This window comes from Hyperolius riggenbachi, chromosome 4 (genome assembly GCF_040937935.1).
Source record: "Hyperolius riggenbachi isolate aHypRig1 chromosome 4, aHypRig1.pri, whole genome shotgun sequence".
In the NCBI taxonomy this organism is placed as follows: Eukaryota; Metazoa; Chordata; class Amphibia; order Anura; family Hyperoliidae; genus Hyperolius; species Hyperolius riggenbachi.
In genome coordinates, this window is record NC_090649.1 from 15981390 (window position 1) to 16053478 (window position 72089).

The window sequence follows — 72089 nt, forward strand, 5'->3', positions numbered from 1 at the left end:
GAATGGCCTCAGCTCAGAGATGCGCTGAGCCCCCCCAGAAACTGCAAACGCACCTTGAACCCAAACAGAGGCTCTGCATATACACCAAAGGAAAACTATTAAGTGGGAGCAGCTGACCAGAAATAAATCAATCAAACATAGCAAAGAAATGAACAGCGCTACTTAAAAACAGATGAATGCTTACCTGCAAAAAAGTGCAAACCCCACTCATGGGATAAAATACACAATGAGCATACACATGACCTGTCTACCACTTGGAGGATGTTAGTTTCCACTAACAGCTTGCATGCAATTTGTTAGGTACTCGTCCCTCCCACTGTCGAAGAAGTCTTTCCTCCATGGGAGGGGACCTAACACTAACTAAAATCTACCTCTATCTACCTCCCATGGAGGAAAGACTTCTTTGACAGTGGGAGGGACGAGTACCTAACAAATTGCATTGCAAGCTGTTAGTGGAAACTAACATCCTCCAAGTGGTAGACATGTTGTATGTGTGCTCATTGTGTATTTGTATCCCATGAGTGGGGTGTGCACTTTTTTGCAGGTAAGCATTCATCTGTTTTTAAGTAGCGCTGTTCATTTCTTTGCTATGTTTGATTTAATTCTGGTCAGCTGCTCCCACTTGTTAGTTTTTCTTTGGTGTATATGCAGAGCCTCTGTTTGGGTTCAAGGTGCGTTTGTAGTTTCTGGGGGGGCTCAGCGCATCTCTGAGCTGAGGCCATTCAGAGGCGGCCTGGTGATGCGCTGATCCCACTTTTTCTGCGAAAATAAACTAATGAAATAAACAATTGTATCTATCTTCCTTCTCCTAAAAATTACTTTTTAAGATATTCCACATTTTTTTTGTTTAAATCTACCTTTTAAGTTGTAACTGTTTTATTATTTTTGCTCAACACACATTCTTTGAAGTATGGCAGAGCTGAAATCTGTGAACTATTGACCCTTTTTATCTCTTTCTTGCTCTCAGAAGCCATTTTTTGTTAGGAAAGTGTTTTATAGTTGTAATTTCTTATCAGTGGGGGTCACACTGTAGTCACTTCCTGCCTGAGTCAGGACTGAGTCAGCCACTTACATACTGTACCTGATATTTAACTCTTTCAGGCAGAGAGATAAAAAAAGAAACACAACATAGTTATTTGTGTGCTTGGCACTGTACATACCCTTATCTATCTCATCATGTCACATGTCACCTCGGGTATCCTTTAATAAGTGTCCCAGAGTTAGAAAAAGGTCAATAGTTCATGTATTTTATCTCCCCCTGCTCTCAGAAGTTATATTCTGCCAGGAAAATTTTTATGGCTGTAATTTGCTTATCAGTGATGTTCACTATTTGAGATGGCTCGAACCTCCAATTTTCAGTTCGCAAACATCGAACGCAAACTTCCGCAAACCTCGCGAACCACAATAGACTTCAATGGTGATGCAAACTTTGAAAACTAGAAACATTTATGCTTGCCACAAAAGTGATGGAAAAGCTGTTTCAAGGGGTCTAACACCTGGAGGGGGGCATGGATGAGTGGGATAGACGCCAAAAAAATCTAGATTTGACGCAAAGCAGCGTTTTAAGGGCAGAAATCACATTGCCTGCTAAATTGGAGACCTAAAGTGCTTTAAAACATCTTGCATGTGTATACATCTATAAGGGAGTGTAATTAGAGTACTGCTTCACACTGACACACCAAACTTACTATGTAACGCACTGAAAACAGCTGTTTGTGTAGTGACGGCCGTGCTGGACTGGTGCGCACCATGGTGAGAGTGCAGGCCGTGGCGGTTTTCAAGCCCATATGGTCGCCGGGCTGAGGTAGCTCAATGATAGAATAACAGTGACTGTCCAGCTGATCGAGTTTGGTATGTCCATAATGAAGCAATGACTTTTAGCCGTGCTTGGCAGACCAGGCATCTGTGGTCAGATGGACCCTTGACTCAACTCTGTGTGCCAGAGATGACACCACTTGCCTCTCAACTTCACGGTACAGTTTGGGTATCACCTGGCATCTTCCACTGCGATGTCCCAATGGCCACAAATTTACGGAAGGCCTCAGAGTTCACCAGCTGGTATGGTAATAGCTGGCAAGCTAACAGTTCCACCAAGCCAGCTGTCAGACGCCGGGCAAGAAAGTGAGTGGCAGAAATTGGCTTCTTCTGCTCAAAGATTTCCCTCACGGAAACCTGGCTGCTGCTGTGGGCAGAGGAGCAGGAAGCGCTCAAGGTGAGAGGCGGAGTGGAGGAGGGCGACTGTTATTGTGAAGGTGCAAGGGAGAAAGCGGCTGAAGATGCTGCACCTGAAGGAGGAAGAGGAGAAGGAGGGTGGCTTTTCTTTTGCGTGCTGCTTTTACTCTGGTGCTCTTCCCATTGCTGTTTGTGCCTTTTCTCCATGTGCCTTCGTAAGGCACTTGTCCCTACGTGAGTGTTGGCCTTTCCACGGCTCAATTTTTGGAGGCAGAGAGAACAGTAGGGATGGCCGCTGGATTCCGCGGAAATGAGATTTCCGCGATTCCGGTTGGAAATTGGTGATTCATTTCCGTCGCATCGGAACGGAATTGTTCCGCGGAATTCCGCGGTATGCAAATACCAATCACAAGGAAGACCATAGACAGAAGCTAACAACAGGATTTCTGCATGAAAATAGGAATTTCTGCACCAATTAGAGTCTTAAGAATTACCAACCAATCCTACGTTAGCAACCAGCTCCCTAGCTACCTATCAGCACCTATCCCACCCATTTTGTATATAAGAGAGGTGTGCAGTCATGAAGCTTGTGGGTTTCAGTCTGGTGTTGGAGAGAGGAGAGACAGACCCATACTAGTTTTTTTTTAAATAAAACAAAAGTCATTTTCAAGACTGTATATAAACCAAAATTTTTTTTAAAGACTCTGTGAGAGAGAGTTAGAGTGTGAGCTATATTAGTAGTAGTAAGCTAGGTGTATTTGTGAGAGAGTGACAGTAGATTGTAGTTTGAGTGATAGATTGTAATGTAGTGTGCTAGTAGTAGTTGCTGCAGAGCCAGCCAGGACACAGGCTTAGTGTCTGACAGATTGAGAGTGAGTTGATTGATTGATTGATTGATTAGTGATTGATTAGTTGAGTGAGTGTAGTGCAAGGTTTTTTTGTTTTTGTTTTCAATTTTTCTTTATGTTTTCTTTATTAGTTTTTTTTTTATTTATTTTCTTTATTTCACCCCCTTATTTTGTGATCTGCTCTGTCACTCATACCCCTTCCCCAATAAACTTTGTGACCCCAAAACAATGGAGCGAGAACAGCAGCAATTTACTGCCACTCCTACAAGGAAATGGAGTGATGGTGGTGTTGGTGGATCATGTCAAGTACGTTATCAGGTTGAAGGTAGCAGCAGCAGCAGGAAGCGTTCCCCCCTGGTCAGAGATGTCTTCCCTGTGTTCGCAGGTGCAGCACGCAGGAAAATTTTGACAGAGCAGGAGTTGAAGAGAGTTGTGCATTATTTAGACCAGGAACCCTCTACCCAGTCTGAGGAACTTCAAGCTAGTGGCAGCAGCACCAGTAGTGGCCGCCAGGTTCCTCCTGACCAGAACCCGACCACAGCTGCTTCTCTTGACGAGGTTGTTTCCTCCCAATACTCCGCTCCAGAAGTAAAGCACACCTACATCGCTGAGAGAGATGTGGAAAAGGTTTGGGGGAGGCATTGGAGGAGACCATGGGACCAAGCTCCCAAGAAGTGGTGGGTTCTGTGGTGACAGAAAGCTCTGCTGTGTTTGCTTCATCCAGTGTCACCAGTCAAAATCACCACCAGTCAACTACAGAGGTGTTTGGTGGCCAGGTGGAGGGTCCAGAAGAAGAGTCACTTATTCAACTGGATGATATTTTGGATGATGAGGCGACTGATCCAACGTGGTCGCCATCTGGGTTGGGCACTAGCAGGCATGAGTAGCTTGTAGAAACAGAGCAGACGGTTGGCCACCAGCCAAGTGCTTTCTCCTCTGTCAGTACGTGCCACCAGTCCAATGCTGAGCATCGAGGTGCTAGAACAGTTCGCACCACTGCTGGATGTGCACGCACGTCCCCTGCATGGAATTATTTTACTGTTCTGAAAGAGGATGAATCCAGGGCAGTCTGTTCTGTGTGCCGTAAATCGGTGAGCAGAGGCAAATCGGGCACCGGGTTTGGCACTTCTGGGCTGACAAGCCATCTGCGCATCCACCACCGATGGGAGTTTGAATATGTACAAAATTCCAATAAGATGGATGGAGGAAAAGCAGCAGCAACAGGCCCTTCCTCTTTTTTTTCTACTCGTCCTGTCCCTATCCAACCTGCTCAGTCCCATTCCAGTTCAAATCCCTCTGTAAGCCAGACTGGTAGAGGACTCCAGACCTCAGCAAGCACCTCATGATCACCCTTGTTGGTTTCCTCTGAAACACCAGTGTTCCAGCGTCAGGCCTCTGTGCCAGAAATGTTGCAGAGGAAGCGGATGTTCCCTGCAAGTGATCCGTTCATTGTGAAAAATAACGCTCTCCTGGCAAGGCTGTTAGGCCAACAGCTGCTGCCCTACCAGTTTGTGGACTGTGCCCCCTTCCGCAGACTGATGAACAGTGTTGCTCCACAATGGCGGATCCGCAGCCGCCATTATTTTGCCAGGAATGCTATCCCTGCCCTGCACCAGCATATTGTGGAGTGTGTCGGCTGGTCAATGGATCACGCTGTCGGTGGAAAGGTGCACTTCACCATGGATGGCTGGAGCAGCAGGCATGGGCATGGAAAGTATCTGACTTTTACCGCCCACAGTGATGGGTATTACAAATGTGCACCTTTCACACACACGTACCGTGAACAGGTACAGTGACTGGTGGTATTAAATATCACACTGTGTGCACTCACGTGGGTTGGTGGGTGCACTGAACAACACGTAGGTATATGCAGTGATGGGTATTACAAATGTGTACCTGTCACACACAAGTACTGTGAACAGGTACAGTGACTGGTGGTATTAAATAGCACACTGCGTGCGCTCACGTAGGTAGGTGGGTGCACTGAACAACAGGTAGGTATATGCAGTGGTGGGTATTACAAATGTGCACCTGTCTCACACACACAGGTACCAAACAGGCACAGTGACACTGCGTGCGCTCACGTAGGTAGGTGGGTGCACTGAACAACAGGTAGATATATGCGGTGATGGGTATTACAAATGTGCACCTGTCACACACACACAGGTACCGAACAGGCACAGTGATACTGCATGCGCTTACGTAGGTAGGTGGGTGGGTGCACTGAACAACAGGTAGGTATATGCAGTGATGGGTATTACAAATCTGCACCTGTCACACACACAGGTAGTCACTGAATGTGCTGGGCCTGGCAGTGGCACAGTAGGAATTACCCCGAAGGCCAGCTGCGACTGACTGACAGGGGTGTATATAATGCAAGTGGGCCACACACAAAAAAAAAAAATATAGATCACAAGAACAAGATTAGCTCTCAAAAGAGCTGTTGTGGGTGCTATTTTAGCAATAAGAAATCAGCCAGGAACAAGCTAACAAGCTAACTAAGCTTTCCCTATGAGAGTCTGCAGCAGCTCTCCCTTCTCCAATTACTGCAGGCACACGAGTGAGTCAAATGCCTGACGCTGTCTGCCTTTTATGATGGGGGGGGGAGGGGGACTCCAGGAGGGAGTGTAGCCTGATTGGCGACAATGTGCCTGCTGACTGTGATATAGCGCCATAAAGTTTGCGTTCGATTGCAAACGCGAACCACCGAAGTTCGCGCAAATAAGTTTGCATGCGAACCGTTCGGGCCATCTCTATTCACTATATTCCTGGCAAGGTACCAAGACAGAAGCTGTGACTTCTATGCCTAAAAATAAGCACATTCAGGCTTTAAAATAACACAAGTAAAGCAGCCTGGTTATTAATATATCTTGTACTGTACATACACATGTTTATCTCATCATGTCACATGTTGCCTCGGGTACACTTTAAAACCTTTTAAACACAAACAAAGTGCTAAAAATAAGCTGAGACAAGTAAAACTCACTGAAATAGTAATCCTATAACTGCACCTGGCATGAACCTTAACCTTTTGGGGACCGCGTGCATTAGATTCTACGCCGCACTTGTAGCTGTTCTAGCCTGATGCGGCGTAGAATCTACGCCGGCCCGCGGTTGATGATCGGCGCGCCCCTCTGCTCTAGCCGGCATCTCTGCTCCTTCTGACGTCAGCGCCGGGTCCCAGCTTGATGACGTCATCAAGCCGCGACCCGGATCTGATCGGTATTAGGAGCAGAGATGGCAGCCGGAGAAGAGGGGGCTACTGTGGCTTATCGCTGGAGCCTGGAAGGTGAGTGATGGCTGCTGGCAAAAGGGGGGACACCTGCCACCATGGGGGGACACTGCCCAGCCAGCCACAGAGGGGATCCAGCCGCCTGACCCTCCAAAACGCGCGCACCCCCCCCCCCCACACACGCAAAATGCCTGGTCCTTAAGGGGGGTTAGGCGGCCGGTCCTGAAATGGTTAAAGGTAGGGATGGTCGCTGGGTTCCGCAGAATGAAGAATTCCGCGATTCCGGCTGGAATTTGGTGATTCCATTCTGTTGTGACTGAATGGAATTGCTATAGCTCTATGGCGGAGTTTCCACGGAAAAATTTGAAGTTCCGCTGAATTTTTACGAAATGCAAATTTTTTTTTTCCCACCGAACTGATTTCTGCCTAATAAGAAGAATTTCTGCTTGACAAACCTCCTTTTTTTCTGCCTCCGGAGGAGGGTCTTGTCGGGTTTCAAAAGCCAGCTTACATACATTGGCCAGGAATCGAACCCAGGTGTAGTGCTTGGTAGGCTGCTATCCTAACCATTATACCACCAACACAACACACTACAATGCTACATGCTGAAGCCAGCCTAGCATGTACCATTGTGATATATCCAAGAGAAAAATGAGCTTGCTTAGGAATTTGTAGGATGTCAAAAGCCAACTAACATACATTGGCCGGGAATCAAACCCAGACCTACAGTTTGGTGGGCTGCTATCCTAACCATTATACCACCAACACAACACAACACACTACAATGCTACATGCTAAAGCCAGCCTAGCATGTACCATTGTGATACATGCAAGAGAAAATTGAGCTTGCTTAGGGATTCGTAGGATGTCAAAAGCCAACTCACATACATTGGCCAGGAATCGAACCCAGGCCTACCACTTGGTAGGCTGCTATCCTTCTGGTGGATCAGACCCTACTCCAAAAATAAACTATTGCTTAGCTGAGCTACAGGCATGGTTGAATGATAACTGGTTGAAACTGAATGCTGACAAAACTGAGGTCCTTTTTGTCCAAAGCCAGTGTTCGCCATCAAAACAGCTCTTTACTAAAGCAACACCGATCAGGATTGGGCATTCAGACATAAACAGCTCCAACCTTGTGCGCAGCCTTGGCGTACTAATCGATGGGGAATTGAGTTTCAGAAACCAAATTTCATCTGTAGTTAAATCTTCCTACTTTCATCTGAAGAACATTGCAAAGATTAAACATCTGATTCCCCCAGAGAATCTTCCAACCCTAATTCACGCCTTCATCACATCACGGCTGGACTACTGCAATGCCCTTTATGCTGGCCTCCCCAAAAAGGACCTGCATCACCTGCAATTGGTGCAGAATGCTGCTGCCAGATTGCTAACAAACCAGCCTCGCCACTGTCACATTACACCGATCCTTCGCTCACTGCACTGGCTACCAGTAGAATGGAGAATACTCTTCAAGATTGGACTGCTGACATTCAAATCCTGCACAATCTGGGCCCTGGATAAATGAAGGACTTGCTGAAGCTGCACCACACTTCTCACAACCTCAGATCAGCACGTTCTATAAACTTGGTCACTCCCAGAGTGAACCTCAAAAAATCTGGAGATAGAGCCTTCTGTCATGCTGCCCCTACTCTTTGGAACTCCCTGCCACACCCAGTAAAAACATCCCTGGAGCTATTCAAATCCAGACTGAAAAGCCACCTGTTTAGCCTGGCATTTCCGGACTTAAAAAATTCTTCCTCTGTACCACGATGGTCTGAGCCATGCTTATGCGCTTTGAGTCCTATGGGAGAAAAGCGCTTTACAAATGTTATTTGTTGTTTTTGTTGTTGCTATACTAACCATTATACCACCAGCCAGCCTAGCCTAGCATGTACCATTGTGATATATCCAAGAGAAAAATGAGCTTGCTTAGGGATTTGTAGGATGTCGAAAGCCAACTCACATACATTGGCCAGGTATCAAACCCAGGCCTACTGCTTGGTGGGCTGCTATCCTAACCATTATACCACCAACACAACACACTACAATGCTAAATGCTAAAGCCAGCCTAGCATGTACCATTGTGATACATCCAAAAGAAAAATTTACTAGTGCCGCTACACTAAGCTTCGCTGCTTGAGCAGTGTAGCTTAGTGAATCAACCCCTAACTGTGAGCCAGATGTATCCATCACAAGAGCCACATTTGGCTCCCGAGCCATAGGTTCCCAACCCTGAGTCAGAGGGGGCTGCAGTATTATAGATCTCCATGGTGAGAATCTGCCTATGTGGCACCAATGGATCCATCGAAGGGGGCTGCAGTAATATGGACCTCATGGTCAGAACCTGCCTATGTGGCACCACTGGATCCATCAGAGGGGGCTGCAGTATTATGGATCTCCATGGTCAGAACCTGCCTATGTGGCACCACTGGATCCATCAGAGGGGGCTGCAGTATTGTGGATCTCCATGGTCAGAACCTGCCTATGTGGCACCACTGGATCCATCAGAGGTGGCTGCAGTATTATGGACCTCCATGAACAGAACCTGCCTATGTGGCACCACTGGATCCATCAGAGGTGGCTGCAGTATTATAGACCTCCATGGACAGAACCTGCCTATGTGGCACCACTAGATCCATCAGAGGGAGCTGCAGTATTATAGACCTCCATGGACAGAACCTGCCTATGTGGCACCACTAGATCCATCAGGGGTGGCTGCAGTATTATAGATCTCCATGGACAGAAGCTGCCTATGTAGCACCACTGGATCCATCAGAGGTGGCTGCAGTATTATGGACCTCCATGGACAGAACCTGCCTCTGTGGCACCACTGGATCCATCAGAGGTGGCTGCAGTATTATGGTCCTCCATGGTCAGAATCTGCCTATGTGGCACCACTGGATCCCTCAGAGGTGGCTGCAGTATTATGGACCTCCATGGTCAGAACCTGTCTGTGTGGTGCCACTGGATCCATCAGAGGTGGCTGCAGTATTGTGGATCACCATGGTCAGAACCTGCCTATGTGGCGCTACTAGATCCATCAGAGGTGGCTGCAGTATTGTGAATCTCCATGGACAGAACCTGCCTATGTGGCACCACTGGATCCATCAGAGGCGGCTGCAGTATTATGGACCTCCATGGTCAGAACCTGCCTATGTGGCACCACTGGATCCATCAGAGGTGGCTGCAGTATTATGGACCTCCATGGTCAGAACCTGCCTATGTGGCACCACTGCACCCATCAGAGTAGGCTGCAGTATTATGGACCTCCATGGACAGAACCTGACTATGTGGCACCACTGGATCCCTCAGAGGAAGCTGCAGTATTATGGACCTCCATGGTCAGAACCTGCCTATGTGGCACCACTGGATCCATCAGAGGTGGCTGCAGTATTATGGACCTCCATTGACAGAACCTGTCTGTGTGGTGCCACTGGATCCATCAGAGGTGGCTGCAGTATTGTGGATCTCCATGGTCAGAACCTGCCTATGTGGCACCACTAGATCCATCAGAGGTGGCTGCAGTATTATAGACCTCCATGGACAGAACCTGCCTATGTGGCACCACTAGATCCATCAGGGGTGGCTGCAGTATTATAGATCTCCATGGACAGAAGCTGCCTATGTAGCACCACTGGATCCATCAGAGGTGGCTGCAGTATTATGGACCTCCATGGACAGAACCTGCCTCTGTGGCACCACTGGATCCATCAGAGGTGGCTGCAGTATTATGGTCCTCCATGGTCATAACCTGCCTATGTGGCACCACTGGATCCATCAGAGGTGGCTGCAGTATTATGGACCTCCATTGACAGAACCTGTCTGTGTGGTTCCACTGGATCCATCAAAGGTGGCTGCAGTATTGTGGATCACCATGGTCAGAACCTGCCTATGTGGCGCTACTAGATCCATCAGAGGTGGCTGCAGTATTGTGGATCTCCATGGACAGAACCTGCCTATGTGGCACCACTGGATCCATCAGAGGCGGCTGCAGTATTATGGACCTCCATGGTCAGAACCTGCCTATGTGGCACCACTGGATCCATCAGAGGCGGCTGCAGTATTACATAGTTACATAGTTATTTTGGTTGAAAAAAGACATACGTCCATCGAGTTCAACCAGTATAAAGTACAACACCAGCCTGCTCCCTCACATATCCCTGTTGATCCAGAGGATGGCGAAAAAACCCCCACAAGGCATGGTCCAATTAGCCCCTAAAGGGAAAAATTCCTTCCCGACTCCAGATGGCAATCAGATAAAATCCCTGGATCAACATCATTAGGCATTACCTAGTAATTGTAGCCATGGATGTCTTTCAACGCAAGGAAAGCATCTAAGCCCCCTTTAAATGCAGGTATAGAGTTTGCCATAACGACTTCCTGTGGCAATGCATTCCACATCTTAATCACTCTTACTGTAAAGAACCCTTTCCTAAATAAATGGTTAAAACGTTTTTCCTCCATGCGCAGATCATGTCCTCTAGTCCTTTGAGAAGGCCTAGGGACAAAAAGCTCATCCACCAAGGTATTATATTGCCCTCTGATGTATTTATACATGTTAATTAGATCCCCTCTAAGGCGTCTTTTCTCTAGACTAAATAAACCCAGTTTATCTAACCTTTCTCGATAAGTGAGACCTTCCATCCCACGCATCAATTTTGTTGCTCGTCTCTGCACCTGCTCTAAAACTGCAATATCTTTTTTGTAATGTGGTGCCCAGAACTGAATTCCATATTCCAGATGTGGCCTTACTAGAGAGTTAAACAGGGGCAATATTATGCTAGCATCATTATGGACCTCCATGGTCAGAACCTGCCTATGTGGCACCACTGGATCCATCAGAGGTAGCTGCAGTATTATGGACCTCCATGGTCAGAACCTGCCTATGTGGCACCACTAGATCCATCAGAGTAGGCTGCAGTATTATGGACCTCCATGGACAGAACCTGACTATGTGGCACCACTAGATCCATCAGAGGGAGCTGCAGTATTATAGATCTCCATGGACAGAAGCTGCCTATGTAGCACCACTGGATCCCTCAGAGGAAGCTGCAGTATTATGGACCTCCATGGTCAGAACCTGCCTATGTGGCACCACTGGATCCATCAGAGGTGGCTGCAGTATTATGGACCTCCATTGACAGAACCTGTCTGTGTGGTGCCACTGGATCCATCAGAGGTGGCTGCAGTATTGTGGATCTCCATGGTCAGAACCTGCCTATGTGGCACCACTAAATCCATCAGAGGTGGCTGCAGTATTATAGACCTCCATGGACAGAACCTGCCTATGTGGCACCACTAGATCCATCAGGGGTGGCTGCAGTATTATAGATCTCCATGGACAGAAGCTGCCTATGTAGCACCACTGGATCCATCAGAGGTGGCTGCAGTATTATGGACCTCCATGGACAGAACCTGCCTATGTGGCACCACTGGATCCATCAGAGGTGGCTGCAGTATTATGGTCCTCCATGGTCATAACCTGCCTATGTGGCACCACTGGATCCATCAGAGGTGGCTGCAGTATTATGGACCTCCATTGACAGAACCTGTCTGTGTGGTTCCACTGGATCCATCAGAGGTGGCTGCAGTATTGTGGATCACCATGGTCAGAACCTGCCTATGTGGCGCTACTAGATCCATCAGAGGTGGCTGCAGTATTGTGGATCTCCATGGACAGAACCTGCCTATGTGGCACCACTGGATCCATCAGAGGCGGCTGCAGTATTATGGACCTCCATGGTCAGAACCTGCCTATGTGGCACCACTGGATCCATCAGAGGTGGCTGCAGTATTATGGACCTCCATGGTCAGAACCTGCCTATGTAGCACCACTAGATCCATCAGAGTAGGCTGCAGTATTATGGACCTCCACGGACAGAACCTGACTATGTGGCACCACTGGATCCCTCAGAGGGAGCTGCAGTATTATGGACCTCCATGGTCAGAACCTGCCTATGTGGCACCACTGGATCTGTCAGAGGGGGCTGCAGTATTATGGATCTCCATGGTCAGAACCTGCCTATGTGGCACCACTGGATCTGTCAGAGGGGGCTGCAGTATTATGGACCTCCATGGTCAGAACCTGCCTATGTGGCACCACTGGATCCATCAGAGGGGGCTGCAGTATTAACCTCCTTAGCGGTAACCCCATGTGTGACACGGGGTAAGCCGCCGGAGGGTGCCGCTCAGGCCCTGCTGGGCCGATTTTCATAATTTTTTTTTGCTGGACGCAGCTAGCACTTTGCTAGCTGCGCCAGCACCCCGATCGCCGCCGCCGCGCGCCCCGATCGCCGCTATCCGGTGCGGCGCGCGGCCCCCCCCCCAGACCCCTGCGCTGCCTGGCCAATCAGTGCCAGGCAGCGACAAGGGGTGGATCGGGTCTCCCAATGACGTCCCGACGTCGGTGACGTCGGTGACGTCATCCCGCCCCGTCGCCATGGCGACGGGGGAAGCCCTCCAGGAAATCCCGTTCTTTGAACGGGATTTCCTGATCGCCTATCGCCGGAGGCGATCGGCGGGGCTGGGGGGATGCCGCTGAGCAGCGGCTATCATGTAGCGAGCCCTGGGCTCGCTACATGATTTAAAAAAAAAAATCAAAAAAAAAACTGCTGCGCTGCCCCCTGGCGGTATTTTTCATACCGCCAAGGGGGTTAAGGACCTCCATGGGCAGAACCTGCCTATGTGGCACCACTGGATCTGTCAGAGGTGGCTGCAGTATTATGGACCTCCATTGACAGAACCTGTCTGTGTGGTGCCACTGGATCCATCAGAGGTGGCTGCAGTATTGTGGATCTCCATGGTCAGAACCTGCCTATGTGGCGTTACTAGATCCATCAGAGGTGGCTGCAGTATTGTGGATCTCCATGGACAGAACCTGCCTATGCGGCACCACTGGATCCATCAGAGGGGGCTGCAGTATTATGGACCTCCATGGTCAGAACCTGCCTATGTGGCACCACTGGATCCATCAGAGGGGGCTGCAGTATTATAGACCTCCATGGACAGAACCTGCCTATGTGGCACCACTGGATCCATCAGAGGGAGCTGCAGTATTATGGACCTCCATGGTCAGAACCTGCCTATGTGGCACCACTGGATCCATCAGAGGTGGCTGCAGTATTATAGACCTCCATGGTCAGAACCTGCCTATGTGGCACCACTGCATCCATCAGAGGCGGCTGCAGTATTATGGACCTCCATGGTCAGAACCTGCCTATGTGGCACCTCTGGATCCATCAGAGGTGGCTGTAGTATTATAGACCTCCATGGTCAGAACCTGCCTATGTGGCACCACTGGATCTGTCAGAGGCGGCTGCAGTATTATGGACCTCCATGATCAGAACCTGCCGAAGTGGCACCACTGGATCTGTCAGAGATGGCTGCAGTATTATGGATCTCCATGGTCAGAACCTGCCTATGTGCACCACTGGATCCATCAGAGGTGGCTGCAGTATTATGGATCTCCATGGTCAGAACCTGCCTATGTGGCACCACTGGATCCATCAGAGGAAGCTGCAGTATTATGGATCTCCATGGTCAGAACCTGCCTATGTGGCACCACTGGATCCATCAGAGGGAGCTGCAGTATTATGGACCTCCATGGACAGAACCTGCCTATGTGGAACCACTGGATCCTGCAGAGGTGGCTGCAGTATTATGGACCTCCATGGTCAGAACCTGCCTATGTGGCACCACTGCACCCATCAGAGGTGGCTGCAGTATAATGGACCTCTATGGTCAGAACCTGCCTATGTGGCACCACTGGATCCCTCAGAGGTGGCTGCAGTATTATGGTCTCCATGGTCATAACCTGCCTATGTGGCACCACTGGATCCATCAGATGGGGCTGCAGTATAATGGACCTCTATGGTCAGAACCTGCCTATGTGGCACCACTGCACCCATCAGAGGTGGCTGCAGTATTATGGAATATTTGTAATGACTGCTTCTAGAATATCTGTGTTTTATTTTCCTTCCTTCGAGGGAAAACTGTGACCGGCAAACGGGGGTTTTTGTTTCAGCCAAGGAGGCTTTGCTGCAAATGTATGTACAGCTTCTAATTAAAGAATTGTGAATGCCTTCATGATGTTGCGATACATTAAACAAAACTATTTAAAGTGTACTTTTTTTGTAGAGAAAGGATATTAATAGAACTGGGAAAAACCTAAGTAGGTGACTTTCAGACTTCTACCTCCAGGGCTGCCTCTCAGCTCTGGCTCTGCTGATCATCCCTCGTCATAGTTATTCACAACAGCATATTTGTTGTTGTTTCACTTTGATAAGATGAAACAACAACAGAGTGCCATAGTATATTTACCTCTCCAGCAATCTGTGGCTGTGTCCACCACACCGGCTGCATTTGGTAGTAACTGCGTGCCTGTAAGGACCCTTACTGAGGTGGCACTATAGAAGAAATTTAAACATACCTTGGGCTTCCTCCAGCCCCCTTCAGCCTGATTGCTCCCCCACCACCATCCTCTGCCTTCTGGATTCTCCGTAAGGGCTCCCGTGAATCTGGCCAGTCGGGGCTTACTGTGACTGACCCCAACTAGCCAAACTGATGGGAGCCCTTATGGAGGATCCAGAAGGCGGAGGACGGTGGTGAGGGAGTGATCAGGAAGAAGGGGCTGTAGGAAGCCCCAGGTATGTATCATTTTTTCTATCCCCCATTTCTGGTGCACTTTAAGTTTATACCTAAATGGGAGAATGATTTTGATATGTTTCCAGGTTATTCTCACGTTAATGAAGGAAATGCATGGAGAGGGAATCAAGAGCAGCGATCTTTTGATTAAAACATTCCAAACCCAATTAGATCCCTTTAAATAATCTGCTTTATACAAAACATGGTTAGATAATCTTCAATCTCGTATTACTAAACAGAACCAGGATTTGGTTCTTATTAGGGATGGCCTTGCCCACTGGAGAACTCAAGAGAACCACATGATCAGCTAATAGATTTGTAAGCTTCTGATTTGCTGTGATGACTTCCTGGTTAAACAGATGATCATTATGACCAGCAAATCAGAGTCTTACAAATGTATCAGCTGATCAAACTGGTCACATGCTTCTCCATGAATTCTCCTAGGCAAGGCCATTCCTAGTCCTAACTAGGGAGGGATAGTAAATATACTAAACATATTTTAGCATATAAGACTGGTGTGGCATACCGCCGGGGCTACCATTAATTATTGTGGCCCTAGCTAGTGATGAGTGAAAATGCCAATATTATTTTCGCATTAAATGCCATTGAAAATAATTTTTGTTATTTTTTTTGCGTTTTTCGCACTTTTTTGCAAATTGTTGTAGTAAAAACATTGAATTTTTGCAGTAATTATTTTCACAGTAAAAATTTCTTCCTCTTCATATTTGCGCTTTCCACAAATTATTGTGGTAGAAGATTGGTTTATCACGTAAAATTTTCTTAAAACAGAAAATAGCATTTTTTGATGCGAAAATAACCTTGGTGAAAATTTGCTGGCAACACCGTCCGTAACCCCCCTAAGACTTCAGCTTCCACATGTGAGGAAACGCGGAAAAGCGGCCGCAAGGGCTCAGAGTGAGGCGGCTGTTTCCGCGTCTAACATGGCGGCACAGCGCGAAGAAACCGCCGCATGCCGCATGGGCAGAGCGGTGGAGTCCGCGTTGGAGGCGGCGGATTGCACGCATGGCAGGGCAGCTGACATTGCGGCTGGACGCGGGGAAACCGCCGCTCACTTAGAGAGCGGGGCGGTGGTTCCCGCGCCTGAATCAGTGGTCACATTGCAAGACATGTCTGGTGTGGCTGGGACTGCTAGTCCACACAGTTGCAGAAGGACGCGCGCGCGCTGAGAGGCAGAGCTTATATGACAGCCAGAAAAGGGTCAGCTGACCAGGCAGATCAGCTGACATTTTCACCACCTGCCATTGGTCCAGCACTTAGGGGAGGCGCCAGAGAGCGCTTTGCTATATATACTGGGTGCTGGTCATTCTCTGGTTGTCTGCCGTTGCGATCACTACGTGGTAGCACTCAGACCTTGTCTGTATCTGTGTTCTAGCATAGTTTCCAAAGGTGTTGACAATCAAGGAACTCACACCTTAGCATTAGGAATATTGAACTGTATTATTTGTTATGACCTTCTGCCTGTCTGACCATTCCTCTGAACTCTGATTCTGTACCTCATTATTTCTGATACCCTGTTGCCAATCTCTGCTCGTTCCTGGACTCTGTATTGGCCTCCTGATTCTGTACTGTGCTATTCTGATACTCCGTTGCCAAACCCTGTCTGTTTATTGGATTCCGTATCTGCCTCCTGAATCTGTACCTTTTCTGTCTGTGTGTTAACGACCTGGCTTGCCGACCCCGAGAACTGGCCTTACTGTTAGAGGCAGTTCCCAGACCTGTTAGTGACATCCTCTCCCTCGGGTGTCACTCTCGCTCTGTCCTTCCTCCCCTCAGCCTAGCTCCTCCCCCCTGGAGAGTCTAGGCCAGAGGAAGGAACATACTTCTGGAGAAATGCTCAAAGTATACTGTTGCATCTAAACACTCACTTGTTCTATCAGGTGTCCAGAGGTTAGTAGATATATCTGATTATCTGTGATACTGCAGATCACCAATAATCGGGTATATTCTGTATTGTCGGTGATACTGCAGTTCACCGGTAATCAGACTCTCTCTGTGTTACACTGATCGTTACACCACACCAGCAAAATCTTCAGCATCTGACTCTGACATGCCGGCCGGGGCTGGGACTTCTGCGGGCTCCTCTATCACTTCTGTTAGTAGCACAACACTGTCAGCAGAGTGAGCGGTCAAGAGGTCAACCAAACCACTGAAAAATCAACTCAAGCCTAAAAATTCTCACACTACTGCTAAATATACTGCAATCAGGGATACTTACTTTAAGAAATGGTTGGAACTATTCCCAGACTTTCTCACACTAGAAGATGAGAGAAAAACATATATCCTACTAGGAGAAGAGGAATCCACAGTGACAATCGCTGCACACTATGTCACAGCATGCCACAGACTGAGAGGAGCATAACGGAACTGTAAACCTAAAAAATGTCCACAGACTGCTTAGCCATTGTCCCCCTACCCCACCCCCTCCCATGCCCCCTATTTCCCCTTGCTTTGGCAATACCTGTAATGAATCTCGGTCATGCCAATAAAGCTATCTTTGATTTGATTTGACTTTGATTTGCTACGTCTGTTGATACCACTATTGGGGATGTGTCCCCCCCCCCCCTCCTCTCCATATCAGTTTCAAAAAAAATGAAAGCATCTGCATCTATACCATGCACAGGTGGCACGGGAGTCCTTCCTCTTAAATGACAGGTTGGGTCTGGGTTTTTGTTGTCAAGTCCTCAGTAGAGAACCAAGTTTTAGATACACACAAAAAATTGCAATTTGAAAAATCACATAAAACATCCACAAAAAAATGAAATTACAGGGGAAAAAATCTGATAATTGTCAAAATGCAAAATTGGACTTGCGGAAAAACTGAAATGCGTTTTGAAAGATGGTTCAATGTCAGGTTGTGATAATTATGAGCTTATTAGATTTCCCATGTATATATATATATAAAAATATATATACTTTTTATTTTAACAGTTAAAAAACAAAATGGACTTTATTGGGTTCTTCTGCCTCCCAAACTCTGTTAACCCCTATGCCTCCCATGAAGGCTGCTATACCCTAGACAGTTCGGACCTCTTCAGAGAGGGGCTCCCGGCTGAGTGATGCTGAGTGGCCGTCTGCAACCCAAATAGGGAGATCCAACTCCCTTCCTATGTTTTCTAGATGTGAAGTAAATCTCATTGGGGGGCACAGATCACAATAAATACCCCACAATTGCTATAACACTTCCCCCCATTCTGATATAAGGAATGCATTTAGGCTGTAATCCTGACAGCAATAATAGACATGGAAAAAAGTGGCCTTTTTTAAAAAAATCTCTTTAGTGTTTTTATTGCTCTCTGTGTCACTGTTGGGCTAATACTCTCTCTGGTACCTACGGAGGTTATGGGAATTTTCCCAACATGGATAAACATCGAGATGCAAGATTGAGAACTAAAGAGAGCGAGTCTCCAGGAAAATAAATATCTGACGTCGTAGTGAAAGCTATTTCCCTCGGGTGTTTGTATTGAGCTGTTGTCACTTATGTGTGTGAGTGTCACACTTGTCACGCACCTAGAAATCACCTATATGTGACATCACACACTTCCTCCTCCTATAATATCTCAGTGTGGTTATAAAGCTCAGCAGTCAGCTGTCACTGCTCCAGTCTCCACAGCACACAGAAGACGGTGGTGGGAGGAGCTCTGTCCTCAGTGTAGCTATAAAGCCCAGCAGTCAGCTATCACTGCTCCAGTCTCAACAGCACACAGAAGAAGGTGGTGGGAGGAGCACTGTCCTCAGTGTGCCTATAAAGCCCAGCAGTCAGCTGTCACTGCTCCAGTCTCCACAGCACACAGAAGGTGGTGGTGGGAGGAGCACTGTCCTCAGTGTGCCTATAAAGCCCAGCAGTCAGCTGTCACTGCTCCAGTCTCCACAGCACACAGAAGACGGTGGTGGTAGGAGCTCTGTCCTCAGTGTGCCTATAAAGCCCAGCAGTCAGCTGTCACTGCTCCAGTCTCCACAGCACACAGAAGACGGTGGTGGGAGGAGCTCTGTCCTCAGTGTGGCTATAAAGCCCAGCAGTCAGCTGTCACTGCTCCAGTCTCCGCAGCACACAGAAGAAGGTGGTGGGAGGAGCTCTGTCCTCAGTGTGGCTATAAAGCCCAGCAGTCAGCAGTCACTGCTCCAGTCTCTGCAGCACACAAGAGATGGTGGTGGGAGGAGCTCTGTCCACATTTCCTGCCATGTTCCTGCTTGTGCTCCTCCTCCTCAGCACTGCTCCTCTCTCTGGATTGGTGGATTCCTGCTACTCACGGGAACATGCCGTGGCTCACAGACCAGGTGACATCATGCTGGGGGGAATATTCCCCATTCACGATGGGGTTTCCAATTTACTGCAGCGCCCCCATGTGGACGGATTCACTTGTACAGGGTAAGCACTAAAGAATCTACTTTTTTTTTTTCATTTCTTTTTTTTTTTTAATTGATGTAATTATTATTGTTTAGTAGAGGTGGGATGACACATTTGTCTAATCCACAAACCCTTTGAATCTTGTGAAAAATTTAAGATTTGTGGGTTCAAATCCCGACGTCAATTCCGCAATTTGAATCCGCCAAAACTCGATGATGCATCCCCGTACCTCTCCTCCCCCCCTCCCCCCCCCCTGCTGCAATTATCAAAGACCTCTCTTCTTCTTCACTGTTCCACTAGTGCCCAGCTTCTGCTGATCGCATCATTAGCAGTAACCCAGCACTAGGGGAACAATGATAAAGAAGAAAGGTCTCTAATTGTGGCAGGCTCGATGGATTAGGTGAGCCTCTACTTGAATCTATGCAAGGGAAGAAGGAGGGGGAGCAGAGCAGGATGGGGGGGGGGGGCAGAAGAGGACATGGGGGACACTTATATCAGAGGTTACCAATATGGGACATTTACCTAGCTACCTATACAGGAGGCACCTATGCCTAGCTACATATACTGAGGGCACCTATGCTTGACTACTTATACTTGGGGAAACTATACCTGGCTGCCAATGTCTGGCTACATTGGGGGAACCTATGCCTGGCTAGCTATACTGGGGAAAGTATACCTGGATACCTATGTCTTGCTACCTATACTGGGGGCACCTAAGCCTGGCTACTTATGCTTGGCTACCTATTCTGGGGGCACCATTGCCTGGCTACCTATGATGGGGGCACCTATGCCTGGCTACATATACTGGGGCAACTATACCTGGCTACATATACTGGGGCACCTATGCCTGGCTACCTATAGTGGGGGCTACCTATGCCTGGCTACCTATACTAGGGGCACCTATGCCTGGCTACCAATTCTGGGGGCACCTATGCCTGGCTAACACAAGATTCAGCACGTGGGCCAAGCAGGGGATGTGCTGGAGGTTTCCCTGCTGCACTGCGGCCACCAGGATGAGTAGCTGACGCCAAAAAGACCCACAAAGTGTATATATATATATATATATTTTTTTTTTTTTTTTTTTTTTTTTTTTTTTTTTGCAGCGATTGCAATGACCCGGGCAGTGGGATCGCAGACTTTAGTACCTAAACACAAGATACAACATGTTTTCCGGGGTCTGAGGCACATACAGATGGTCCCGATCATCATCATCATAGAACTCTTTTCCTGACCCCCCCACCACCTCTGCCACCCCAACATTCCCAGACACAGACCCCTCATCGTCCTCAACATAAACTTGGGATGCTGGCCTGAGCCTAACCTCCTCCTCCACATCAGGCCCCATCATCTCCTCAACGGCAGCCCTCAATTGCCCAGACGCCAGACTGAGGGACACAACGCTCTCGTCCGAGGAGGGCTGCTGACCACTGGCTGCTGGGGTGGATGTCATAACTTGCGTGGGGCGTTGGCTGTTGCTGCTGTTGGGAGTGCTGCTCACAGCGGAGGTCTCGGAGAAACTCATGATGAGCTCACAAAACGTGATGAACAAACTGCAGTGGCAGTCTGACTGTCTGTAAATAGTAACTGAAGCGCATCACTGGCTAATGAGCTGAATAATACCAGTGAGCAGTGAGCGAAGTACCACCTAAGTTAAGGGTATCACTGGGTAGTGAAATGATTAATACCAGTGAGCACAGTACAACCTAAGTGAAGGGTATCACTGGGTAATGAGATGATTAATACCAATGAGCAGTGAGCACAGTACAACGTAAGTGAAGGGTATCACTGGGTAATGAGATGATTAATACCAGTGAGCAGTGAGCACAGTACAACATAAGTGAAGGGTATCACTGGGTAATGAGATGATTAATACCAGTGAGCAGTGAGCACTGAGCACAGTACAACCTTAGTGAATGCTGGGTTTTGACACAGAAAACGCACTTGCTGAAAGAACAATGGCCTGGAGATGATCTTCTCAGTACCAGAGTCTAGCAAGGACGGAGCTTTTCCATCATGGCCGCCGCTTTATATGCAGGACGGGAAGCCATAGCCTCCCCTCCTATGATTGGTTGCTAGGGCCTGGCTGGGGGCCTCTGATTGGCCCAGGGAAGTCACTTCCGCTATTCACGCCCTAACCACGAGTTCTGCGCCGTTTTCACGGGCGTGAATGAGTTTGGATGTCTGCCGAAACGGCTTTTAGTGAAAGGAAATTGGTCCACGGCGACGAATATCCGTGGCAGATAACTAAAAAATGGTCGTAGAATCACGGCAAGTTGTGATCCCGACCTCCATCCGAGCATCACTGCGGGCCATCTCTAGTTACCGTCCATCTTCCGCTTGATGTCTTTTCAGAAGTTTTCAATATGGTTCACAAGACTGGGCTGAGGACAGACTCTTGATTTGATGATCCTCCATCCATACCATGTTTCCTCTGGCTGTGAGGCAGGGAACATTGTCCTGCTGGAAATAACAGTCCTCTGAGTTGTGGACAGGGCCGGTTTAAGCAACCATGGGGCCCCAGGGAAAAATTAACCTTGGGGGCCCCCCAACAGATACCCTGGAACAAAAATTGGCATTAAAGGGAACCAGAGATGAACGATTCACACAAAATAAACATATCAGTCGATGGCTTGTAAAGAATAAATGCTCTACCTGATATTTTCGCCACTCTGGTGTGCCTTTTTGAGTGTTTTTTATCCATTATTGCTCCAGGAAAAATCCAATATGGTCGCCGGCTCATATGCCTTCTGCTTCCAGGTTATAAGCTGTTCTGGATGTGCTGTCTAGCCTCTATGAGACTATAGACAAGCAGGGCTGCAGCAGGCTTTCATCTGTCTGCTTTCAACTTTATTATTCTGGTATGCTGTGTGGCTGCCTGTAGGAAGTGTCTCTCATAGAAATGAAACTGCATACAGTAGATAATGACTGGCTGCACACTGTACACAGATACACTGTTTCAGAGCTTCTTTCTCGGCAGCAGCAGCCCCTCCCATATCAACAGCTCTGAGTAGGAAATCAGAGCCAGGAGGGGGCAGGCTTGGGCTTGAAAATACTCCACAGAAGAGTGACTCAGCTCTAATGATTCCAGGTCAAACCTAGACTGAATCAGTCGGTGGATTCTTATCACAGCTGATAACAGATAGATTAGACTGAGAAGAATGAAACTAAAAGCATGATAGGTGTTTACTGTCATCTTCCCACTGATAAATGTAATAAAATACATGAGGGAGCTTCGTCTCTGGTTCTCTTTAAGGGACCTTTTTTGCAGATGGTATAGTCAGGGTGTGAAGACCCAATCAGTCGGAGCTCCACATTTTGAGTATCCCAGCCTGCACGGGGGACAAGGGGTTAAAAAGTTTCAGGAGGGGGGACCCCAAATAATTTTTTTTTTTAAATTCCCACACTCTAAAAAAAAATTTGGGAAAATAGAAAAAAAAAATGCCAGGGATCTTCATACAGCCATATTGCGGCTGTACAGCGATCCCTGGCCAAAGCGCTGCGGCTGCGTATGGACCCCTGGAAACTCCATCAGGAAATGTATTGCTCTTTCTTTTGATACATGTAAAATTACACTACCGATAGGTTTGCTACTAAAAGTGGCATTTGCCGCATTTAAAAGTATACTTTTTTCTTCGAAACTTTAAAAACGCTTTTCTAAAAAACCATAAGGTCTTTTTGAAAAATTGTTTTTTTCCTGTTGTAGCCACTGGGGGCCCCTACAGGCTCTGGGGCCCTGGGGCAATTGCCTCCTTTTTCCTCTTATTCCCAATGATCTCCTTAACATATCCTGCAAATTTAGGCTTTCTAGCATTTAAGGTGGATTTGCTATTAACCATTACAGTCGGCTGGTTTTTAAATGTATATTTTTTTTCCTTTGAAACTTTAACATCGATTTTCTCAAAAACTATAAGGTCTTTTTGAAAAAAATGTTTCCCTCTTGTAGCCACTGGGGGCCCCTACAGGCTCTGGGGCCCTGGGGCAATTGCCTCCTTTGCCTCTATGGTAGCGCCGGCCCTGGTTGTAGAACATAGTTTAGCAGAAGGAAGCAAATGTTTTTCTAGAATAACCTTGCATGCTTGTTTGCTTGTTTCATGTGTCCTTCACAAAGCTACATCTGCCTGATTCCTGCCTTACTGAAGCATCCCAGATCATCCCGGATCATCCTCCATATTGTACAGTTGGTGTGAGACACTGTAGATTGTAGGCTTCTCCAGGTCTCTGTCTAAACATAAGATGACCAGGTGTTGGGCAAAGCTGAGAAGATGAACTTACTCTGATACTTTGTACTTTTCCTCTCTAAAATTAGACTTCATTCACCTGATCAGTGACCACCTAATCATAAAACAGAATGAGGTCGGTGTGCCTCATTGGAAGACCATTTGAGAACTCAGATACTGAGTTCATATTTTCCATAAATATTAAGGACATTGGGTATCATTGTCTAGTAATATTATATCCTCAATTGTTGATTTTGAGTAGATATACCCAATTATAAGGTCTGTCAATCTTGTCTTTTGGCTTAGGTTACAGTTTCGAACCATAGCGGACGTCTTGTCCATGATTTACACCATTGAGAAAATTAACAACTCCACCCTCCTGCAGGGAATCCAGCTTGGCTATGAGATTCATGATTCCTGCTCTTATGCCCTCAAAGCAGTTCAGGGAGTAACAAGGCTCTTCCCTGAGATATCATCCATCAACTCATCCCAGTGCAACGGCTCTGAATTTACGACAACAGTTAAGGCTGTTATTGGAGAAGTCTTCTCTGAAAACTCCATCACGATAGGCAGGATTCTAAGCAGTTACTTCATTCCACAGGTAATGTTTTGTTTCTACATTTAGCAACCCCAACACAACAGATGAAAGGATAAGCATAATGGATGATGATGTGAACTTGGTGGTGGTGGTGGTGATAATGGCGGAGGCAGAGGTGATGGTGGTGAAGGCAATGATGATGATGATGGAGGCGGTGGTGGTGATAATGGCAGAGGTGATGATGATGGTGGATGTGGTGATGATGATGGTGGTGGCGGTGTTGATGATGGTGGTGGTGAAAATGGTGGAGCCAGTGAGCATAATAATGGCAGTGGTGGTGATGTTGATGGTGGAGGTGGTGGTGGTGATGATGATGGTGGTGGTGAAAATGGTGGAGTCAGTGATGATGATGGTGGAGGTAGCGGGGATGATGATGGTGGTGATGATGATGGTGGTGATGATGATGATGGTCATGATGATGATAGTGGAAGCTGTGGTGATGATGGTGGAGGCAGTGGTGATGGTGGGGGGAGGAAGCGGGGATGATGATGATGATGGTGGAGATGGTGGTGTTGATGATGGTGGTGGTGATGATGATGATGGTGGAAGCAGGGGTGATGGTGGTGAAGGCAGTGGTGATGATGATGATGGAGGTGGTGGTGGTAATAATGATGATGGAGGTGGTGGTGATGAGGATGGTGGAGTCAGTGGGGATGAGAATGGTGGGGATGGTGGTGATGATGGTGTTGACTGTAAACATAAAATAAGCATAATGGATGATGGTGGTGGTGATGACGATTATGATGATGGCAGCAGTGGTGATGATGATGATGATGGCAGCAGTGGTGATGATGATTGTGGAGGCAGAGGTGATGATGATTATGATGATAATGGAGGTGGTGGTGGTGGTAATCATGATGGTGGTGGTGGTGGTGGTGGTAATGATGATGGTGGAGGTGGTGGTGATGAGAATGGTGGGGATGGTGGTGATGGTGGTGTTGAACATAAAATAAGCATAATGGATGGTGATGGTAGAGGTGGTGGTAATAATGATGGTTTAGGTGATGATGGAGGAGGTGGTGATGATGATGTTGGAAGCAGTGATGATGGTGGTGGAGGCAGTAGGGATCATGTTGATTGTGGAGGTGGAAGTGGTAATAATGATGGTGGAGGTGGTGATGATGATGATGATGATGATGATGATGGAGTCAGTGGTGATGGTGGTGGAGGCAGTGAGGATGATGATGATGATGGAGGTGGTGATGGTGGTGATGGTGGAGGTGATGGTGATGATGATGGAAGAAGGGCTGGTGGTGGTGGTGATGGTGATGATGGCGGAGGTGATGGTGATGATGATGATGGTGGAAGCAGGGGTGATAGTGGTGGTGGTGGTGATGATGGAGGTGGTGATGGTGATAATGATGGTGGATGTGGTGGTAATGATGATGGGGAGGTGGTGTTGATGATGATGTTGGAAGCAGTGGTGACGGTGGTGGAGGCAGTGAGGATGATGATGATGGAGTCAGTGGTGATGGTTGTGGAGGCAGTGAGGATGATGATGATGATGGAAGAAGGGCTGGTGGTGGTGGTGATGGTGATGATGGTGGAGGTGATGGTGATGATGATGATGGTGGAAGCAGAGGTGATAGTGGTGGTGGTGGGGATGATGGAGGTGGTGATGGTGATAATGATGGTGGACGTGGTGGTGATGATGATGGGGGAGGTGGTGTTGATGATGATGTTGGAAGCAGTGGTGACGGTGGTGGAGGCAGTGAGGATGATGATGATGATGGAGGTGGTGATGGTGATGATGATGGAGGTGGTGATGGTGATGATGATGGAGGTGATAGTGGTGATGATGGTGGTGGAGGCGGTGGTAACGATGGTGGAGATGGTGGTGATCGTGATGTTGGAAGCAGTGGTGATGGTGGTGGAGGCAGTGGGGATAATGAAGATGGAGGTGGTAGTGGTGATGATGATAGTAGAGGCGGTGGTAATTATGGTGGAGATGGTGGTGAAGATGATGTTGGAAACAGTGGTGGTGGTGGTGGAGGCAGTGGGGATGATGATGGTGGAGGTGGTAGTGGTGATGATGATGGTGGAGGTATTGGTGGTGGTGATTATCATGATGGTGATGGCGGTGGTGGTGGTGATGATGAAGTTGGAAGCAGTGATGATGGTGGTGGAGGCAGTAGGGATCATATTGATGGTGGAGGTGGTAATGGTGATGGAGATGGTGATGATGATGATGGTGGAGTCAGTGGTGATGGGGATTATGGAGGTGGTGGTGATGAGGGTGTTGACAATAAACATAAAATAAAACTGTTGATTTTGTTATTCATAATGATAAACGAGGAGGCCATGTCAAAGCTCTTGATAATAAAGATGATAATGATGATAATATCAGTGTTAGTTCTAAAAGAGAGCCCAAAGGTGGGCTCAAAAAAAGAAAAAAAAGGGGCCCACTCCACCTCCCTCCCAACTTGCAGCGTCAGCAAATAGAGCACCTGCTCCAGTGCTGTATTGCATCTCCTCTTCTTCCCAACACCCACAAGCTCTATGCTTGCGTACCACAGCTCCTGATGTACAGTGCTGCCCATAATTATTCATACCCCTGGCAAATTTTGACTTAAAGGACACCCGAAGGGAAAATAAACTAATGAAATAAATGATTGTATCTATCTTCCTTCTCCTAAAAATGACTTTTTAAGATATTCCACAGTTTTATTTTATATTTAAATTTACTTTTTAAGTTTGAACTGTTTTATTGTTTTTTGCTCAATGACACATTCATTGAAGTATGCCAGAGCTAAAATCTGTGAACTATTGACCCTTTTTATCTCTTCCCTGTTCTCAGAAGCCATTTTCTGCTAGGAAAGTGTTTTATAGTTGGAACTTCTTATCAGTGAGGGTCACTGTAGTCACTTCCTGTCTGAGTCAGGACTGAGTCAGCCATTTACATACCTGATATTTAACTCTTTCAGGCAGAAAAAAAAGGAACATGGCACAGTTATTTATGTGCTTGGCACTGTACATACCCATGTCTATCTCATCATGTCACATGTCACTTCGGGTATCCTTTAAATGTACTTTTATTCAACCAGCAAGTCATTTTTTGACAGGAAATGACATAGGTGTCTTCTAAAAGATAAGATGATGTGTACGAGGCATTATTGTGGAAGAAAACAAAAACATTTCTCAGCTTTTATTTACATTCGAGCAAAGAGTGTCCCGTCCAGAATTATTCGTACCCTTCACAAACTGTCACAGTCTGTGGGAAAATCCAAAGTTCTATACCATTCCAAATAGTCCAAGCCTCCAAGGTGTTCTAAAGCATCCTAATTACCCTGATGAATTGGGAACAGCTGTTTTAATCGACTGAACAGGTGAAAAACAGCATCTCTCTGCAGTTTTTCATTTACCAATCAAAAAATTACTTGCTGGTTGAATAAAAGTAACTTTAAAGAGAATCTGTACTCTAAAATTCTTACAGTAAAAAGCATACCATTTTATTCATTATATTCTCCTGAGACCCTCTGTGCTGTTTCTGCCACTCCCTGCTGCAATCCTGGCTTGTAATTGCCAGTTTTAGGCAGTGTTTACAAACAAAAGACATGGCTGCTAACCAGCTTGTGATAGTCTCAGAGAAGCTCAGTCTGTGGCTCATACAGAGCCTGCAGGGGACGTGGAGAGGGTGTGTATAGTTTCTATCCTATCACAAGCAGAGCTGTACATTCCCGCCTGAGTGCCTGAGCCCGACACAGACGACAGAGGAGAGAAGATTAGATTATATAACAGAGATAATACAGCCTCTGTGCAACTAGGGAAGGCTGCAGTAATCCAGACCACATTAGAACAGGTATAGGAACTTTTAGGATAGAAGAAATAAGGCTGAAAATTTTGTTACAGAGTCTCTTTAAGTCAAAACTTGTCAGATGTATGAATAATTATGGACAGTATATCATGTGATCGGGAGCTCAGCCTGCAGCACTGAGGATGAGAGAAATAAATGATGAGTAAGGTGAGATAATTTTAATTTAATTTTACCACTGGATAGTGAATAATCCTCTTCTGTTTTATCTCATGATTTCTCTTTCCTTATCTGTTTGTCTCAGCATTTTTTTGAAATGATAATTCCATCTCCATCAGGAAATCAGTAACACCAGTGGAATCCCATCATGCTTTATATCATTTCATTATTATTATTATTATTATTTATTGCATTTATAAAGCGCCAACATATTACGCAGCGCTGAACATTAATTTAGGTTACAGACAATATTTAGGGGTGACATACAGCAATATGACAATACAGGAATACAAGAAAACCAGATCACAAACACCATAGTATGAGTACAAGGTAATGCTTAGTCAGTCACTGGATGGAGCATGGAGATTAGGCAAGTTAGGTTCACTCAGATGTATAGCATGGGTGCACAGTAATGGAGGTGCAAGATCAGGTAGGACACAAAAGGAGGAGGACCCTGCCCAAAGGCTTACAATCTAGAGGGAGAGGTAAGGACACGAATGGTAGGGGACCAGAGTTCAGCTGTAGGTTTAGAGCACTTGTGAGGGGTGGTAGGCCAGAGTGAAAAGGTGAGTTTTGAGGGCTTTCTTGAAGATGTTGAAGGAGGGGGCTGCCCTAATGGATGGAGGTAGGGAGTTCCATAGTGTTGGAGCAGCTCTTGAGAAGTCCTGGAGGCGTGCATGGGACTGGGTGATTCGGGGGGCGGTTAGGCGAAGTTCATTGGAAGAGCGGAGTGAGCGGCTAGGTGTGTACCTCTGAGTAAGATCGGAAATGTAGGTTGGACAGGTTTTGTGGACAGATTTGTAGGTCAGACACAGTATCTTGAATCTGATTCTGGACTGGATAGGAACCAGTGGAGGGATTCTAGGAGGGGATCCGCCGTGGTGGAGCGATGGGAGCAGTGGATAATTCTGGCTGCCGCATTCATGATGGACTGCAGTGGGGCTGTTCGGGTCATAGGGAGACCAGACAGCAGGGCATTGCAGTAGTCAAGGCGGGAAATTATGAGGGCATGGATGAGGAGTTTGGTGGTGGCAGAGGTCAGGAAAGGGCGAATCTTACAGATGTTACGAAGGTGGAAGTTGCAGGACTTAGTGAGGTTTTGGATGTGAGAAGTGAAGGAGAGTGCGGAGTCCAGGGTGACACCCAGACAGCGGGCTTGAGAGGTAGGGCGAATGGTAGTGTGGTTAACAGTGACATGCACATCTGGGAGGTTCGTGGATGGCCGGGGTGGGAAGATCATAAATTCCGTTTTGTCTAGATTTAGTTTCAGGAACCTAGCGGACATCCAGGAGGAGATGGCTGATAGGCAGGAGGAGACCTTGTCCATGGTAGTGGTGGATATGTCAGGGGTGTGGAGGTAGATCTGGGTGTCATCTGCATACAGATGATAGTTAAAACCCATGGAGGAGATAACCTTGCCAATGGAGGATGTGTATAGGGTGAACAGTAGGGGGCCAAGGACCGAACCTTGGGGGACTCCCACCGAGAGGTGGTTGGGGGTGGAAGAGGACTCATTGAAGGCGGTCGTGAAGGAGCGGTTGGAGAGGTAGGATGAAAGCCAGGACAGGGCGAGATCGTGAATGCCCAAGGACTGGAGGGACTGGAGGAGTAGGGGATGATCTACTGTGTCAAAAGCTGCTGACAGGTCAAGGAGGAGGAGAATGGAGTTAACTGTGTTATCTCCACTTTGTTTTTACAGTTAAGTGGAGCTTCTTCTACTGATATACTGAGCGATGAGATAAGGTTTCCTTCCTTTCTGCGCACCATTCCCAGGGATTACTACCAGACGAAAGCCATTGTGGAGCTGATAAGAACATTTGGCTGGAACTGGGTTGGAATCATTGCCAGTGATGATGACTACGGACGTTCAGCCCTTGATTCTCTCAGCAACCTTTTTAAAACAAATGGCATATGTATGGCTTTCTCAAGAGTTGTCCCTTCTTACGTTGACCATCCATCTCTGCAGGAAAGCTTGAACGATGCAATTAATGATCTGAAAACCAGCACTGCAGAAGTTGTGATCGCATTTGCAAAAAGTTTTGTTGTAGCCAAACTTTTTGAAACGGCCATCCAGCAAAATGGATCCAGAACTTGGATAGCCAGTGATGACTGGATTGTCTCCAACCTACTTGCGAGGACACAAGGTATTGAGAAGGTTGGAACAGTATTTGGATTTGTATTTGAAAGTGGATATGTTCCTGGATTTCAGGACTATCTAAAAAACCTTTATCCAGCAAGCAATGGATCAACTAATGAGTTTCTTGATGAGTATAAAGCATGGAGATTTGGATGCTCAGAAGAATACCTAGAATACCTAAACTGCTTGAATTCCTCCTCTGATAACTGCTCAGTCCCTGACTCGGTGGTTTATAAGTCTCCGCTGGCCTGCAAGGTGAAAGACGCAGCTTATGAAAATGATGATTTTTTGGTGCAGTACATTGAAAATGGGACAGTATACTCCACATCCCTGGCTGTTACAGCTGTAGCTCAAGCCCTGAAAAATATACTATGCCAAAATGGAACTTGTGACAAGGCTCTTCAGGTCTCACCTCGAGAGGTAAGTGAATAAAAAGCATCTCTGCTTGATGTTTTTAATCTAAACTCAAACTCCACCAGAATCCTAGTAATAAGTAACAATAAATATATATAATTATGTAGTAATAGACTTACTGGAATCTCTGAAGAAATTCAAACCTTTCTTTGCTGCTCACTGGACCATTGGCTAAATTCTGAGAATTTCTTTCTAATGCTGGGAATAGGAGTTTTTCCGGCAGATGAGTTTTCCCGGCAGATAGATGGCTTGATATATAATTTCTGACAGGTTTGATCTGATTTTCAACACTTTTTGTGATAGATTTGGATATAAATGATCAGAAAATTGTCCAAAAAAATGATTAAAATCAGATTGGATCTGTCAAATTTTATCATAGTTACATAGTTTTTGGGTTGAAAAAAAGACATACGTTCATCAAGTTCAACCAGAGAACAAAATACAACACCAGCCTGCTCCCTCACATATCCCTGTTGATCCAGAGGAAGGCAAAAAAAAAAAACTTACAAGGAATGGTCCAATTAGCCCCAAAAGGGAAAAAAATCCTTCCCGACTCCAGATGGCAATCAGATAAAATTCCTGGATCAACACCACTGGGCATTACCTAGTAATTGTAGCCATGGATGTCTTTCAACGCAAGGAAAGCATTGAAAGACATCCACCATCCGAGCCATCTATCTGCCCAAAAAAAAAAAAAAAACTAATTGTCTACTCCCAGCATTAGTTCCAGTGTTTTTGTAAGCTCTGTTGAAGGCGCTGATAGGTCCCCATCAGGAGCTTGCTACATCTGGTACCAGAACAGAGGTGGGCAGATAAATACCAACTCCTCATGACAAAAGGTGACCTAGTTACTCTCTGCCATTTATTACAGATATATGTCAGGCAATGCTCTGTGATTCAAATGACGGGGTTAGGATAATGAGGTTAGTGGAAACCAGAATAAAGTGTTTCATCTTTTCATTCAAGACTGGAGTTTTGTAAGTTTTGGTTCCTCTTATAGATCCCTGAATAGTTTAGAGATGATAACATTTTGTCTTTGGGTTTATGGTCAACTCTATTTTACTTTCTTTGCCTTTTTTAAGCTCCTCACTGAACTGAAGAACGGCACTTATGTCTACAATGGAAAAACCTTCCAATTTAACAATTTTGGAGAAGTTCTGTCTGGGTATAATTTAATTAACTGGCAGATAAGAAACCATTCCATTGAGTATGTCATTGTTGGGGAATACAACACCATCCAGCAAACTGTTAAAGTAAATCAAAGTCTTCTTCTGTGGAACAACATCAACAACGCGGTATGTACCTAAAACATTTTTTAATTTAAATTTAGTTATTAATTTTCTCAGGAATACAGCTGACATTTTGACATGATTTTCCTGGTCCTTCAGCGTGCATAAAAAAGGCCGCAGTGAAAAAAGGGCTCGGCAGGATAACGAAATGGCGTGGGTGGATAACACATTCTTGTAACAATAAACACTGTTGTCACACTGGGTTAACAATAAATACCATTGTGACAGAGAGAGAGGACCAGGGAGGATCTATGGGATCCAGAGCCTTCTCTCTAATTAGGTCAGTATCTAACTTTTCATCAAGCAGGAAGACAGACAAATGACAGCGCTCAAGGTTGCACTTGAAATGAAAACCAACAGAGGCAATGCAGAACCCCACTGGAGCTAAATACATGCCTTGAACGCAAAACAGATGCAATTTATGTACTATTTTAAACATTTTGAATGTAGATTTTAAGCAATGAATGCAGCTAGCCACTAGTATACTTACTTAGTATACTTACTTTCAATCTGTACAGCGGGTGACATGGCAGTGCTTACAAACAGAAGTTATACTTGAATGATCTATCTGCATGAATGTGCAGAGCTCCAGAAACTGGACAATATTACACACCTAGCACTCACTACAGGCAAAGGGGGGTGTTAGCTTCAGTAAATAATGTGTGCACAGATTATTACCTAATAGACTTCCCCATGGCAATGGCGGACCCTCTCAGGGAAGGCCTAACACTAGTCTAGTAATAAAAACATAATATTCCTTGTGCTGCTAATCATAAATGATATACACATTTTATTAAGCTGAAAGCAGGGCCGGCCCGCTCATGAGGCGGGGTGAAACGTTTGCCTCAGGCGGCAAACTTCTAGGGGCGGCACCCGAGCCGGAGGGGTAGCAGGCAGGACGGGGGTATTGGGCCTAGTGGTGGGGAGGGGGGTCGGACCCCCCCCCCCTTCCTCGCCTGGGTCCCCCGATCTGCGCTCCCCTCCAGCTGTAATAGGAAGCAGCCGATGCCCAATAGTAAGAGGCACGGGCGGGGAGGACTCACCTTATCCGCGTTCCAGCGTGCGCTCCACTGACGTCACTTCCTGCATCGCCGTCCACTTACAATACAGTGGGCGGCGATGCAGGAAGTGACGGCAATTTTTTTATAAATTTGCCTCAGGTGGCAAAAAGTCTAGGGCTGGCCCTGGCAGGAAGACAGACAAATGACAGCGCTCAAGGCTGCACCTGAAATGAAAACCACCTGAAATGAAAACCAACAGAGGTGATGCTTAATGGCAAGCAAATGCAAATTATGTACTAATTCTAATCTACAAATGTCCCGCTGTACAAATTGAATGTAAGTATACTAGTAGCTAGCTGCATTCATTCCTTCAAATCTACATTCAACATTTTTAGATTAGAATTAGTACATAATTTGCATCTGCTTGGCATTCAAGGCATGTAAATAGCACCAGTGGGGCTCTGCACTGCCTCTGTTGGTTTACATTTCGGGTGCAGCCTTGAGCGCTGTCATTTGTCTGTCTTCCTGTTTGATAACATGTGTATACCATTTATGATTAACAGCACAAGGAATATTATGTTTTTATTGCTAGACTTTAAAGTTTAGCACCAACAACTAGGTTACATGGTGTGGGTAATCTGAGGCTAAAGAGGCACCATAGAATGAAGTAAATTATCCAGGATACCCACTGTTATGTTAATGATTCTGGTTTTAGCATTAAGAACACTTCCTATATCTATTTATTGCTATATATTGATAGGTAGCCCTGTCCTCCGAGCAATGTCAGAGTCTAGGCTGGTTAGCTATGTTGAATGCATCTTCCAGAGAAGTCTGGTAGTCCAGGTATTATTTCTACTGGCTTTGGAACCTAGAGTCATGATCACGGGTTAAAACCATGATCATGAACCCGAATGCACATGCGCGGTAACCATTGGATGACGTTGTGGGGCCAATCGGAGGGCCCCCCTGGCGAGGAACTAGCAACCAATCAGAGGAGGGGAGCCTGGCCCTCCCCTCCTCTATACAAGGCAGCGGCCATCTTAGGGATCTCGTCCTTGCTGTGTGACTTGTACTGAGAGCATCTCCAGTGCTGCTGTGTGTTCGAGCAAGTGCTTTTCACTGTGAAAACAGAGTGTTTTGCATCCTAACCACATTCTGAACAGATTGATTATATTGCTGTATAGGTAGATAGAGATATGAGTGTTATTATAGTTTTCAGTCAGCTAGTGTACACTGTATACTGTGCTAGCCTTGTGTTAGGTCTGTGTGCAGACTAGGCCTACTAGCCTGTAGGTAGGTTAGGGATTAGTTAGCTGTTGTGTAGTGTAGTTCATCATTTGTATGGTTTATTACTTTATTTAGTGTTAGACTAGCAGCTGCACTACTAGTTAGCACTTAGCAGCAGGCAGGCCAGCATCTGTTTAGTTATTTTCTGACTGCTGCATCTGCATGACCAGGGCCGCGCCTGGGCGGGTGCTGCAGGTGCATTGCACCCAGGCGCCTGTCTCTGACAGGCGCCGCCCGGCCGCTGCTCACCCCCTCTGTCCATGGCTCCCTCCCTCCCTAAAGCCGCCGACGCCACCGCGTCACTCAGACCTCGATCAGGCGGTGACCAATTGTGCGGGCGCTAGGACCCAGCGCCCGCACTGATATGCGGAAGTGACATCACTTCCGCATATAGAGCGGGTGCGTCCGGCGCCCGCTCGTACTGGTCGGGTCGCCAATGATCCTGAGGTCTGAGTGATGCTGCAGGTGAGGGGGGAGCGGCGGTGGCTGGAGGGGGGAGAGGGCTCCCTGTCACTCACTCACTGCCTAAAGGGGCTCCCTGGCACTCACTCACTACCTGAAGGGGCTCCCTGTCACTCACTCACTACCTAAAGGGCCTCCCTGTCACTCACTCACTACCTAAAGGGGCTCCCTGTCACTCACTCACTACCTGAAGGGGCTCCCTGTCACTCACTCACTACCTAAAGGGCCTCCCTGTCACTCACTCACTACCTAAATGGCCTCCCTGGCACTCACTCACTACCTAAAGGTGCTCCCTGGCACTCACTCACTACCTAAAGGGCCTCCTTGGCACTCACTCACTACCTAAAGGGCCTCCCTTGCACTCACTCACTACCTAAAGGTGCTCCCTGGCACTCACTCACTACCTAAAGGGACTCCCTGGCACTCACTCACTACCTAAAGGGCCTCCTTGGCACTCACTCACTACCTAAAGGGCCTCCCTGTCACTCACTCACTACCTAAAGGGGCTCCCTGTCACTCACTCACTCCCTAAAGGGCCTCCCTGGCACTCACTCACTACCTAAAGGGCCTCCCTGTCACTCACTCACTACCTAAAGGGTCTCCCTGTCACTCACTACCTAAAGGGCCTCCCTGTCACTCACTCACTATCTAAAGGGGCTCCCTGTCACTCACTCACTCACTCACTCACTCCCTAAAGGGGCTCCCTGGCACTCACTCACTACCTAAAGGGGCTCCCTGTCACTCACTCACTACCTAAAGGGCCTCCCTGTCACTCACTCACTACCTAAAGGGGCTCCCTGTCACTCACTCACTACCTAAAGGGGCTCCCTGTCACTCTCACTACCTAAAGGGCCTCCCTGTCACTCACTCGCTACCTAAAGGGCCTCCCTGTCACTCACTCACTACCTAAAGGGGCTCCCTGTCACTCACTGCCTAAAGGGGCTCCCTGTCACTCACTGCCTAAAGGGGCTCCCTGTCACTCACTGCCTAAAGGGGGCCCAGGCTGGCTACATATACTTGGGACACTGGCTGTTTGTCATTATGTGCATTTACTGGTGAAAAGCTGTCTCTTATGTGCATTTACTGGTGAAAGGCTGTCTCTTATTATGTGCATTTGCTGGTGAAAAGCTGTCTCTTATTATGTGCATTTACTGGTGAAAATCTGTCTGTTATTATGTGCATTTACTGGTGAAAAGTGGTTTCTTATTATGTGCATTTACTGGTGAAAAGCGGTCTCTTATTATGTGCATTTACTGGGGAAAGGCTGTCCATCATTACGTGCATTTACTGGTGAAACGCTGTCTCTTATGTGCATTTAGTGGGGAAATTTTGTCAGTAAAAATCTTTCGTCAGTAAATTTTTAGGTATTTGTCAGTAAAAAAATAACATGAAAGGTTGGAAACACTGGCAGGCTGCGCGGCGCAACGGGAAAGATACAGGCAGCCCACCTCATGCTTGGGCTTGGCGGGGGGAGGAGCCGACGACAGCGAGCGAGAGTAGGGTGGCCGCAGGCAGCCATAAATACGCAGTGTGTGACTGCGTCGCACTCGCAGAGCCTCTCAGCCTGAGTCAGTCCAGAGACTAGCAGACTCGCAGGCTGCCAAAGCCAGCCAGGAGCAAGCCCATGGAAGAGGGGTAGGAATGGGGTATCACATGCATGTTATTTTTTACTCAAATGACCCACGGGCTGTATGGAAAGGGCTAAAGGCTGCCACAAACTACAAGCCTCCCCCCCAACAGGCACCACCCAGCACTGGACTAGCGGAGGATCTTAGTAAATTCTACTGCAGGTTTGAGGGTCAGGCAACACCTGGGGAGCACCTAGCAGCAACTACTCCCCCTCCGGGCCCTACAAACGAAGCCACAGACCAACTCCCCCCCTTGGTGGTGGAAGAGACCGAGGTCCTGCGCCTCCTGTCATCACTTAACACCAGGAAAGCCTCTGGCCCCGACGGCGTGTCCCCTGTCTGCCTGAAAACCTGCTCTCAGCAACTTGCTCCCGTCCTCTCCTCCATCTTTTCCAGGTCACTAAAGGAAGGCAAGGTCCCCGCATGCTTCAAAAAGTCCACTATCATAACGGTCCCCAAGAAGCAGGGTGTTTCCGACCTTAACAACTTCAGACCTGTGGCACTGACGTCCGTCATAATGAAAACCCTGGAGCGTGTGGTCCTATCCATCCTGAAACTCTCCACCCTGCCCCTCCTCGACCCCTACCAGTTCACCTAAAGGGCAAACAGGTCCACAGATGATGCCTTAAACATATGCCTGGAGCTCATCTATGATCACCTTGACAAAACAGATGTGTATACCAGAATACTACTCCTGGACTTTAGCTCGACCTTTAATACCATCTGCCCACGCATCCTCCAGGATGATCTAACTGCACTTGGTGTCCATCCCGGCCTACGCCTGTGGATCACAGATTTTCTCACCAACAGGACACAAGTCGTCAAGTTGGGCAATATCCACTCAGGGGTAGTGACGACAAACACTGGCGCACCACAGGGCTGTGTCCTGTCACCACTGCTGTTCTCCCTCTACACGAACAACTGCAGATCCGAGGCAGACTCTGTTAAAGTCATAAAGTTCGCCGATGACACCACCATTGTCGGCCTGGTCACCAAGGATAATGTCCAGGAGTACTGTCAGCAGGTGGAGAGAATCTGCCAGTGGTGTAAGATGAACAGTCTAGTGCTAAACACGACAAAAACTGTTGAGCTGATCATAGACTTCAGGAAGGCTGCTTCCACCCCACCTCCCATCTTCATCGGCGGCATGGAGGTTTGCGAGAGTAACATGCGCTCGTCTTTTGGGGACCACCATCTCCAATGACCTTAGCTGGAGAGACAACATCACTGCTATCCAGCGGAAAGCCCAGCAGAGGCTCTACTTCCTACGCCAACTGCGGAAATTCGGCATGGCCCAGGAGGTCCTAACAAGCTTCTACACCGCCACCATTGAATCGATTCTCTGCTCCTCCATCCTGGTCTAGCATAACGGCGCCAATGATAACGACAAGTGCAAACTGCAGATGGTCATCAGGGTGGCGGAGAGGATTATCGGGAGACCCCTCCCCTCACTTGCCCACCTACACAACTCAAGGCTGCAATCTAGGGCACTGAGGATCGCAAACGACTGTTCCCACCCAGGAAACCGCTACTTTAACCTGCTCCCATTGGGCCGGAGGCTTCGGGCCATCTCAACAAGGACTGCGAGGCACATGAATGCATTCTTCCCCTCGGCTGTCAGCCTCCTAAACTCCCTCCAAATACTCCCATCAGCACTACAACCCCATCACGGATCACGATCCGAGCTGTGACACTGCTGAACTGATCTGTCCGTCCCCCAAGTCTGACTAACTCTACGTAAGACAGGATCTGAGGGCGGACAGGAATCACAGGATGATCTGTCCTGAATGAACACTGTAAATGGTTATCGTTGTTCCTCTGCTTGATGTTCCTGCATGCTGTGTACCCTTTATGTATGTCTTCTTTCTTTTTTTTGAGCGATGTATCGTGCCAAATCCAATTCCGAGTATAACCCTGTTATGCTTGGCGAAATAAAGGATTCTGATTCTGATGCATGCGTAAAGAGCTGGAAGGTGTGGGTGTGATTAGGCAGGACATGGGTGTGGTTATGTGCTTGGGCGCGGTTAATTTAACCACTCCCATAGGCGCCAGAGAGAATCTTGCAGGCACCCCAGGCTCTACCCTGTGCCTGACTGTATTGATTGTGTTACAGTCAGACAGTCTTTTAGTGTCACTGTCTGTCACTCTTGTTACTTAGTGCTACATTTACTTCGTCCACTACTAGTGTAGTGTAGTGTGACGTCTGTCACTGACCGTTTACGTGCAGTGAAGTCAACTACCTGTCACTGTTCATGACTTGTTGTTGTATTGACTGAGTGACTTGTCTAGTCTACTACTAGTAAGGAAAAAAAAAACCCTTTCAATTTTTTTTGTCACCAACCCATCCCTCTTTACTAAAGTTTACACCCTTTCCCGCCCTTTATATATATATATATATATATATATATATATATATATATATATATATATATATTTGTTTTTCTTATTGTATTTGCACTGTACAATGACTGGCAGAGGTACTAGAGGGCGAGTCACCACCAGGAGAGGCAGCGCCACAGCCGGCACCACTGCCGCACAGTTGTGGAGGAGGGAGCAGAGATGCAGCAGCAGTGTGTGCCGTGGGTTGTCGTCGCCGGCCCATTGACCACAGCCAGGCACTGACTGTCGTGGAAGTGATGGCGGAGCAGCAGGCCACCAGTTCCAACCAGACCTCCAGCGATACCAGTGCCACCACCAGAACTCCAGTCCGCAGCAGCAGCTGCCCGCCACCACCGCTTGAGGTAATGTCAACCCCAGCGGCCAGCCCACGCTCACTGAGCTTGCTGTTTACCCCAAGGACTGCAAGCGACTTGAGGGCTGTTGTGGCAGAGTTTGAGGAGGAGATCATTGGGACAGATGAGGAGGCATTTGAGATGGAGGAGGTTGTTGTCGGCGAAGAACAACCTGGTTTTGATGATGAGGAGGAGGAGGGGCCTAGTCCAGGGGATGTTGGGGCAGAAGAGGTGGTTGGGGGCTCAGAGGAGCTGTTTGGAGAGGATTATCATGATGATTATGATGATGATGATGATAAGGTGCGGGACCTCCCTATGTGCCACGGTTGGGTGAAGGCAGCTGGGAGGCGGAGGAGGAGGCGGCTCTGGCACAGAGGCACAGCAGCATGGCCTTCCCCCAGCCTTCCACCCCCTCTATCCCTGTGCAGCCACCACAGCAGCCAGTGCCTGCGGCCATCAGCAGAAGCAGGCACCCAGGAGACCTGCTCTCTCTGACTAAGGCACTCTACACAACGGTAGAGCTGACAAGAGAGGAGGTGCCTGCAGCAGCATCCTCCTCTCAAAGTGAGAGCCAGCACCTGACCCGAATGGTGGCAGACTACATGGGGTCCTTCAGCGGGCTCGACACCGAGCACCCTGTGGACCCCATGGAATCCTGGGTCAAGTGCTTGGAGATCTGGAGTGAGCTGGCGCAGTACACCCTGGAAGTCCCATCTTGCCCCCTTCCAGCATGCTGTCCAAAAGGTGCTTCAGTGTGGCCAGTGGCGTGGTCACTGAGAAGCACTCTTGTCTGTCCCCAGAGTCTGTGGACAGACTCACCTTCCTGAAGATCAACCACACCTGGATTGATGGCATGTTCCTGGCCCCTGTTGGCGGCGATAGGGAGACATAAGGTGGCTGGGAATCTCTAGCACATCAACCTTCAGTCTCATCATGCTAATTTGGCCTGGTTTTTATTAGGTGCTGTGGTACCACGGCTAGGTGCCATGGCCTATGCTGCCTGCTACCATGTATGTTACTCCTCCTGCTGTAGCTACATTTAACCTCCTGCTGTCTGTGTTAAAGGCCATTCGTGATTACGACTAGTGATTCCAGATTCCATGCGTAATCACAATGCAAATGCAAATTTGAATAGTAAAAGGGGGTATTCGAGCAACCCTGCCTGTCAGCACTAATGTTGCCACCTGTAATAGATTTCAGAATTTAAATTGGGTTAAGAAAATATTTTACAACGGGCAAATGCTGACTAAATTATTTATAAAGTAATCAATTTTCAGTGTAGTTCCTTTTTAAGAGTCAAGTTCAAGTATTTAAACTTTTGATTTAAGCTTTGATTCAGAGTGATGGTTTAGGTTAACAGATAGAGTTTTGCGATAAGGGTTATGTTGCCATTTAGAACAAGGGCTTGGGTTAAGAGTTAACGATTAGGCTGAGGTTTAGACTAGGAGCTAGGATGAGAGCTAGGGTTTCAAAGGAGGTGTAGAACTGGGAGCCAGAATGAGGTAAGGGTTAGGATGAGGATTAGAAATAGGAGTTATGTGAAGAGTTGTGGGATAGCCTGAGGTTTATAAATAGGAGCTAGGTCAAGAGTTGTGGGATAGCCTGAGGTTTATAAATAGGAGTTAGGATGAGAGGTAGGGGTTAGGTTGATGTTTAGGACAAGTAGCTAGGATGAAAATTAGGGGTTAGTCTAGAACGAGAGTTAAGGGTTAGGCTAAGGTTTAGAAATAGGAGTTATGAGACCAAATCTCAGCAGGAACAAAGAGGACTACATGAAATCCTGCATGATCGCCCTCTACCATTCACACTGTATACTCAATTTGTAGGAATAATTTTGAGGTCAACAATTTATTTTCTAATTCCAGGTTCCCTTCTCCAATTGTTCAGCAACCTGCAAGCCGGGATATTTCATGAAACATTCCTTCATCAGCTGCTGCTATGAGTGCATCCCGTGTGCCAACAACACCTTCTCCTCCTCACCGGGTACGTATGTTGTGGACCTCGCGGAACTGATATTGATGGAAGTAAATAAAAGATATGGAGCTCTTTCTTCATTTCTTTAGTCGATTTCAACTCTTTGTGACCATTTGTACTTTTCCACTCCAGATGTGTCTGTCTATCACTGTTTCACTTAGCTGTTGCCTAGGCATGTTCATAGCTTCACATATGCCGTCTATCCATCTTAGCCTTTCCCGTCCTCTTCTTCTTTTGCCCTCAATTTTTATAAGCCTCAAAGTTTTCCCAAAGAATCTGGTCTTCTCTTTATGTGGCCAAAATATTTTAGCTTTAATAGTATTATTAACCCTTCTAGTGAATAGTGCTCATAATGGGTCAATTACGATTACACAAAATTTAGCATAATGCGTAATTGTTATTACATTACATACAGCATACTACATTTGTGAATCACAACTACACCCGTAATTACAAAGTTACAGGTAATAATATTTGCATCTGTAGAAAAGGAAGGTCCGCACCAATGTCTCCACTTCCAATGACTTTATTCAGGACGTATCCAGTTACAGGTGATAGCACTTGACTGACATGTTTCGGACTCAGGTGCAACCTTTCATGGGTTGTCTCAACAGCAATGAATGTAACTTAAAATTCACTCATATGTGGCAACCCAACTCCATTGATTATTTGGATTTGAGCCTGGAAGGCGACTCCGCCTCACGGGCTGTTCACACTAGGACATATCGGAAGCCTTGTGCGGGCAATTCCACATTACAGGCAGCCAGTTGTCACCCTGCGCATACGATCCGGGCGGTTCCGGTGGGCGAATTTATACGGGCGCGCCGGAATTGTTCAGATCATGCGGCTACTGGACGGGAGTTTGGGGTGGTTGAGGGACATTTGTTAGAGAGAGGCTACCCTAAGTGGACTATAGAAAGGGGCAAACAGAGGGCAGCTTCTATTCCCAGGAGGCAGTTAATACGGGCCAATACGTCTGGTCGCGATTTCGGAGAGAGGTCCTCTTTTGTAACCACGTTTAGCTCCGAGTATCAGGAGGTTAAGCGTATCATCACCAAATATCTTCCCATTTTGGAGGGTGATGAGGATTTGCGGCCCTTTCTTCGTAATGGCCTCAGCTTCTCCAGCAGGCGGGCCCCGACACTGGGTAGCATGCTGTCCCCCAGCCTCTTTAGTTCACATGGGGAATCCTCCACTTGGCTGTCTACCAGAGGCTCATATAAATGTGCAATCCCAACTTGTAACTATTGTGCACTACATACCAGGACCCAATTTGTGGAGTCAGTGCACAATGGCTACAAATCCACTATCAAGCACTTTATTAACTGTGGTTCTAAAAACGTTATTTACTTGGTGACATGCCGAGCATGCTCTCTTCAATATGTAGGCTGCACCATCAGACCACTCAGAGCCAGGGTGTCTGAACATTTTTTGGGAGCAGGCTGGTCCACTCAGAATATTTCCAATGTCGCCAAACATTACCGGCAGGTACATGGTGGGGACATTTTGGGATTCTCCTTCCACGGAATTGAGAGGGTTTTTCTGCCCAAACGGGGAGGTGATCTTCAAGCCCTGATTCGTAAGAGGGAGGCACTCTGGATCTTCCGCCTCGGCACCAGGTCACCCAAGGGTTTAAATGCCAGGTGGGATTTAGCTTTGGTCACGGGTTAAGAGGAGGTATATCCCAATTAATCCGGACATTACCTGAGATTGTAACCAATGTGCTAACACTTATAGCAAACCATCTGTTTGATTCCATCAGTGCTTGTCATTTTCTGTTAATGGCTGGTGTGTTACTCCTCACTCGTTAAGTTGTAAACAATTTCTCAATTAATTGATTATTATTTTTTTGTTTGCTGGCTCCTTGCATTTTAATTGTGTAAGTGTTTGGTTTTATATATTTTTATGTATCTAGGGAGTTGGTAGTTTTTGGTGGGATGTGACGAGTGATTTGTTCCCTCCCCAGGATGGGTTGGGCCATGCCCCGCCTCCTACTACCCTCTCTTTTTTTAACCTGCACTCCTTGAGCCATGAAATGACTATGATTAAGGACCTGGAGTCCGAAACATGTCAGTCAAGTGCTATCACCTGTAACTGGATACGTCCTGAATAAAGTCATTGGAAGTGGAGACATTGGTGCGGCCCTTCCTTTTCTACGTCTGTTCACTGGGCTTGGCTGCTCGTGTTCCTGCACTGTCCCACTGAGTACAGTGAAGCGGTACCCTCTGCTCACTTCCTTCCAATATTTGCATCTATTGCCTGTTGTACTGCACATGTGCGGCTATTAGTTAAATATTCAATGCAAAAAGTGTGTTAGCTTGCAAAAAAAATTGCATTCATCAGCCAGTATACTGCACCTGCATATATAAATGTTCAATGCAAAAAAGTGCATTCATATGTGGAAAAAAATAGTGTTCATCAGCCAGTATACTATTATTCAATGCAAAAAATTCAGTTTATATGCGTAAAACAAACAAACACAGATATCGCACTTTTCTCCTGGCGGACTCAAAGCGCCAGAGCAGCAGTCATTAGGGCGCGCTCTATAGGCAGTAGCAGTGTTAGGAAGACTGGCCCAAGGTCTCCTACTGAATAGGTGCTGGCTTACTGAACAGGCAGAGCCGAGATTCGAACCCTGGTCTCCTGTGTCAGAGGCAGAGCCCTTAACAATTACACCATTCAGCCGAAATTACGTTCACGTCCGTTCACGTCCAAAATTACACGTAAATTACACTGACATGCGTAATTACGGTTAGCGATTATGTTTGCATGCATAATTTTCTAGGCGTAATAAGCAAATTTCACATTACAATTATGATGCTTAATTACGCATGGGCGTAATTTTTGCCCAACACTAGTAGTGTTGGACCATTGGTCATCAGGAAATCGAACACTGTTGCTGCTGTGCCCTTGATTGATCCCTTACAACTGAGAATTTCCAACATGACTTAGGGAATGTCAGCTCTTGTCCAATATGTGGATAGATAAACTGATAGCAGTTTACAACTGCAAAATGCATCAAAAATGCAAACCAAGTGTGACCAAGGGTGACAGCATTACTTACCTTTGGGGCCCTGCTCCCTTCTGAATGCTTTTCTCCATCAAGCTCCCAAGTAGTGTTGGGCGAACAGTGTTCGCCACTGTTCGGGTTCTGCAGAACATCACCCTGTTCGGGTGATGTTCGAGTTCGGCCGAACACCTGACGGTGCTCGGCCAAACCGTTCGGCCACATGGCCGAACTAAGAGCGCATGGCCGAACGTTCCCCGAACGTTCGGCTAGCGCTGTGATTGGCCGAACGGGTCACGTGGTTCGGGCCCGAACGCGCTCTGATTGGCCGAACGGTCACGTGGTTCGGGTAAATAAATACCCGAACCACGTCATATCTCCGCCATTTGTCTGTGGGTTTAGCTTTGGGTAGGCAGGCAGGGTAGTTCGCTCTCCAGCCACGCTAGCCAGGGTCCCCCCCAGTCATTGTGTGTCGCTGCTGGGAACAGTAGTACACCGCTCGCTCAGCCACACTATATATAGCATTGTTTACTGCCACTGTGTACCTCGCTCAGCCACGCTATATATATAGCATTGTGTTTTCTGACACTCTGTGTACACGGCTTAGCCTGACTAATATAGCATTGTGTGTACTGCCAGTCTGCCACTGTGCACCTCGCTCAGCCACGCTATATATAGCATTGTGTGTACTGCCACTGTGCACCTCGCTCAGCCACGCTATATATAGCATTGTGTGTACTGCCACTGTGCACCTCGCTCAGCCACGCTATATATATAGCATTGTGTTTTCTGACACTCTGTGTACACGGCTTAGCCTGACTAATATAGCATTGTGTGTACTGCCACTGTGCACCTCGCTCAGCCACGCTATATATAGCATTGTGTGTACTGCCACTGTGCACCTCGCTCAGCCACGCTATATATAGCATTGTGTGTACTGCCACTGTGCACCTCGCTCAGCCACGCTATATATAGCATTGTGTTTTCTGACACTCTGTGTACACGGCTTAGCCTGACTAATATAGCATTGTGTGTACTGCCACTGTGCACCTCGCTCAGCCACGCTATATATAGCATTGTGTGTACTGCCACTGTGCACCTCGCTCAGCCACGCTATATATAGCATTGTGTGTACTGCCACTGTGCACCTCGCTCAGCCACGCTATATATAGCATTGTGTTTTCTGACACTCTGTGTACACGGCTTAGCCTGACTAATATAGCATTGTGTGTACTGCCACTGTGCACCTCGCTCAGCCACGCTATATATAGCATTGTGTGTACTGCCACTGTGCACCTCGCTCAGCCACGCTATATATAGCATTGTGTGTACTGCCACTGTGCACCTCGCTCAGCCACGCTATATATAGCATTGTGTGTACTGCCACTGTGCACCTCGCTCAGCCACGCTATATATAGAGCATTGTGTTTTCTGACACTCTGTGTACACGGCTTAGCCTGACTAATATAGCATTGTGTGTACTGCCACTGTGCACCTCGCTCAGCCACGCTATATATAGCATTGTGTGTACTGCCACTGTGCACCTCGCTCAGCCACGCTATATATAGCATTGTGTGTACTGCCACTGTGCACCTCGCTCAGCCACGCTATATATAGCATTGTGTTTTCTGACACTCTGTGTACACGGCTTAGCCTGACTAATATAGCATTGTGTGTACTGCCACTGTGCACCTCGCTCAGCCACGCTATATATAGCATTGTGTGTACTGCCACTGTGCACCTCGCTCAGCCACGCTATATATAGCATTGTGTGTACTGCCACTGTGCACCTCGCTCAGCCACGCTATATATAGCATTGTGTGTACTGCCACTGTGCACCTCGCTCAGCCACGCTATATATAGCATTGTGTGTACTGCCACTGTGCACCTCGCTCAGCCACGCTATATATATAGCATTGTGTTTTCTGACACTCTGTGTACACGGCTTAGCCTGACTAATATAGCATTGTGTGTACTGCCACTGTGCACCTCGCTCAGCCACGCTATATATAGCATTGTGTGTACTGCCACTGTGCACCTCGCTCAGCCACGCTATATATAGCATTGTGTGTACTGCCACTGTGCACCTCGCTCAGCCACGCTATATATAGCATTGTGTTTTCTGACACTCTGTGTACACGGCTTAGCCTGACTAATATAGCATTGTGTGTACTGCCACTGTGCACCTCGCTCAGCCACGCTATATATAGCATTGTGTTTTCTGACACTCTGTGTACACGGCTTAGCCTGGCTCTATAGCATTGTGTGTACTGCCACTGTGCACCTCGCTCAGCCACGCTATATATAGCATTGTGTTTACTGCCACTCTGTGTACACCGCTCAGCCAGACTATATACCGTTGTTTACTGACACTCTGTGTACACCGCTCAGCCAGACTATATACCATTGTTTACTGACACTCTGTGTACACGGCTCAGCCTGACTATAAAGCATTGTGTGTACTGCCACTGTGCACCTCGCTCAGCCACGCTATATATAGCATTGTGTTTTCTGACACTCTGTGTACACGGCTTAGCCTGACTATATAGCATTGTGTGTACTGCCACTGTGCACCTCGCTCAGCCACGCTATATATAGCATTGTGTTTACTGCCACTCTGTGTACACCGCTCAGCCAGACTATATACCGTTGTTTACTGACACTCTGTGTACACCGCTCAGCCAGACTATATACCATTGTTTACTGACACTCTGTGTACACGGCTTAGCCTGACTAATATAGCATTGTGTGTACTGCCACTGTGCACCTCGCTCAGCCACGCTATATATAGCATTGTGTTTTCTGACACTCTGTGTACACGGCTTAGCCTGACTAATATAGCATTGTGTGTACTGCCACTGTGCACCTCGCTCAGCCACGCTATATATAGCATTGTGTTTTCTGACACTCTGTGTACACGGCTTAGCCAGACTATATAGCATTGTGTGTACTGCCACTCTGTGTACACCGCTCAGCCAGACTATATAGCATTGTGTTTACTTCCACTCTGTGTCTGCTGGGCCTGGGAACAGTAGTACACCGCTCACCCGCCACTGTATAGCATTGTGCTCTGTGTCGCTGCTGGGAATAGTGGTACTGTATAGCATTTCTGTACTGCCACTGTACTGCTGCCAGTCAGCGTGTACTGTAAGGATAAGTGAAATGAGGAAGAAATCCGGTGAAAGAGGAAGGGGCAAGGGAAGAGGTGTTTCCCCTGACGGTTCACGTACAGGCCACAGGGGAGCACCCAAGAAAACCCACTCAATACCGCCCATGTTGTCCAGGACAACAACCCTCACAAATCCAAAAGAACAGGACCAGATAATTACTTGGATGACCTCTCAAGCGTCCAGCAGTGGGTTAAGCAGCACCAGCACATCACGCACGAGGTCCGAGTCCTCAGCCAGTTACAAGGAGCCAGTGGGCACAAAGCTGACACAACCGGCAGCGACACCACGCACACAACTGCCAGATAACCAGTCCTATGAATTACCTCAGGACACAATGGGGTATTCGCAGGAGCTATTCCCAGCCCAACAAACTTCCACCTATGAAAGGTCAATGGAGGAACAGCCAGAAATGTTGTGCCCGGATTCACAACCATTAACTGTGGGAAATGCACCGCGCACTGAAATACAAGGCGAGTCCGAGGAGGACTCGGAAACCCAAATCCCAGAGCAAGTTGGGCAGGAGGGGTTGCAATTGCAGGAGGTCGGCCGACAAGATCTGGAAGACGACGTTGGAGTGAGCTGCACAGAGGTTGTTCTGGGGAGCTCTACTCCACGGCGGCGGCCCCCCACAATGACATATGACGAGTTTGAGGAGATGGAAGAGGAGGGTATGGACAATGTGGACAGAGACCCAGATTTTATTTGTGAACGAGAACATCGCCGTCGTAGCAGCAGCACAGATGAGTCTGTTGAAGAACCCACTGCTGCACGAGTTCGCCTTGTGCCACAAGGTAGGCGGCGCGCAATTTCAGGCACCACAAGCGTGGAAGTTAGAGTGAGAGGCAAAAGAGGAGGAAACAGAAATCGCCAGCAAGGAGGCAGGTGCTCCAAAGTCTGGGCTTTCTTTGAAGACTGCACTGAGGATGTTACCATGGCGATTTGCAAGGTGTGCAAGACTCGCCTGAGCAGGGGGAAAAGTATTAACAACCTCTCCACCACCAGCATGAGCCGCCACATGCTATCCAAACATCCCACTCTGTGGGCAAACGCGGCAGGACAGGGTACCAGCAACACTGCCTCCCTTGGGTTCACCAGACTCACCACCAGACCCGCCTCAGCAGCAGCAGTAGCCCAGCCATTGCGTGGTTCACAACATTCACAAACATCAGACGACGCTGACACTGTCACTTTCCGGAGTAGTGCTCTTGAGGTCTCCCAGTGTTCATCAAACACAACAACCAACAGCCCTTCCATGTGCAGCGCTACGGTTCAGTTGTCTGTGTCGGAGATGTTTGAGCGCAAGAGGAAATTGCCAGCAAATGACCCCCGGGCCGTGGCATTAACAGCCAGCATAGCCAAGCTTCTGGCCTGCGAAATGCTGCCATATCGAGTGGTGGAGACAAACAGCTTCAAGGGCATGATGTCAGTGGCCATCCCACGTTACGTGGTTCCCAGCCGCTACCACTTTGCGCGCTCTGCAGTGCCTGAGTTGCATGAGCACGTGGTCAGCAAAATAACCCGAAGCTTGAAGAATGCCGTTGCCTGCAAGGTTCACCTCACCACTGACACTTGGACGAGTGCGTTCGGCCAGGGTCGATACATCTCCCTTACCGCGCACTGGGTGAACCTTGTGGAGCCTGGCAGCGATTCCTCACCTGCTACGGCGCGGGTGTTGCCCACGCCGCAAACAGCTGCACCGCCGTCCCTCCCACTGGATAACAACAGCAGCACCTACCTCTCTGACTCCTTCTCCTCCAACGCATCTCAAAGCTGTACCTCATCCGGAAACGCTAACCCAGCAGCAGTAGGATCGTGGAAGCAGTGCAGCACAGCTGTTGGCATGCGTCAGCAAGCGTTGCTGAAGCTGATCTGCCTTGGGGATAAGCAGCACACAGGGGAGGAAATTTGGAAGGGAATAAAGGAACAGACGGATTTGTGGCTGGCACCGCTGGACTTGAAACCGGGCATGGTTGTGTGTGATAATGGGAGTAATCTCATTCGCGCTTTAAGGTTGGCTAAGCTGACACACATCCCTTGCCTGGCGCACGTGATGAACCTAGTAGTTCAGCGGTTCCTGAGGACATACCCAGGCGTGGCCGATCTTCTGTTGAAGGTGCGTCGAGTGGCCAAACATTGTAGAAATTCCAGTACTGCTTCGGGGGCACTCGCCAAGATGCAGGAGCGCTTCAATCTCCCCCACCATCGCTTGCTGTGTGATGTCCCTACGCGCTGGAATTCTACGCTGCACATGCTAGCCCGCTTTTGCGAGCAGAAGAGTGCAGTGGTCCAGTACATGACGGCGCAGTACCGAGGCGCATCCAGCCAGCTGCCAAGCTTCTGTGGATCCGATTGGGCCAACATGTTGGACCTCTGCCAAGTCCTCCAAAATTTTGAGCAATCCACGTTGCTTGTGAGCAGTGACAACTCTTCAGTCAGCATTACCATACCACTGCTGTGTTTACTGAAGAGGTCGATGTTGAAAATCAAGGAAACAGCTGTCATGATGCAACTGGGGGAATCTGAAGGAGAAAACGATCAGCGTGATGGTACCAACATCAGGCCATCCGCCTCAGGGAACGCTGGCCCCAGCAGCTATGACGAAGAAGGGGAGGAGGAACAGCTGGAGTTGGAGCAGGAATTTCATGCCACCACTGACGAGGGCCAGAGCGGTGCATGTTGGACTTCCACAATTCAACGCGAATGGTCAGCAGAAGCAGACCAGGAGGAAGGTGACGACTATGATGCATCACAACAACTATCACAACGCTCACAAGAGGATGATGAGGATTCTGGTAGGACTCTGGCACACATGGCTCAATTCATGCTAGACTGCATTGAACGTGACCCACGCATTGTGCGCATTCTGGACAACACCAATTACTGGGTTTATACCCTTCTGGATCCACGGTACAAACACAATGTTCCAAAACTGCTTGAAGAAAGAGTCAGACAGGTCAAAATGGAAGAATACCAGCAGGCCCTTGTGGAGACTTTAGAGAGGAGATTGACATCCTCCCCCTCCTCTAGCCAGTTGTACGCAGACAGACTGACTCCCGCAAACCCAGGACGACCAGGAGGGCAGCAAACAACGCAAGCCGCAGCTAGTGCCCAAAAGGGAATGGTATCGGCAGTGTCCTTGGAGTGGGAAAATTTTCTGACACCCATGCAGCAGCAGCCCACTGAACAGCAAGCGTGCAGATCCACCTCCAACACCGATCGCCTGGAGAAGATGGTCAAGGACTACATGTCAGATGACGTAGCTGTGTCGAACAATCCATCTGCACCCTTCAACTATTGGGTATCGAAGCTAGACACCTGGCACGAACTGGCAATGTACGCAATAGAGGTGCTGGCTTGCCCGGCAGCCAGCGTTATGTCGGAACGCTGTTTCAGTGCTGCCGGAGGCATCGTCACAGATCGGCGTATCCGCCTCTCCACAGAAAATGCAGACCGTCTGACTCAAATTAAAATGAATCAATCCTGGATTGGAAATGACTACGCAACACTCCAGGACCCCAACCAAGTAACATGACCAATGAACATCTGGGATGGTGTAGCGTTTCCGGTCCCTGTTTATTGAACCTCTCATCTGTATTACATTTATGACTGCATGGCGGCAAAAAGCATTGCTGCTATATCCGCACGCTTCTTGCCCTCATGCAAGGCCTGGGTTGTTGTGTCTTACAAAGCGTGGCCTTCTCCTCCTGCGCCTCCTCCTGTTCCATCACATCTGCTGCTGCTGGGTTAGCGTTGCCGCGTGGTCCCTGTTTATTGAACCACTTATCTTTATTACATTTATGACTGCATGGCGGTACAAAGCATGCTATCCGCACGCTTCTTGCCCTCATGCAAGGCCTGGGTTGCTGTGTCTCACAAAGCGTGGCCTTCTCCTCCTGCGCCTGCTCCTGTTCCATCACGTCTGCTGCTGCTGGGTTAGCGTTGCCGCGTGGTCCCTGTTTATTGAACCACTTATCTTTATTACATTTATGACTGCATGGCGGTACAAAGCATGCTATCCGCACGCTTCTTGCCCTCATGCAAGGCCTGGGTTGTTGTGTCTCACAAAGCGTGGCCTTCTCCTCCTGCGCCTCCTCCTGTTCCATCACGTCTGCTGCTGCTGGGTTAGCGTTGCCGCGTGGTCCCTGTTTATTGAACCACTTATCTTTATTACATTTATGACTGCATGGCGGTACAAAGCATGCTATCCGCACGCTTCTTGCCCTCATGCAAGGCCTGGGTTGTTGTGTCTCACAAAGCGTGGCCTTCTCCTCCTGCGCCTCCTCCTGTTCCATCACGTCTGCTGCTGCTGGGTTAGCGTTGCCGCGTGGTCCCTGTTTATTGAACCACTTATCTTTATTACATTTATGACTGCATGGCGGTACAAAGCATGCTATCCGCACGCTTCTTGCCCTCATGCAAGGCCTGGGTTGTTGTGTCTCACAAAGCGTGGCCTTCTCCTCCTGCGCCTCCTCCTGTTCCATCACGTCTGCTGCTGCTGGGTTAGCGTTGCCGCGTGGTCCCTGTTTATTGAACCACTTATCTTTATTACATTTATGACTGCATGGCGGTACAAAGCATGCTATCCGCACGCTTCTTGCCCTCATGCAAGGCCTGGGTTGTTGTGTCTCACAAAGCGTGGCCTTCTCCTCCTGCGCCTCCTCCTGTTCCATCACGTCTGCTGCTGCTGGGTTAGCGTTGCCGCGTGGTCCCTGTTTATTGAACCACTTATCTTTATTACATTTATGACTGCATGGCGGTACAAAGCATGCTATCCGCACGCTTCTTGTCCTCATGCAAGGCCTGGGTTGTTGTGTCTCACAAAGCGTGGCCTTCTCCTCCTGCGCCTCCTCCTGTTCCATCACGTGTGCTGCTGCTGGGTTAGCGTTACCGGTCCCTTTTCCTGGAACCTCTTATATGTATTACATTTATGACTGCATGCCGACAAAAAACATGTTACCTGTGCAAAGAAAACAGACATTTCTCGCATTTAAAAGACAGTTTTCCCTTTGAAACTTTAAAATCGATTTTCTCAAAAACTATAAGCTCTTTTTGCTATTCCATTATGTTCGGAGTTCGGGTCGAACACCCGAACATCGCGGCCATGTTCGGCCTGTTCGGCCCGAACCCGAACATCTAGATGTTCGCCCAACACTACTCCCAAGGCGGTGTTGTGCACCCCTGACTACCACAATGCATGCTGTGAGATGTAGTCTTTTCATGTGAGTACATCTCCCTGCCAGACAAAGGAGCAGTCCCCAAAGGCAAGAAATGTCTGTCACCCCCCTACGGCACACTCTGTTTAGGAACCTCCCTTAGGGGCAGGTTCGTTTTATATATTTTGTCCAAAAAGGTGGTTTGATTTGCTTGAAAGCTCCAGAGTCGGTTCCAATCCCAGGTGGAGGGGCCACCTGCATGTATTCCCAGGGATGGTTTTAGGTAAAATGGGGACTGGTAAAAAATAAATGTGGGGCCTTTACATTTTTTATACTGTACTATCAGTAAACAGTTGATTGCTCCTCCACTCCCTAACTGATGTGGCTCTTTATGGGCCTGAGGTATTGCCCAGTTTGACCCTACGGAAACGCTGATCCTTTGTGTCTACCCATGCTTAGATTCATTTTCTCAGGGTGATTAGATTAAATCTCACCTGCCAAAAATATTCATTTAGGTTAATTGGCTTCCCCAGGTCCTCCCTCCACCCCATGTGACAGAGACTTCAAACTCTGGACGCCACTGAATGAAAGCTAGTCCTTCTTTCTCATGTTCTCTGTAAAGTATGGTGGAAATTCTACTAGTGCTATTTTATATTATCTCTCAGTTCACGTACACTCTCCTTTGTGTGTGTTTTAGGTATGACGCAGTGTCAGCCGTGTTCCCTCCATCAGTGGTCGTATAGTGGAAGTTCTCGCTGTGAAAACCGGACGGTTGATTACTTTGCATGGAACAACGCCTTTGCTATCACTCTGGAGACCTTGTCCTCTCTTGCTATGCTGCTTGTCCTGCTGTCTGCTGGTTTGTTCATGAAATATTCCCACACGCCACCCGTGAAGGCCGCAGGGGGCCCTTATGCCTACTTGTTCATGCTCTCACTATTAGTGAGCTTGGCCAGCACCGGAGTTTTCATTGGCCAGCCTAGCGATACGCTCTGTAAGATCCGCCAACCCTTGTATGGCATCAGCTTCACCATGGCCGTGTCTTGTATCCTAATCAAATCTATCAGGATCCTTTTAGCCTTTGAGTCGGCCACAAAAGGAAGGAAGTTAGAGAAGTTAACCTACCAGCCCGTTCTCCTGGTCATTATATTAACGGGGATCCAGGTCTGTATTTGTGTAGTGTGGCATGTGGTGAAAGGTCCTGCTTTCACAGAGATATACACCATCTCTGAGCGCATTATACAGCAGTGTGATGAAGGATCCTACGTGGCTTTGGGCATCATGTTGGGCTACATGGGCTTGTTGGCCCTAACTTGCTTCATTGTGGCCTACAAAGGCAGGAAATTGCCAGAACGATATAACGAAGCTCGTTGTATCACATTCAGCATGCTGGTCTACATATTTGTGTGGATTCTCTTCATCCCCATCTATATCAATGTTACTAGCGGCATCTACCTTTCCGCTGTGCAAGTGGTTGCCATCCTGTCCTCCGTGTATGCCGTGATCTCCTGCCACCTCTTACCCGTGTGCTACGTGGTCCTCTTTAGGAGAGACAGCTGCACCAGAGAGAGGTACCTTGCGAGTGTCTTTAGGTTCTACAGGGCTAAAACGCGGGGCAGGTCCGTTATTCAGAAGACTCCAAACCAACAAGAAGATCCTTCTGCCAACTCTGAGCCAGGTATCGAAACTGGCACAATTTCACAAGAAAGTTCTCAGCACTCCTGAAGATGAATGCATCTTAAATTGACACCCCGTTGTCACTAAAACTTGCTATAGTTGTGTATGGGTGCTGCTCAACTCCTTCTGGTTACCAGAAAAATTAGCTATGCAGAGCAGGAACTCCTTTTAGGCAAAGTTCACACTTGAATTGAAAAACAGACACTATTTGTCTTTATTAGAGATTGCAAGATGGACACTAGAAGGATCCCATGTTATTAATAGGAAGTTGTTTTGCTATGAACTGATCCGTTGTTGTCCATGGAACTCAAAGTCCCGACCTGCATGATAATTCTGGACAAGCGTTTTTTTTTTCCATAGAAGCATTTGCATGAAACAAATCTGCTCCATACTCCACAATGGACCACCAGAGCAGATAGGGATGGTCATTGGAGGACCTTTTTTTGTTTGTATGCTGTGTGGAATTCATCATGATTTGCAGTGTTTACATGTTTCTGTATTGTTTGCATTTCTTTGTTCATTTATTAATATTGCTACATTTATTTTTGCATTATTATTATTATTATTTCTTTATTGGTGTGTGGCTGCGTGAAGAAGGATGATGGGGCGTACACAGGGGTTGTCTCTGTGCAGAAGAAAGGTGGGCATGGTCAGAACATGGCTCTGCTCAAAGGGAGGAGGTGGGCATGGTCAGGCAATGTCTCTGTGTACAGGGGGGAGGTGTGGTCAGGTAATGGCTCTGTACAGAGGGAGGAGGTGGGCATGGTCAGGCAATGTCTCTGTGTACAGGGGGGGGGGGGGGTGGTCAGGTAATGGCTCTGTACAGAGGGAGGAGATGGGCATGGTCAGACAATGTCTCTGTGTACTCTCTGTGGGCATGGTCAGGCAATGTCTCTGTGTACAGGGGGGGGAGGTGTGGTCAGGTAATGGCTCTGTACAGAGGGAGGAGGTGGGCATGGTCAGGCAATGTCTCTGTGTACAGGGGGGGAGGTGTGGTCAGGTAATGGCTCTGTACAGAGGGAGGAGGTGGACATGGTCAGGCAATGTCTCTGTGTACAGGGGGGAGGTGTGGTCAGGTAATGGCTCTGTACAGAGGAAGGAGGTGGGCATGGTCAGGCAATGTCTCTGTGTACAGGGGGGGTGGTGTGGTCAGGTAATGGCTCTGTACAGAGGGAGGAGGTGGACATGGTCAGGCAATGTCTCTGTGTACAGGGGGGAGGTGTGGTCAGGTGATGGCTCTGTACAGAGGGAGGAGGTGGGCATGGTCAGGCAATGTCTCTGTGTACAAGGGGGAGGTGTGGTCAGGTGATGGCTCTGTACAGAGGGAGGAGGTGGGCATGGTCAGGCAATGTCTCTGTGTACAGGGGGGAGGTGTGGTCAGGTAATGGCTCTGTACAGAGGGAGGAGGTGGGCATGGTCAGGCAATGTCTCTGTGTACAAGGGGGAGGTGTGGTCAGGTCATGGCTCTGTACAGAGGGAGGAGGTGGGCATGGTCAGGCAATGTCTCTGTGTACAGGGGGGAGGTGTGGTCAGGTAATGGCTCTGTACAGAGGGAGGAGGTGGGCATGGTCAGGCAATGTCTCTGTGTACAGGGGGGAGGTGTGGTCAGGTAATGGCTCTGTACAGAGGGAGGAGGTGGGCATGGTCAGGCAATGTCTCTGTGTACAGGGGGGAGGTGTGGTCAGGTAATGGCTCTGTACAGAGGGAGGAGGTGGGCATGGTCAGGCAATGTCTCTGTGTACAAGGGGGAGGTGTGGTCAGGTGATGGCTCTGTACAGAGGGAGGAGGTGGGCATGGTCAGGCAATGTCTCTGTGTACAGGGGGGAGGTGTGGTCAGGTAATGGCTCTGTACAGAGGGAGGAGGTGGGCATGGTCAGGCAATGTCTCTGTGTACAGGGGGGAGGTGTGGTCAGGTAATGGCTCTGTACAGAGGGAGGAGGTGGGCATGGTCAGGCAATGTCTCTGTGTACAGGGGGGAGGTGTGGTCAGGTGATGGCTCTGTACAGAGGGAGGAGGTGGGCATGGTCAGGCAATGTCTCTGTGTACAGGGGGGGAGGTGTGGTCAGGTAATGGCTCTGTACAGAGGGAGGAGGTGGGCATGGTCAGGCAATGTCTCTGTGTACAGGGGGGGAGGTGTGGTCAGGTAATGGCTCTGTACAGAGGGAGGAGGTGGACATGGTCAGACAATGTCTCTGTGTACTCTCTATGGGCATGGTCAGGCAATGTCTCTGTGTTCAGGGGGGGGAGGTGTGGTCAGGTAATGGCTCTGTACAGAGGGAGGAGGTGGGCATGGTCAGGCAATGTCTCTGTGTACAGGGGGGGAGGTGTGGTCAGGTAATGGCTCTGTACAGAGGGAGGAGGTGGACATGGTCAGGCAATGTCTCTGTGTACAGGGGGGAGGTGTGGTCAGGTAATGGCTCTGTACAGAGGAAGGAGGTGGGCATGGTCAGGCAATGTCTCTGTGTACAGGGGGGGGGGAGGTGTGGTCAGGTAATGGCTCTGTACAGAGGGAGGAGGTGGACATGGTCAGGCAATGTCTCTGTGTACAGGGGGGAGGTGTGGTCAGGTGATGGCTCTGTACAGAGGGAGGAGGTGGGCATGGTCAGGCAATGTCTCTGTGTACAAGGGGGAGGTGTGGTCAGGTGATGGCTCTGTACAGAGGGAGGAGGTGGGCATGGTCAGGCAATGTCTCTGTGTACAGGGGGGAGGTGTGGTCAGGTAATGGCTCTGTACAGAGGGAGGAGGTGGGCATGGTCAGGCAATGTCTCTGTGTACAAGGGGGAGGTGTGGTCAGGTCATGGCTCTGTACAGAGGGAGGAGGTGGGCATGGTCAGGCAATGTCTCTGTGTACAGGGGGGAGGTGTGGTCAGGTAATGGCTCTGTACAGAGGGAGGAGGTGGGCATGGTCAGGCAATGTCTCTGTGTACAGGGGGGAGGTGTGGTCAGGTAATGGCTCTGTACAGAGGGAGGAGGTGGGCATGGTCAGGCAATGTCTCTGTGTACAGGGGGGAGGTGTGGTCAGGTAATGGCTCTGTACAGAGGGAGGAGGTGGGCATGGTCAGGCAATGTCTCTGTGTACAGGGGGGAGGTGTGGTCAGGTGATGGCTCTGTACAGAGGGAGGAGGCGGGCATGGTCAGGCAATGTCTCTGTGTACAGGGGGGAGGTGTGGTCAGGTAATGGCTCTGTACAGAGGGAGGAGGTGGGCATGGTCAGGCAATGTCTCTGTATACAGGGGGGAGGTGTGGTCAGGTAATGGCTCTGTACAGAGGGAGAAGGTGGGCATGGTCAGGCAATGTCTCTGTGTACAAGGGGGAGGTGTGGTCAGGTGATGGCTCTGTACAGAGGGAGGAGGTGGGCATGGTCAGGCAATGTCTCTGTGTACAGGGGGGAGGTGTGGTCAGGTAATGGCTCTGTACAGAGGGAGGAGGTGGGCATGGTCAGGCAATGTCTCTGTGTACAGGGGGGAGGTGTGGTCAGGTAATGGCTCTGTACAGAGGGAGGAGGTGGGCATGGTCAGGCAATGTCTCTGTGTACAGGGGGGAGGTGTGGTCAGGTAATGGCTCTGTACAGAGGGAGGAGGTGGGCATGGTCAGGCAATGTCTCTGTGTACAGGGGGGAGGTGTGGTCAGGTAATGGCTCTGTACAGAGGGAGGAGGTGGGCATGGTCAGGCAATGTCTCTGTGTACAAGGGGGAGGTGTGGTCAGGTGATGGCTCTGTACAGAGGGAGGAGGTGGGCATGGTCAGGCAATGTCTCTGTGTACAGGGGGGAGGTGTGGTCAGGTAATGGCTCTGTACAGAGGGAGGAGGTGGGCATGGTCAGGCAATGTCTCTGTCTACAGGGGGGAGGTGTGGTCAGGTAATGGCTCTGTACAGAGGGAGGAGGTGGGCATGGTCAGGCAATGTCTCTGTGTACAGGGGGGAGGTGTGGTCAGGTAATGGCTCTGTACAGAGGGAGGAGGTGGGCATGGTCAGGCAATGTCTCTGTGTACAGGGGGGAGGTGTGGTCAGGTAATGGCTCTGTACAGAGGGAGGAGGTGGGCATGGTCAGGCAATGTCTCTGTGTACAAGGGGGAGGTGTGGTCAGGTGATGGCTCTGTACAGAGGGAGGAGGTGGACATGGTCAGGCAATGTCTCTGTGTAGACCAGGGGTATCAAACTCAAATACAAAGTGGGCCGAAATTGTACACTGGGACCTAGTTGCGGGCCAACCTGAATGTCTACTGACCACCTTCCTCCCTTATAAAGTTCCCTGGAGTCTAGTGCCTCCCTCCCTCCCCTACACAGTTCCCTAGTGTCTAGTGGTCCTACCTCCCCTATACAGGTCCCTGGTTTCTAGTGGCCCTCCTCCCTCCCATATACAGTTACCTGGGATCTAATGCCTCTTCTCTCCTCCTCCCTTCCCTATACAGTTCCCTGGTGTCTAATGGTCCCCCCTTGCAGCCCTAAACAGTTCCCTGGTGTCTACTGACCCTCCCTCCCCTATACAGTTTCCTAGTGTCAAGTGCATTCCCCCTCCCTTCCCTATATGGCTTCCCTGGTAATCTAGGGCTTTTCTGGTGGTCTAGAGTGGGCCAAACATAAAGTGGGGAAACCACTTGTAGGCCAAATTTAACAGCTCTGAGGGCAAGATTTGGCCCGTGGGCCGGAGTTTGACATGTGTGGTGTAGAGGGAGGAGGTGGGCGTGGTCAGGTGATGGATCTGTGCAGAGGGAGGATGTGGATGTGGTCAGGTGATGGCTTTGTGTAGAGTAGGAAACTCCCACTCTGCTAGCAGCTTTATACTTTGTGTACATAACTCAGAGTCATGTGACTGACTTCTCAAAGGGAAGTACTCTGCATCAAATATGAAACTTGCAAGTAGTGTGTTCATTACCGCTCACTTTTACTGACAATAAAAAAAACAGATGGGCATGAGAAAACACATTTCCCCCAACTGCATTGAAGTTAATGTCCTTGTGAAGAAAATTCACTTTTTTTTGCTAAAGATGTATATCTTGTGAAAATCCATGACATGACCACAAACACTTCACATCAGGCAAAATTATAAATGATGCTTTCCAAAGGACTTTAAAAATAATTTGAGCTCATCCCTAAAATAGTGAAAAGTCTGGAAGGGTCCAGAGCAATTTTCATATTTCAGCACTACTCTCATTTATCCACCAATTACTTAATCCCTACTTATCACAAGTGGGTGATGTTTTTTTTTTAGTAATTACATCATTTTCTATTTCTATTTTAAGGAAATAATTAGGAGAAAAAAAAACACACACACAAAAAAAACAAAGCAAAAATAAAACACACTATTTCTCCATTTCCATCCTTCATAGTTTTAAAATATAGAGTGCTATTGTAGATAAAACCCACATATTTAATTTGCTTATTTATGCTGGTTATCCCAACATTTTTATTATGTTCCTAGTGCAATGTACGGTCTCAAAATTTTACCTAGAAATAAAGGTGTAGTCTACCATTGTAGTCTATCAATTACTTACTAACCCTTATTTGCAAAAATAACAATAAATATACTCTCATGAGGCACTAAGCATATGTCAGCCAACTTGCATCTATAGTTATTTGAGTATACCTGGACAATCTGATCCCGTTGTGACTTCACTTTAGATATTTAGTGGGTGGTCACTATCTGGGAGAGACTTCCGTTTGAGCCCCCCCTCCCCCCCCCCATATAGTGAAACAGTTAATCGTATGATGAAGTGTTGTTATTGCACGTAACTTATAATACTGTGATGGCTATGCCAGCATTTGTCTTTTCTAGTTACTGTGTATGTGTATTTTCTTCAATATGTTTTATGTGTTTAAAATAAAAAATATGTTTTAATTATTAGATGATCTGACTCAAAACTTTACTATGATATTTTTGAATACACTGTAAAGCTGGTCATCCCCAAATGCCCATTATTATTATTATTGATTTATAAAGCGCCAAAATATTCTGTGGCGCTGTACAAGGTAAGAAACAAACATGGGGTACATAATACAGACAATGGTGTACACCAATATACAAAATACATAATTAGTGACAAAATACAATGGGCTTGATTCACAAAGCGGTGCTAACCTACTTAGCACGTCTAAAGTCTTTAGACGTGCTAACCAGGGTGCTAAGTAGGTTAGCACCGGATTTCTCAATCAGATCGCACGCCATAAGTCCCATAGGCTTCAATGGGCACTTTGCGCGGTGCGCCCTGCGCTCTGTGCAGTGTGCGCATAAAGTTTTACGCGCATAAACTTATATGCGCGAAAAGCTCATTTAGACGTGCTAAGGGGGTTTTCACAGGCGTGCTAACAGTTAGCCCCGCTTTGTGAATCAAGCCCAAAGAATGATAAAACATACAGAATTCAAATACAGAATTGGTAATGACAGTGATAAAAGTAACATGATAAATAAAATGTATAATGATTTCCAAGACACAAAAGGGGGAGAGAGCCCTGCCCCTGCGAGCTTACAATCTAAAGGGTATGGGGGGAGGGGGGAACAAGAGGAGGGGTAGTATACAACAAATATATAGAGGCAGCGTGCTTTAGGTTACCTAGTAGGAGTGCAACTTGGCCTTAGGACAGTGTGAAGTGGCTTAAGGTAGCACATATGCTTCTCGGAACAAGTGAGTTTTTAGAGAGCGTTTAAAGATAACTGTGGCTGGATGGTGAAATGGTTAAGGGCTCTGCCTCTGACATAGGAGACCAGGGTTCAAATCTCGGCTCTGCCTGTTCAGTAAGCCAGCACCTATTCAGTGGGAGACCTTTGGCAAGTTTCCCTAACACTGCTACTGCCTATAGAGCGCGCCCTAGTGGCTACTGCTCTGCTCTGGTGCTTTGAGTCCGCCAGGAGAAAAGCATGATATAAATGTTATTTGTCTTGTCTCTAAAGATAACAAAGGTTGGTGAGTAACGGATGTGTTGTGGGAGGGCATTCCAGAGGAGGGGTGAAGCGCGTGCGAAATCTTGTAAATGTGAATGTGAGGAGATGATTCTAGAGGAGGACAACAGAAGATCGTGTGCAGATCTGAGGTTGCGATTGGGTTTGTACCTGGATATTAGTGAGGATATGTACCGGGGAGAGAGATTGTGGAGAGCTTTGTAGGTTAGGGTTAGGAGTTTGAACTGGATCCTCTGGTTAATTGGCAGCCAGTGAAGAGCTTGACAGAGAGGAACAGCAGAGGAAGATCGAGAAGAAAGATGAATGAGACGAGCAGCTGAGTTCAGTACAGACTGGAGCGGGGCCAGTCTGTTAGAAGGTAGTCCACAAAGTAGTATGTTACAATAGTCCAGATGAGAAATTATAAAAGCATGCATTAACATTTTAGTTGTGTCTTGAGTGAGAAAAGGTCGGATGCAAGATGTTTTTGAATTGGAGAGGACAGAAGCTGGTTAGGGAGTGAACATGAGGAATAAAAGAGAGAGAGGAGTTGAATATTACCCCCAAGCACCGTGCTTTGTGAACTGCAGTTATGGGAGTCTTTTTAACATTTATTGTTATTTCAGGCAGAGTGGTGGACAGAGATGGTGGAAAAATGATTAGTTCTATTTTACCTATATTAACCACTTCACCCCAAAGGCGTTTTTACCCTAACGGACAAGAGCCATTTTCACCTTTCACTGCTCATCCCTTTCCTTTGCCAATAGTTTAATCATTATTAATTGTAATGATCAGTGATGTATCTGATAAACAGAACGAGCTCAATCGGCACAGTAGTCAGTACTTTATTAGAGTGTGATCACACGTGATTTGGTGCACAGTAGTATTCCGGAATACATATACAGTGGTGTAAAAAACGATTTGCTCCCTTCCTGATTTCTTATTCTTTTGCATGTTTGTCACACTTAAATGTTTCTGCTCATCAAAAACCGTTACCTATTAGTCAAAGATAACATAATTGAACACAAAATGCAGTTTTAAATGATGGCTTTTATTATTTAGTGAGAAAAAAAACCTCAAAACCTACATGGAGCTGTGTGAAAAAGAAATTGCCCCCTGAACCTAATAACTGGTTGGGCCACCCTTAGCAGCAATAATTGCAATCAATCGTTTGCAATAACTTGCAACGAGTCTTTTACAGCTCTCTGGAGGAATTTTGGCCCACTCATCTTTGCAGAATTGTTGTAATTCAGCTTTATTTGAGGGTTTTCTAGGATGAACCGCCTTTTTAAGGTCATGCCACAACATCTCAATAGGATTCAGGTCAGGACTTTGACTAGGCCTCTCCAAAGTCTTCATTTTGTTTTTCTTCAGCCATTCAGAGGTGAATTTGCTGGTGTGTTTTGGGTCATTGTCCTGCTGCAGCACCCAAGATCGCTTCAGCTTGAGTTGACAAACAGATGGACGGACATTCTCCTTCAGGATTTTTTGGTAGACAGTAGAATTCATGGTTCCATCTATCACAGCAAGCCTTCCAGGTCCTGAAGCAGCAAAACAACCGCAGACCATCACACTACCACCACCATATTTTACTTTGGTATGATGTTCTTTTGCTGAAATGCTGTGTTACTTCTACGCCAGATGTAACGGGACACGCACCTTCCAAAAACTTCAACTTTTTGATTCGTCGGTCCATAAGGTATTTTCCCAAAAGTCTTGGCAATCATTGAGATGTTTTTTTTAGCAAAATTGAGTCGAGCCTTGATGTTCTTTTTGCTTAAAAGTGGTTTGCACCTTGGATATCTGCCATGCAGGCCATTTTTGCCCAGTCTCTTTCTTATGGTGGAATCGTGAACACTGACCTTAATTGAGGCAAGTGAGGCCTGCAGTTCTTTAGATGTTGTCCTGGGGTCTTTTGTGGCTTCTCGGATGAGTTTTCTCTGCGCTCTTGGGGTAATATTGGTCAGCCAGCCACTCCTGGGAAGGTTCATCACTGTTCCATGTTTTTGCCATTTGTGGATAATGGCTCTCACTGTGGTTCGCTGGAGTCCCAAAGCTTTAGAAATGGCTTTATAACCTTTAACAGACTCATAGATCTCAGTTACAGTACTTTTGTTCTCATTTGTTCCTGAATTTATTTGGATCTTGGCATGATGTCTAGCTTTTGAGGTGCTTTTGGTCTACTTCTCTGTGTCAGATAGCTCCTATTTAAGTGATTTCTTGATTGAAACAGGTGTGTCAGTAATCAGGCCTGGGGGTAACTACAGAAATTGAACTCAGGTGTGATAAACCACAGTTAAGTTATTTTTTAACAAGGGGGGCAATTTCTTTTTCACACAGGGCCATGTAGATTTGGAGTTTTTTTTCTCACTAAATAATAAAAAACATCATTTAAAACTGCATTTTGTGTTCAATTATGTTATCTTTGACTAATAGTTAACAGTTTTTGATGAGCAGAAACATTTAAGTGTGACAAACATGCAAAAGAATAAGAAATCAGGAAGGGGGGAAATAGTTTTTCACACCACTGTAAGTGATAGCCCTTAGACAATAAATCGACCTAGTACTTCTCTGAAAATTTCATTAACCAACACCTGAAAAACTGCAGGAGCGTTACACAACCCGAAGGGCATCACTAAATATTCATAATGCCCATCGGGTGTGTTGAAGGCCGTTTTCCACTCGTCCCCCTGTCTTATACGAATCAAATTGTAAGCCCCTCTAAGGTCTAGTTTGGAGAACAGTTGGGCTCCCGCTACTTGTGAAAAAAGATCCTCAATCAACGGCAGGGGGTAGTGATTGGGAATGGTAATTTTATTCAGAGCCCTGTAGTCAATACAAGGTCGGAGACCACCGTCTTTTTTTGAACGAAAAAAAAACCCTGCCCCTGCCGGGGATTTGGTGGGGCGGATGAAACCTTTCTCAAGGTTTTCCTTTATATAGTTTTTCATGGCCAACTGCTCTGGACCTGAGAGGTTATACAGATGTCCCCTGGGAGGCATGGTACCGGGTCTTAGGTCTATAGGACAATCAAATTCCCTGTGAGGGGGGAGTTTATCTGCCGAGCGCGGACAGAAGACATCTGAATACTCCATGTACTGGGAAGGCACACCCTCAACATGGACCATAGCAGGACATAGAGCAATTTTCTCTAAACAATTCCTTTGACACTCTGAGGACCAGGCCAGTAGTTGCCTGGTATTCCAAATCAATCTGAGGGGAATGTTTTCGTAGCCAAGGGAGGCCAAGGACAACAGAGGAAGAGTACATATTCAAAACATAAAATTGTATCTCCTCTTTATGCAGAACCCCCACCCGACAAGTGAGAGGAGGGGTCTGAGAGAGTGGCTGCCTGTTCTGTAGGGGGGAATCTTCTATAGCGGTTACATAGATCTGCCTTTCCATGGAAAGGATGGGAATATTCCATTTTAAGGCGAGATCTGTGTCAATAAAGTTAGCTGCTGAACCTGAGTCAATAAAAACCTGGGTGGCGTGAACTTGGTTTCCCCATGTAACCGAACAGGGCAACAACACCTTAGAATCTTTTGGAGGTAAAACAGGTTCGCTCAGGGTAGTACCTCCTACTACACCTAGGCGGAGAGGTTTTCCAACTTCTTGCTACAGTTTTGTACCAGATGACCCTTCTCCCCACAGTACAGGCAAAGACCTTCTTTTCTCCTCCTAGCCTTTTCTGACTCTGATAATCTGGAATGACCTATTTGCATAGGCTCGTCAGTACTGGCCGGGACTGAGGGTGTGGAAACAATAGCCCTGAGAGGAGCACGAGATCTGCCCTGTTTATGGTATCGGATCCTACGATCAACCTTAATAGCTAAGGTGATTGCCTCATCTAATGTTTTGGGTTCAGGGTGACTAATCATGATGTCTGAATCTGACTCTGACAACCCCGTAAGGAAACGATCCAACAAGGCAAAGTGTTCCCACCGGGAAGACATTGCCCATTTTCTAAATTCAGAGGCATAATCTTCGACACGACAGTATTGTGGCCCTGACGTAGATTTTTCAGTTTCCTCTCAACTGTAGCGGAAATATCTGGGTCGTCATAAATGACTGCCATGGCCTTAAAAAATGCCTGTACAGACAACAAGGCCTCATGGCCGTCAGGCAGATTATAAGCCCAGGTCTGAGAATCCTCATGTAATAAAGGTTTTATTAACATCAACCTTTGACTTTCAGTGCCTGGCGATATAGGTCTCATTTCAAAATAAGACAAACACCTGTTCTTAAAATTTCTAAAGTCTGATTTATGACCCGAAAATCTCACTGGGAGAGCCATTTTAGGTTCAACTACACGGGAGGGAGGCAATGATGCAAATTCCTGCAAATTGTGTACAGCATCAGACAGGAGATTCATATGAGCCTGCTGTGCCGTAACAGTATTATTTAACAGTTTGACTGCTGTAGTAAGAGCCTGAACCTGCGCACATAAGGCCTCCATAGTGGCGATGGTCTGTTGTTATGTAATGATCAGTGATGTATCTGATAAACAGAACGAGCTCTATCAGCACAATAGTCAGTACTTTATTAAAGTGTGATCACTAGTGTTGGGCGAACAGTGTTCGCCACTGTTCGGGTTCTGCAGAACATCACCCTGTTCGGGTGATGTTTGAGTTCGGCCGAACACCTGATGGTGTTCGGCCAGCATCCATCTGAAAATGGCGCCTGTGAATAATGGCGCACAGTGTTGCCGCTAATCCGTTTGCCGCTTATCGCTATTTAACGTTAAAGCCTTATTGTTATTTAGCGTTAAAGCCTTATTGTTATTTAGCGTTAACACACAGAACCCTCTCTGTACCTATCCCTGACCCCTAAACCCCCCCCCTGGTGGTGCCTAACCCTAACCACCCCCCCGGTGGTGCCTAACCCTAAGACCCCCCCTGGTGGTGCCTAACCCTAATACCCCCCTGGTGGTGCCTGACCCTAAGACCCCCCTGGTGGTGCCTGACCCTAAGACCCCCCCCTGGTGGTGCCTAACACTAAGACCCCCCTGGTGGTTCCTAACCCTAAGACCCCCTGTTGGTGCCTAACCCTAAGACCCCCCCTGGTGGTGCCTAACACTAAGACCCCCCCTGGTGGTTCCTAACCCTAAGACCTCCCTGGTGGTGCCTAACCCTAACCTTGACAGTGTTACATTAAATCCATTCACCGTTTTGAAGTTAAATAACATCTGCAGTTTGGCTTATGTAGGGCGCTATTGATAAATAACGTTAGTGTGTGCCACTATTGATAAATAACGTTAGTGTGTGCCACTATTGATAAATAACGTTAGTGTGTGCCACTATTGATAAATAACGTTAGTGTGTGCCGTTTTTCTTCTTTTTTCCCTGTGCGCCATTATTATGCAGTACTAACGATAAATAGCGATAAGCGTATCTTTTTAATGCGGCGCCATTTTTATGCATAGGCGCTGTGCGCCATTATTCACTGATCCCGTTCGGCCAAACCGTTCGGCCACATGGCCGAACTAAGAGCGCATGGCCGAACGTTCCCCAAAGGTTCGGCTAGCGCTGTGATTGGCCGAACGGGTCACGTGGTTCGGACCCGAACGCGCTCTGATTGGCCGAACTGTCACGTGGTTCGGGTAAATAAATACCCGGACCACGTCATATCTCCGCCATTTGTCTGTGGGTTTAGCTTTGGGTAGGCAGGCAGGGTAGTTCGCGCTCCAGCCACGCTAGCCAGGGTCCCCCCAGTCATTGTGTTGCTGCTGGGAATAGTAGTACACCGCTCGCTCAGCCACACTATATAGCATTCTGTTTACTGCCACTCTGTGTACCTCGCTCAGCCACACTATATAGCATTCTGTTTACTGCCACTCTGTGTCTGCTGGGAATAGTAGTACACCGCTCACCCGCCACTGTATAGCATTGTGCTCTGTGTCGCTGCTGGGAATAGTGGTACACCGCACACCTGCCACTGTATAGCATTGTGCTCTGTGTCGCTGCTGGGAATAGTGGTACACCGCTCAGCCACACTATATAGCATTCTGTTTACTGTTCTGTGTCTGCTGGGAATAGTAGTACACCGCTCGCTCAGCCACACTATATAGCATTGTGTTTACTGCCACTCTGTGTACCTCGCTCAGCCACACTATATAGCATTGTGTTTACTGCCACTCTGTGTCTGCTGGGAACAGTAGTATACTGCTCGCTCAGCCACACTATATAGCATTGTGTTTACTGCCACTCTGTGTACCTCGCTCAGCCACACTATATAGCATTGTGTTTACTGCCACTCTGTGTCTGCTGGGAACAGTAGTACGCCGCTCGCTCAGCCACACTATATAGCATTGTGTTTACTGCCACTCTGTGTACCTCGCTCAGCCACACTATATAGCATTGTGTTTACTGCCACTCTGTGTCTGCTGGGAACAGTAGTACACTGCTCGCTTAGCCACACTATATAGCATTGTGTTTACTGCCACTCTGTGTACCTCGCTCAGCCACCTCCAACACCGATCGCCTGGAGAAGATGGTCAAGGACTACATGTCAGATGGCGTAGCTGTGTTGAACAATCCATCTGCACCCTTCAACTATTGGGTATCGAAGCTAGACACCTGGCACGAACTGGCAATGTACGCAATAGAGGTGCTGGCTTGCCCGGCAGCCAGCGTTATGTCGGAACGCTGTTTCAGTGCTGCCGGAGGCATCGTCACAGATCGGCGTATCCGCCTCTCCACAGAAAATGCAGACCGTCTGACTCAAATTAAAATGAATCAATCCTGGATTGGAAACGACTATGCAACACTCCTGGACCCCAACCAAGTAACATGAACAATGACCATCTGTGATGGGTTAGCGTTTCCGGTCCCTGTTTATTGAACCTCTTATCTGTATTACATTTATGACTGCATGGTGGCAAAAAACATGCTATCCGCACGCTTCTTGTCCTCATGCAAGGCCTGGGTTGTTGTGTCTGAAAGCGTGGCCTTCTCCTCCTGCGCCTCCTCCTGTTTCATCATGTGTGCTGCTGCTGGGTTAGCGTTGCCGGTCCCTGTTTATGGAACCTCTTATCTTTATTACATTTATGACTGCATGGCGGTAAAAAGCATGCTATCCGCACGCTTCTTGTCCTCATGCAAGGCCTGGGTTGTTGTGTCTGAAAGTGTGGCCTTCTCCTCCTGCGCCTCCTCCTGTTCCATCACGTGTGCTGCTGCTGCTGGCCTGGGTTAGCGTTTCCAGTCCCTGTTTATTGAACCTCTCATCTGTATTACATTTATGACTGCATGGCGGCAAAAAGCATTGCTATATCCACACGCTATTTGTCCTCATGCAAGGCCTGGGATGTTGTGTCTCAAAAAGCGTGGCCTTCTCCTCCTGCGCCTCCTCCTGTTCCATCACGTGTGCTGCTGCTGCTGCTGGCCTGGGTTAGCATTTCCGGTCCCTGTTTATTGAACCTCTCATCTGTATTACATTTATGACTGCATGGCGGCAAAAAGCATTGCTATATCCGCACGCTATTTGTCCTCATGCAAGGCCTGGGATGTTGTGTCTCGAAAAGCGTGGCCTTCTCCTCCTGCGCCTCCTCCTGTTCCATCACGTGTGCTGCTGCTGGGTTAACGTTTCCGGTCCCTGTTTATGGAACCTCTTATCTTTATTACATTTATGACTGCATGGCGGCAAAAAACATGCTATCCGCACGCTTCTTGTCCTCATGCAAGGCCTGGGTTTATTTATGACTGCATGGCGGCAAAAAGCATTGCTATATCCGCACTCTATTTGTCCTCATGCAAGGCCTGGGATGTTGTGTCTCAAAAAGCGTGGCCTTCTCCTCCTGTGCCTCCTCCTGTTCCATCACGTGTTGTGCTGCTTGTGCTGGGTTAGCGTTACCGGTCCCTTTTCCTGGAACCTCTTCTCTGTATTACATTTATGACTGCATGGCGACAAAAAGCATGTTACCTGTGCAAAGAAACATGACATTTTCCACATTTAAAAGACAGTTTTTCCTTTGAAACTTTACAATCAATTTTCTCAAAAACTATAAGCTCTTTTTCAAATATTTTTTTCCCTCTTGTACCCACTCCCAAGGTGCACATACCCTGCAAATTGGGGTATGTAGCATGTAAGGAAGCTTTACAAAGCACGAAAGTTCGGGTCCCCATTGACTTCCATTATGTTCAGAGTTCGGCGCGAACACCCGAACATCGCGGCAATGTTCGGCGAACGTTCGCGAACCCGAACATCTAGGTGTTCGCCCAACACTAGTGATCACACGTGATTGGGTGCACAGTAGTATTCCGGAATACGTATAAGTGATAGCCCTTAGTGACAGGGGCTATCACTAACTGAGAAGGTGGTCGTACAGGCAATGCCATTCACAGGTCGGTCAGTATAGGTACAAAGTCGAGAGGCAAAATCAAAGTAAGTAATCAGGCAATAGTCGGCAACAGATCAGATTGGCAGAAGTACAGAATCGTGAGACAAGATCAAGGTAAGTATTCAGGCAGAAGTCGGCAACAGATCAGATTGGCAAAGGTACAGAATCGTAGAGCAAAGAATAGTCAGAAGAACAGGCAATAGGTCATACACAATAAAAATCAATAACAATGTAATATATATTCCTGAGCTAAGTGTGAATCCTCTGGGTCCTGCCGGATCAAGCACACACGGATCTGACTAAGGTCTGAGAGCTTTTACTGTGAAGTTTCAGCAACAACAGACAAAGAGCAAATGACCCGCACATCCTTAAATACGAATAGCAATTTACCGAGTCGCCCGGAAGGCCCAGCCAATCAGAAGGCAGGCTGATGTCAGCCGACCTGCGGGTCAGCTGACATGTCTCCGCAGCCCATAAAGATGCTGGCGCTGTGCACGCGAGAGCCAGCCGCCCTCTATGAAGCATCGATAGACCCGACCTCCCAGAGACCTTTGGGAGGCCCGGAGATGCCGCAGCGGTGACAGCCATGATGTCAGTCGCGCCGCTATCCGCATTGGAGGTAATTTCACTACTTATGACACTAATCAGAATGAAATGATCTATATCTTGTTTTTTCACCACCAATTGGGCTAATTGGGGTTGATATTTGTTTTCAGTAATTACTTTATTTTCTATGCATTTTAAAGGGGAAAACAAGACAAAAAAGAAAAAATACACTTTTTCTCCAATTTCATGCACTATAGTTTTAACCACTTGAGGACCGCCCCCAGCCGATGGGCGGCAGCAAAGACTGGGCCTAAACGACCGCAATACGCCCATCAGGGGCGGCAGTGGGCGTGGTTATGCGGCTATCGCGTCATTCGTCGCGACTGGCTCCGCCCCCCCTCACGCTGTAACCTGCCGGCCGGTCGGAAGCGCAGGCGGGTTACTAGCACCTGGATCGCCGCACGCAATGTGTATAATAGGCTTTGTAATGTATACAAAGCCTATTATACAGGCTGCTTCCTGCCCTGGTGGTCCCAGTGTCCGAGGGACCACCAGGGCAGGCTACAGCCACCCTAGTCTGCACTCAAGCACACAGATTTCCCCCCCCCCCTGCCCCCTGATCGCCCACAGCACCCCTCAGATCCCCCCCCCCCGCCCACCCCCCAGACCCCTGCTTGCACCCAGTCACCCCCCTAATCACCCATCAATCACTCCCTGTCACTATCTGTCAACGCTTTTTTTTTAACCCTAAACTGCCCCCTGCTCCCTCCTGATCACCCCCCACCCCTCAGATTCTCCCCAGACCACCCCCCCCCCTGTGTACTGTATGCCTCTATCCCCCCTGTAATAACCCACTGATCACCTGTCAATCACCTGTCAATCACCCATCAATCACCCCCTGTCACTGCCACCCATCAATCAGCCCCTAACCTGCCCCTTGCGGGCAATCTGATCACCCACTCACACCAATAGATCGCCTGTAGATCCGACATCAGATCACCTCCCAAGTGCAGTGTTTACATCTGTTCTCTCCTCTAAACACCCACTAATTACCCATCAATCACCCATCAATCACCCCCTGTCACTGCCACCCATCAATCACCCCCTGTCACTGCCACCCATCATTCAGCCCCTAACCTGCCCCTTGCGGGCAATCTGATCACCCACCAACACCAATAGATCACCCGCAGATCCGACATCAGATCACCTCCCAAGTGCAGTGTTTACATCTGTTCTCTACCCTAAACACCCACTAATTACCCATCAATCACCCATCAATCACCCCCTATCACCACCTGTCACTGTTAACCATCAGATTAGACCCTAATCTGCCCCTTGCGGGCACCCAATCACCCACCCACACGCTCAGATTGCCCTCAGACCCCCCCTTATCAATTCGCCAGTGCATTATTTACATCTGTTCTTCCCTGTAATAACCCACTGATCAACTGTCAATCACCCATCAATCATCCCCTGTCACTGCCACCCATCAATCACCCCCTGTCACTGCCACCCATCATTCAGCCCCTAACCTGCCCCTTGCGGGCAATCTGATCACCCACCCACACCAATAGATCACCCGCAGATCCGACATCAGATCACCTCCCAAGTGCAGTGTTTACATCTGTTCTCTACCCTAAACACCCACTAATTACCCATCAATCACCCATCAATCACCCCCTATCACCACCTGTCACTGTTACCCATCAGATTAGACCCTAATCTGCCCCTTGCGGGCACCCAATCACCCACCCACACGCTCAGATTGCCCTCAGACCGCCCCTTATCAATTCGCCAGTGCATTATTTACATCTGTTCTTCCCTGTAATAACCCACTGATCACCTGTCAATCCCCCATCAATCATCCTCTGTCACTGCCACCCATCAATCAGCCCCTAACCTGCCCCTTGCGGGCAATTTAATCACCCACCCACACCAATAGATCGCCCGCAGATTCGACGTCAGATCACCTCCCAAGTGCAGTGTTTACATCTGTTCTCTACCCTAAACACCCACTAATTACCCATAAATCACCCATCAATCACCCCCTATCACCACCTGTCACTGTTACCCATCAGATTAGACCCTAATCTGCCCCTAGGGCACCCAATCACCCACCCCTGCTCCCTCCTGATCACCCCCCCCCCCCCACCCCTCAGATTCTCCCCAGACCCCCTCCCCCCTGTGTACTGTATGCCTCTATCCCCCCTGAAATTGATTTTTATAGGTTTTTTTCACAACGTGTCATTTTCCCCTAACTTGTGACAAAAAATAAAATCTTTTATGAACTCACCGTACTTCTAACGGAATACCTTGGGGTGTCTTCTTTCTAACATGGGGTCATTTGTG

General features: G+C 47.9%; 1 protein-coding gene across 1 annotated transcript; it reads left to right on the forward strand.

Annotated features, from left to right (window-relative positions):
• Positions 1-13580: 13580 nt before the first annotated feature.
• On the forward strand, positions 13581-54028 carry LOC137504554 (G-protein coupled receptor family C group 6 member A-like). Its single transcript, XM_068233135.1, has 7 exons — positions 13581-13927; positions 19127-19285; positions 23788-24082; positions 29749-30606; positions 31683-31895; positions 40865-40982; positions 53001-54028. The coding sequence occupies exons 1-7, from the start codon at positions 13581-13583 to the stop codon at positions 54026-54028; spliced, it is 3018 nt and encodes a 1005-aa protein (XP_068089236.1).
• Positions 54029-72089: the final 18061 nt, after the last annotated feature.

What these genes read in the sequence shown, in the direction of transcription:
- LOC137504554 (XM_068233135.1), top strand. Translation starts at nt 13,581, where the DNA reads ATGGACCTCCATGATCAGAACCTGCCGAAGTGGCACCACTGGATCTGT. An exon ending in GACGGATTCACTTGTACAGG is followed by an intron (nt 19,286 to 23,787) that starts GTAAGCACTAAA and finishes CTTTTGGCTTAG; the next exon opens with GTTACAGTTTCGAACCATAG. An exon ending in GGAACAACATCAACAACGCG is followed by an intron (nt 31,896 to 40,864) that starts GTATGTACCTAA and finishes TTCTAATTCCAG; the next exon opens with GTTCCCTTCTCCAATTGTTC.